The 64762-nt window shown below is 55.6% G+C and overlaps 18 protein-coding genes across 18 annotated transcripts in view; 8 read left to right on the top strand and 10 right to left on the bottom strand.

Annotated features, from left to right (window-relative positions):
- CDEST_06492 (Putative DDHD domain, alpha/Beta hydrolase) overlaps positions 1-462 on the bottom strand; it is a 3977-nt gene extending 3515 nt beyond the window's left edge. The window contains exon 1 of the mRNA XM_062922651.1: positions 8-462. The gene's annotated coding sequence lies outside the window, so the exon portion shown is untranslated. The remainder of the gene's footprint in view (positions 1-7) is intronic.
- Positions 463-3757: 3295 nt separating this feature from the next.
- On the top strand, positions 3758-7467 carry CDEST_06491 (Putative Dual specificity protein phosphatase). Its single transcript, XM_062922650.1, has 3 exons — positions 3758-4088; positions 4165-6260; positions 6313-7467. The coding sequence occupies exons 2-3, from the start codon at positions 4490-4492 to the stop codon at positions 6618-6620; spliced, it is 2079 nt and encodes a 692-aa protein (XP_062778701.1). The 5' UTR covers positions 3758-4088; positions 4165-4489; the 3' UTR covers positions 6621-7467.
- A 1-nt stretch (position 7468) lies between these two features.
- CDEST_06490 (Putative WD40/YVTN repeat-like-containing domain superfamily) lies at positions 7469-9933 on the bottom strand. The gene is made up of 4 exons (XM_062922649.1): positions 9204-9933; positions 8955-9109; positions 7751-8889; positions 7469-7674 (listed from the first exon to the last, which is right to left on the bottom strand). The coding sequence occupies exons 1-4, from the start codon at positions 9262-9264 to the stop codon at positions 7626-7628; spliced, it is 1404 nt and encodes a 467-aa protein (XP_062778700.1). The 5' UTR covers positions 9265-9933; the 3' UTR covers positions 7469-7625.
- Positions 9934-10741: 808 nt separating this feature from the next.
- Positions 10742-14297, top strand: CDEST_06489 (Putative JmjC domain, methyltransferase Ppm1/Ppm2/Tcmp, rmlC-like jelly roll; the record flags this gene model as incomplete). The annotated part of the gene is made up of 8 exons (XM_062922648.1): positions 10742-10801; positions 10899-10934; positions 11003-11187; positions 11258-11619; positions 11678-12702; positions 12765-13415; positions 13470-13760; positions 13845-14297. 8 exons carry the CDS (start codon positions 10742-10744, stop codon positions 14295-14297), a joined length of 3063 nt encoding a protein of 1020 aa, XP_062778699.1.
- A 71-nt stretch (positions 14298-14368) lies between these two features.
- On the bottom strand, positions 14369-15958 carry CDEST_06488 (Putative major facilitator superfamily, MFS transporter superfamily; the record flags this gene model as incomplete). The annotated part of the gene is made up of 4 exons (XM_062922647.1): positions 14369-14873; positions 14966-15642; positions 15707-15721; positions 15776-15958. 4 exons carry the CDS (start codon positions 15956-15958, stop codon positions 14369-14371), a joined length of 1380 nt encoding a protein of 459 aa, XP_062778698.1.
- Positions 15959-16927: 969 nt separating this feature from the next.
- CDEST_06487 (uncharacterized protein) lies at positions 16928-19113 on the top strand. Its single transcript, XM_062922646.1, has one exon. The coding sequence runs from the start codon at positions 18198-18200 to the stop codon at positions 19071-19073; it is 876 nt and encodes a 291-aa protein (XP_062778697.1). The 5' UTR covers positions 16928-18197; the 3' UTR covers positions 19074-19113.
- A 167-nt stretch (positions 19114-19280) lies between these two features.
- CDEST_06486 (uncharacterized protein) lies at positions 19281-23171 on the bottom strand (the record flags this gene model as incomplete). Its single annotated transcript, XM_062922645.1, has 7 exons — positions 19281-20345; positions 20400-21234; positions 21286-21772; positions 21905-21970; positions 22077-22196; positions 22249-22509; positions 22574-23171. The coding sequence occupies 7 exons, from the start codon at positions 23169-23171 to the stop codon at positions 19635-19637; spliced, it is 3078 nt and encodes a 1025-aa protein (XP_062778696.1). The 3' UTR covers positions 19281-19634.
- A 375-nt stretch (positions 23172-23546) lies between these two features.
- Positions 23547-25529, bottom strand: CDEST_06485 (uncharacterized protein; the record flags this gene model as incomplete). The annotated part of the gene is made up of 5 exons (XM_062922644.1): positions 25244-25529; positions 24722-25182; positions 24592-24665; positions 24377-24526; positions 23547-24198 (listed from the first exon to the last, which is right to left on the bottom strand). Exons 4-5 carry the CDS (start codon positions 24394-24396, stop codon positions 23547-23549), a joined length of 672 nt encoding a protein of 223 aa, XP_062778695.1. The 5' UTR covers positions 24397-24526; positions 24592-24665; positions 24722-25182; positions 25244-25529.
- A 1689-nt stretch (positions 25530-27218) lies between these two features.
- CDEST_06484 (Putative FAD-binding domain, phenol hydroxylase dimerization domain, Thioredoxin-like superfamily) lies at positions 27219-29576 on the top strand. The gene is made up of 4 exons (XM_062922643.1): positions 27219-27358; positions 27421-28043; positions 28100-28393; positions 28447-29576. Exons 1-4 carry the CDS (start codon positions 27313-27315, stop codon positions 29404-29406), a joined length of 1923 nt encoding a protein of 640 aa, XP_062778694.1. The 5' UTR covers positions 27219-27312; the 3' UTR covers positions 29407-29576.
- A 381-nt stretch (positions 29577-29957) lies between these two features.
- CDEST_06483 (Putative Ulp1 protease family catalytic domain, papain-like cysteine peptidase superfamily) lies at positions 29958-35983 on the top strand. The gene is made up of 3 exons (XM_062922642.1): positions 29958-31736; positions 31788-31878; positions 31931-35983. Exons 1-3 carry the CDS (start codon positions 30453-30455, stop codon positions 34267-34269), a joined length of 3714 nt encoding a protein of 1237 aa, XP_062778693.1. The 5' UTR covers positions 29958-30452; the 3' UTR covers positions 34270-35983.
- Positions 35984-36500: 517 nt separating this feature from the next.
- Positions 36501-37931, bottom strand: CDEST_06482 (uncharacterized protein; the record flags this gene model as incomplete). Its single annotated transcript, XM_062922641.1, has 3 exons — positions 36501-37180; positions 37251-37351; positions 37436-37931. The coding sequence occupies 3 exons, from the start codon at positions 37929-37931 to the stop codon at positions 37043-37045; spliced, it is 735 nt and encodes a 244-aa protein (XP_062778692.1). The 3' UTR covers positions 36501-37042.
- Positions 37932-46784: 8853 nt separating this feature from the next.
- CDEST_06481 (uncharacterized protein) lies at positions 46785-46991 on the bottom strand (the record flags this gene model as incomplete). The annotated part of the gene is made up of 1 exon (XM_062922640.1): positions 46785-46991. One exon carries the CDS (start codon positions 46989-46991, stop codon positions 46785-46787), a length of 207 nt encoding a protein of 68 aa, XP_062778691.1.
- Positions 46992-47498: 507 nt separating this feature from the next.
- CDEST_06480 (Putative RGS domain-containing protein) lies at positions 47499-49854 on the top strand. Its single transcript, XM_062922639.1, has 2 exons — positions 47499-49467; positions 49525-49854. The coding sequence occupies exons 1-2, from the start codon at positions 48800-48802 to the stop codon at positions 49844-49846; spliced, it is 990 nt and encodes a 329-aa protein (XP_062778690.1). The 5' UTR covers positions 47499-48799; the 3' UTR covers positions 49847-49854.
- Position 49855: 1 nt separating this feature from the next.
- CDEST_06479 (uncharacterized protein) lies at positions 49856-51261 on the top strand. Its single transcript, XM_062922638.1, has one exon. It carries the CDS (start codon positions 49859-49861, stop codon positions 50705-50707), a length of 849 nt encoding a protein of 282 aa, XP_062778689.1. The 5' UTR covers positions 49856-49858; the 3' UTR covers positions 50708-51261.
- A 1-nt stretch (position 51262) lies between these two features.
- Positions 51263-52986, bottom strand: CDEST_06478 (Putative FAD-dependent glycerol-3-phosphate dehydrogenase). The gene is made up of 2 exons (XM_062922637.1): positions 51822-52986; positions 51263-51753 (listed from the first exon to the last, which is right to left on the bottom strand). The coding sequence occupies exons 1-2, from the start codon at positions 52479-52481 to the stop codon at positions 51613-51615; spliced, it is 801 nt and encodes a 266-aa protein (XP_062778688.1). The 5' UTR covers positions 52482-52986; the 3' UTR covers positions 51263-51612.
- A 995-nt stretch (positions 52987-53981) lies between these two features.
- Positions 53982-56956, bottom strand: CDEST_06477 (Putative MHYT domain-containing protein; the record flags this gene model as incomplete). Its single annotated transcript, XM_062922636.1, has 4 exons — positions 53982-56048; positions 56112-56618; positions 56685-56739; positions 56802-56956. The coding sequence occupies 4 exons, from the start codon at positions 56954-56956 to the stop codon at positions 53982-53984; spliced, it is 2784 nt and encodes a 927-aa protein (XP_062778687.1).
- Positions 56957-57877: 921 nt separating this feature from the next.
- Positions 57878-58259, bottom strand: CDEST_06476 (uncharacterized protein; the record flags this gene model as incomplete). The annotated part of the gene is made up of 1 exon (XM_062922635.1): positions 57878-58259. The coding sequence occupies one exon, from the start codon at positions 58257-58259 to the stop codon at positions 58029-58031; it is 231 nt and encodes a 76-aa protein (XP_062778686.1). The 3' UTR covers positions 57878-58028.
- Positions 58260-62481: 4222 nt separating this feature from the next.
- CDEST_06475 (putative cytosolic iron-sulfur protein assembly protein, CIAO1/Cia1) lies at positions 62482-64402 on the top strand. The gene has a single exon (XM_062922634.1). The coding sequence runs from the start codon at positions 62695-62697 to the stop codon at positions 64027-64029; it is 1335 nt and encodes a 444-aa protein (XP_062778685.1). The 5' UTR covers positions 62482-62694; the 3' UTR covers positions 64030-64402.
- Positions 64403-64762: the final 360 nt, after the last annotated feature.

The following is a 64762-nucleotide window of genomic DNA, read 5'->3' as shown; positions in this document are numbered from 1 at the left end:
AACTTACCGACACGTGGATTGTAAATGACCGCAGGAAGCCGCACCACCAGGGGTTTCCGAGCGGTAGCAAGCTGGATAGGCACGTCAAGTCCTTGGATTCGGGTTCCGAGTGGAAGGCGAGAAAGCTAGGTCAAGGCCAAGTGTTAAAGAGGCTGTCAAGTCCAGGTACCGGAGGCAACGATTGCGTAGGTAACCTGGCGGAGAGCTGCCGTCACCCTTTTGGCCTTAGGTAAGGCATGTGCGCTTCATCAGGCCGTTCGCTTGTGTGTTTTGTCTCGGGGTGCTCAATGACGTACTTCTAGTCTTTCCGAGACGGTGGTCAGTGCTCTAGCTTCCTCCTGGCCCTGGGGCATCGCCCCATGCTGCACCAGCCACACGAGGCACATGAACTGGTCAGAGCGCCTGTCCGTACTACTCACCTTGATCGATCATGTCGGGGGTGGCGTGACAGTGCGTTGTCGATGCTTCCATCCAATGCGTCCCATACTAGGGAGGTACTGAGCAACATTCAGTCTCTCTCTGTATGATTCGGTTTCATCCTATACCTAAACATTTACGAGGAGCTTCGATCAGACGTGGTGTGGCACTTATGGGAGGTGTTGGGCATGATATGAGAGGTGCTGTCCAAAAGGGACCGCGTATCTTGACAAACCCCACTGACTGGCCTTGACGGGAGTGCGGACAGTAAGTACTGTAGGCTCTCCGCCTCGGGTAAGGGATCTTCGGGTGGAGATGGTGTCTCTGGCACCAGTTATGCGTTGATGAGATGATGCAAAGAACACGGGGTTCGAAACCTTATCTGGACTCACAAACCTGCCTTGGAGAAGGAGTATCACGCACATAGTCGGGAGCCGCAACTCGGCGAAAGGGCAAGGTTGCTTTCCAGTCTTACCAACGAACAAGGCGAAGGGGGGGGGGCATACCCAGCATCAGCAACTTGTCAATGGCCAGTTTCTCGTGGCATCGACGAAGGACGTAGCCCGTCTACCGGGGCTTGGCAATGAACATCCTACCAGCCGCCCGCGGCAACAGGATGCAGCCCGGGCAAGCACCGCAAGCGAGTGAACAGAAGAGGGAAAAGTAAGGGGCCGGCCATGCCGTCGGAGAATATCAGCAGCAGCGATCGATCCTTAGGGCCTCCCCTGCCAGGCCTATCTGCCAAGCGAGCGATGTCTCTGACGGCCTCAACAATCAGTGTCTGGCGGAGTCCGGGCAGCTGCCCTCGTGTTCGTTCTAAGGCCATTGCATTCTTTGAATGACCGAGTCACTGTGTCTCGTGAAGTGAGATTGTGTGTGCAAATGAGCATGGGATTGGGGCTCCTGAGGGGTAATGAATTGCCCAATATGATGAAGCCGCGTTACGCCAGATGCCAAACCGCTGGTGCTGCGCTAACAATGCATTGCAGAGAGGGACGTACCGAACGAGCCGTGGTCCAATGCAACGGGACGGTGTCTGAATGGGGACGGCAACTACAGGAGTGAACCCGACGCGGATGAGTCGGTCAACGGAGACGAGAACTGATCTAGATACCGATTTATACGACAATCAACCGGGATTTGTCGTCCATTGATACTTTCCTACTGCGTTTGTTATATTGCTCACTGCATGCATGACCTTTAGAGGGACCGCCTTCGCTGCCCATTTCCATCGTTCGTTGGTACGACAGATGGTCTTGCGCTCATTGGCAGTGAGTAGACGAAACCCAGCGTCTGCAGCATATGCTCTCTGATATTGTGCATTCTGGCGTGGGTGCAACATGTTTCAAGATGGACAGATAGGCAAGGAAGAATGCTGCGAAATGCAAACATGCCGCCAGGACTCTGGGCCACAGCCAGTGGGAGACTGGCAATGCTGGGACTCGGGAGTACTCATAGTAAAGACATCCACCTCGAAACCCCGCTTGGACCGTGCACACTTCACCAGCGCCCCCCCCCCCCATTCCATCTGACACGGCGGGGTCGAAACCACAGGAGGACGCGAGGGCCATCATCTCAGAACTCTATCCCTTGAACAGATGGATGGATAGGCGACTGGAAGTTTGATAAAACAATCAAATGAACGAACGAAAGAATGAAAGATCTTTCCAGTCTCGTTTAGACATGGATACTGCGCAATGCTCAGAGACAAGATCGACCACGCAGGCTTTTTGGTACTGATACACCAGTTGCCCTCTCCATGCGAATGTGGATGTGGAAGCATTACCAAGATGCCCAGAAACTGAAAAGAGAAGGGCTTGGTCTACAGAGAACATCCGTGGCTATGCGACCACAAGAGGGGGCCGCCTTGGCTACGTATCTTAGTTTCATTCTACATTCATGGAGCTACTGCCCGCTGGGACAAGGACACGTCGGGGAAGGGGAAGGGATTCCATCGGGCCCGTCGATTGCATGCTCTCACCCTGGTGAGGCATCGACAATAGCGCTTGCTGCGGTGGTGCAAGGTGGGTGTCGAGGCACCCAATTCGAAAGGCGCTGCGGTCACTGGATGCAGCAGATGTGCGCTAGCGCCAACGCCTCATTCCCACTTGGGATGTGACACCACCATCCGCTCTCACACCCCCGTCTGTTCCCCTCCCCCGCCGTCTTCTCCCTCCCATGATCCTTCCCCTGGGTCCTCCCAAGCTTTCGCCCGGGGGTCTTCCTTCCTCTAACCTGACCAGTGGTGGGTCCACCGTGGTGTCGTTATCTTGGTTGATCTCGCGACACCACCCGTTGCGGAAAACGGGTCCGAAATAATTGATTTGTTGGTTGCAAAAAAGACCATGACAACAATAGAGAATGGAGTATGCTCTTCCTCTGAGTTGACTTGGGCTGTCGCTCAAAGTAGTTCAGGGCAGCGTGTCTCCTGTCGCTGGGTATCTCTGGTTTTCAGATCAAGATTTCAGTTGTGAGCGGCTGGAAGGTTTGAGGGCCCAGACCGGATCGACAAAGAACAGGAGCAACAACCCCAGCGCCTCGCCTACCTTGGATAGCGTACCTACCTGCCTGCCAGCGGGGTGGGGACGGGTCTAGGGTAGGTACTTTGGGAGTCAAGCGGTGGCCGGCGGGTGGGGATACTGTACCGATTCAACTGCCCGAACGATAATTCGTGGTTTGCGAGCTTTAATCGCCTGGTGAATGTGATGGGCATGACACATCAGCAAGGTGATGGCTACTCACCTATCCCATCACTCAGCCCGCGATAAACCATGAGACTCTTCGACAACGCCAGTATAGTCGCTTCACTACCATGGAATCAAGAGATGGCTGCCAAGGGCATCTGCATAATTTGATGCCTAGGTAGGTAATGGTTACCAATGCCGGTTGATCTTATAATGAACCTGCCACCTCCCTAGTCAGTTGGCTGGTCTGTAGCCCCTAAAACAAACATCTGTGGAGTGCCGAGTGCAAAGTCCCACACACCTACTAATATTTCCTACCACCTACCTATCTTAAGGGACTCACCCAGACAGTAGCCCCTGTCACGGGCGGCCATGCATCAAGCCAAAACTAAACCCGCAGGCTACCACCCTCCTTCCTCTCTGCCCATGTCTTGCTTGATTGGATGCTGGGCAAGGTCTCGGGTCCTGTGTGCTTTATTTTTTGCCGGTTCTCTTCTTGCTACCTAGACGCTCTTGTTCGTCGTCGCAGCACTGTACGACCACCATTGCCCGTGGCCCCTACTGTGTACTGCCACTGCCACCACTCTACTCTGTACTGTGATACAAACCTTGTGCCTTTTGCCCATCTAATGTGCCACCATCTCGATTGGTTTCTTCTCCTTTCATCCTCTCCTGAACCCCTCACTGTTGATCGATCGCTGCTGCTCATCCAGGAAACGCCGGAAACATTCAATGTTTGGCTATGCTATTCCACCTCCTTGCATAACTCAGCCTCTTGTCAACAAGCCCCCTCTTTGGGCCGTTATCATCTTCAAAGTTGTTGGAAGATAGCCGCTGCCGCTTATCAACAGCCAGTGCTCCTGTTTCGTTGCTGTTGGCCCTACTATCGCAGTTGGTTGCTTTGGGGGAGCACGCGCGATAAGGATCGACCGCCGCCACGACCCCAGTCGATCCAAACCATTTAGCCCAGCCGCCCAGTTGGTTCGTGTACGTTTCCTATCCTGCCCACATGCCCCCCCCCCCCCCCGATGTAGTGCGGTGTCATACCCCATTTCATCTGCAGTGCAAACGCCCTGCCCCCTTCCTTCCCTCTTTCAACAACCCCCAGAATCAGAATGACGAGCCGAGTGTTCTCTCTATGACTGCTTGCTCGCTTCTCTTGTTGTCTTCAATCTCCATCTCTGACACTGTCTTCCTGGTTGCAGATATAGGTGTCCGGCTGGAGAGATAACTTGCCAACGCAGACCCATACGCCTGACTCCAGCCCGTGGCTTTGGCTGTACCGCCGGCTTCAATCCCTCTCCCCACACACCAGTCGTTGATAAACAGCACCCAAGGTCGATTGTTGTTCACAGTACGTCGAGAACGACAGAATTTTGTTGACCGAAATGGCGACAATTGCCCTTCCGAGGCCGATTCCCCCGCATCGTCCAACCTCCACGGTGGGCGCCGTTCCCTCCATATCACTGGAGCCCATTGGCGCCGCCCAAGTCTCCGTACCGAACAAGCATCTCCCAGTCTGCCCCCCGGGGCCCGTTCCTGCAGAGGAGCCCAACACTCCGCCGCCTTCTCCTCCCCGCGATGACGAACAGATCCAGCAGTCTTCGCTGTTGTACCCTCCCTCAAAGTTCTCCAAGTACGAGTCTGGCTCCGTGGCCGTTTACACAATCTGCCCCGCCGACGTGGCCGCTGCCGTCGATTACATCTCCCGCCAGCCGTTACCGGATCCAAACCAAGTCTTCCCTTGGTTCCATGGGCTCCACCCCCACAACCATATCCAGCAAGCTTTCTTCATTGCCCGCCACCGTTCCCTCCGCAAGACACCCACATGTGTTCGAGGAGTCACGCTCGTCAAAGCCGATGGTGACTTGAGTGTTGCCCGTCTCAAGGGTGCCATTGCCCCGCAAGAGTTTATCCATCTGACTGCCGCCCCCGATTTCCTCGACGTTGACCCCCGCGATGGCTTCTGTGTGAGGAACTTCCAGATCCAGGCTGCTAAAGCCGCCATGCTTTCGGACATTGTTGTATATGGAGAGGACGATGCTGCCGTTCGCAAACTCGGTCTCGATATCGCCACCGCACAGCTTCGCTGGCGACAACGTCACGAGACACAGGGCCACACCATCCCGGAGTACAATACATTCTTGTGTGCCGCCCCATTCAAAGACTTCGAGAACGATCACAAGGAAATCGTTGCCATTGACACCCAGGGTCGACTGACTGGCAATGTTCTCGACTTCTTCCAGCAGGAGCGCAAGGAAATGTACAATATGACCAAGGCTTCGGAAATATCCCACAATGTCTGGTTGGGCCCAACACCAGACCCTACATCCGGCGAGGAGGACCACTTCGACGTCCTGATCGAATGCAGTGATGTTGGCCGGCTGAATCCTTCGGCCCTGCGCACCCTGGCGGAGTCTCGAGTCGAGCCTACCCAACGACCTTATATTGATTTCCCCTCGTCTGGGAGTATCCTGCCGCCAACATGGTCACAGGCCGAAGCCGACGGCATCCTGGAAACCTGCAAGTGGATTTACCACTTGGCCCACGGTACGCTTCCGGCCATGGACAAGTCCGGCACCGATGTGGACGGCGATACCGACATGACCGATCAGGGCGAGCCAGCTCCCGTGAGCCCGCGACCCAGGAAGATCCTCATCCACTGCGCCGATGGGTACACTGAGTCCACCATGCTAGCAATCGCCTATTTCAGCTACAGCACTGGTCAAGGCATTGCCGACGCCTGGTTGCACCTACACACCAGCAAGAAGCGTAACTTCTTCGCCTACCCCACCGATGTAGCCCTTCTCACGTGCATCGAGGCACGGCTACTTCACGAGTCGCCTCTCCACTCGGGAAAGAGTCTCCGTGACATCACGGCCTTGATCAAGGAGCCGCCATGGCTTCCCGGTCTAGATGGCTCGTTACCCAGTCGAGTTCTCGATTACATGTACCTTGGCAATCTTGGTCATGCAAACAACCCCGACCTTCTGAGGGCCCTGGGAATCGGTCAGATCCTAAGCGTGGGCGAAACCTCAATGTGGAGGGAAGGGGAGTTGGAAGAATGGGGCACAGAAAATGTCTGCGTTGTTCAAGGAGTCCAAGACAACGGCATCGACCCCTTGACAGACGACTTTGAGAGATGTCTCGACTTCATTGGTAAGCCAACGTCCCTGAGAAAGTGAGATGGTTCTAACTTGCTTGTGTCCAGATCGTGGCCGGCGTAACGGAACAGCCACATTAGTGCACTGCAGAGTCGGCGTGTCAAGAAGCGCAACCATTTGCATCGCCGAAGTGATGCGGTCACGGGGTCTTTCGTTTCCTCGGGCCTACTGTTTCGTCCGAGCCCGCAGGCTCAACGTTATAATCCAACCTCATCTGCGCTTTGCTTACGAACTTCTCAAATGGGAAGAGCTCAACCAAGTGCAGAAGAATGGTTCAACAGGCGTCAAGCGCGAGCTGGAATGGGGCGAAATCGCCCGAGAGATCGCCCTCATGAATCGTCCGTACGCCAGATGATGACAGCAGATGGACAACAACACAGGACCATGTTTTGTCATTCTGGTCCGCCTTGACTATCTTTTACCATTTACTCATCCACGTAGATCGTGGTGATGCCGGCTGTTGGTACCTGTGGTGTCTGTGACGCGTCACCATCGTGGCCCGGTGGACTGATGACCTGGGTTGGAAAACCACCTTGGCGGACGGTCGCTCCTGTTTGTATTCTGGAGGAATGAATCTCACACAAGGCGTGGCTTGCTCGGAACTTACGACTCGATGGAACGGCGCTACCGAATCGTCCCTCTCCCTCGTTGGGTTGGTGATTTAGGGGTCCTGGACAGGCGCATTGTGTCACATTTGGTTTCCTTTTCCCCCCTCTCGTTTCCATCTTCTTTACTGTTATTTTGGAGGGACTTGGAAAGTTCCAGGTTCCCGCCGCTCATGTTGCACAATCGTTCAAGTCAAGGGTTCAAAAGGGCGAAGCCACGTGGTTGCTGGCAATGACTGATGACGATACCAATACTCTTGGTGGTGAGAGACGATAAGGAGGCCCTTGGGTAGACGATGCTGAATACCGGAGCGGATTCTGATAATACATATACGACGGCCACGAGTAATCCATTCTTACTTGCCGGTGTTTACTGCGTTGCCCAATGACTTGTTTTCTGACTGATGCTCCTGGCGGCATCATTGAAACCCCTGCGTATCAAGTGACTACTTGATTCCGTCCATTCGTTGGAACTGCACCGAACGAATTTTCGTGGATCTGATCAGATTATGAGCTGAGCATTGATGAGTAGCTCCGAATTACGTGTTGTGGCTGTAACCCCCCCCCCCCCTCTTTCAATAACAAACCAAACCATTTGAGAGTGCAAGAGAAAAAAGAAGCGAACAGCGGCTAAACGCCTCCTAATGCATAGCTACCCCCCTCTTCCGACATGGGTTTAAAATCATGACTTTATGACCGTAAACCAATACAACACATCAGTCGATGTCATGATTCATGCGGGAAAGCAGTCCTTTTTACGTTCCGTAAGACGACGAGTCCAATTTGTCGTCTCCATCAATGACTCTGCCGTAGATATGCGTCAGTTGCTTAGTCTTACCAGCGATGGGATACATCCGTATGGATGGGGTAAGCGACTCACGAAAATTGTTTGACCAGATAGCCCTCCCCGCCGTGCTCCATGTCGATGTTGTACACATAGAAGCCGCCATCACTCGTGACGACCATTACTTGAGGACTGCTGCTGCTCATAGCCACGACGCTTCGCAATGGTCCACTAGGCAGTTGCGCTCCGCTCACGTTGCCGCTGCCGGTCCGCACCGGTCCTGTGGGCGAGTTGGACGGCTTTGGAATCTTGATGTAGGCAAAGTCCCGCAGGGGTTCCCACATCTCCGTCACGGTCTGTGGCAGGTACGAGCCAACGACGCCGGCCACGCTGCGGCCCATTATCTGCGATGAGCGCCGGAGCATACTGCTAAAAGAGCCACTCTGTCGCCTGTTGATCTGCTGTGTGCCGCCGCCGCCACCCCCGTTGCTTGGCCCTGCGGGCTCGGCCAGGTCGCTTCTCGGAGACCCTGCCGCGCTGCCCACCGGCGATTCGTTGGCACTGTCATAACTGCGTGACCTGGACCAGCGATCCTGGCGAGGCGACGCTGGCGACTCTGCGGCAGCGGCGGCCGAGTTGTTTCCTGGCGGAGGAGCTCCGAGACGGAAAATGTGGACTGTATCAGAGGTCGAGGAGACGCAAAGAAGGGTGGAGCTGAGGTTGAACGACATGCTGTAAATCGTAGAAGGGTACGTTCCCCGACGGAACTGATACAGCTTTTGGCCCCCAGGAACGGAGAAGACACGGATGATGGTGCCAGTCTCACTCGCTGTTGCTAGAAGCGTTCCTTCACTATTGAGACAGATGCAGCAGAGGGGCGAGCGATGGGCCTCAATGACGTTCACAGCCTTCAAGGTGAGCGTATCGAAAACCAGAACCTCGCCAGACGTCGGCGCAACGTATGTTGACAGAGGGGGCGCATGAGCCGGTCTCTTGTCACCCGAATCCTCACGTGGCTTCGGCAAGGGGTATGCGATGTAGCAGTTCTCCGAGGAGGGTGAGAGAGCGCAGATGGCGCCCGGGTTCGGAGAGGTAGGGATCGTGAAAAGAAGGCTCATGTTGGAAATATCGTAAAGGTAAATCTCGGACTCGAGGACAACAGCGAGGCGTTTACGGTTCAGACGCACGGCAAGCACGGCGGATGGAAAGGTGAGTTCGCAGATGACCGAGGACCTCTGGGTACCGTCAGTGTCAGCTCGGACCTCCCATATACGGGCAACACGGCGAGAGGAGCGCTCACCTTTGTGTTTTGGATAATCAAGTGTCGCGGCGAGAGGATCAAGGCAACAAGAGAAGTCGAGAACAGCATCTCAATGATGGCAATGTTTCCATCATCGCTGCTGAAGATTTTAGAGAACGGATCGGTGTGGTAGATCCGGAAGCCTTTGGATGTACCTATTGTAGAGCAGAGTGAGCCGGCCTGTTAGCTCAGAACTGTGGCCGAGGGCAGAAGGGGAAGCGAAACACTTGTGCGCGGAGAGAATCGTACCAACGGCCAGACAGCTGTGATCCTGGTTGAAGGTAATGAAGTTAAGGGCGGTGTTCGCCATGATGCGCTGCTCGGACCGTGACCTTGGCTACGTGTATGTGCTCTGGCGGTTTTTGAACGGCAGATTTCCGTGTCGCCCGGGCAGCGCCGGCTCTAAAGGAGAGCCAGAACAAGAAGCAAGAACTGGTGAACCTGAGCAGGTATCGCAGACAGGAATCCCTGCAATGTCTGCCTGTCGCGATGCGTCTCGACAGGCCGAATGTAAAAAGCAGGGGTATCGGGGCACCAGAGGAAACCAAACCGGACGGTCGAGGTAGGTTTCGGAAAGTATGGCCAAAGGACGAGAGGCGGATTCGGAAGCAGATATTGGAGAGGATGACGTGCGCGATATACGGCGGTGGGGGGTTCGGATCGAAGATCAATACACTCGCAAGAGCGGCAGCTGGTCAGTTCGAGACGAGTCGCTGAGGATATTCGGCACTTGACGGGCTCCAGCTGCTTGTGAGTTTGGTAAGAGGCGACCGAGGTCTCGACAAGGTGCAACAACTCGCTGGAGCGTTATCAAGCCTCGTACGGGGACGCGGTTGGAGTGGAGCAGGACGGCGCAAGGCAGCGGGAGCGCAAGGCAGCGGGAGCGCAAGACAACGAAGACAACGACGAGGACGGTTGAGAGGAGAAGAAGGCGAGGTAGCGGCGGAGCAAGGTGAGGTCGGGGGTTGGTTGGCGTAGCTCTTTCCATGGACCTAGGTAGGCGGGCGGCCCCTCAGCTCCAATCCAGTGGGGGCGGCGGGGAAGCTATTAATCCCATGGTCCTAGCCGTCCTAGCAGAGCTTGCCCTGCTCGTCACTGCCTGCAGGGCAAAGCAGCTAGGTAGGTGGTAGGTACCTACAGCAGAATGTTTTAGGGCGGTGGTGCTAGGCCGTCTAGGTACCCAAGACCTGCCTTGATGTGTCCGCTCGCGACAGAACGTAGGTGTTCATGGCACGTGTGGCTAGTGCGTTTGCCACAGCTATAGTGGAGCAGAAGGTTCGGGAGCTCACGGTCGATGACTGGGCAACATGACCTCCCCTTCCCTCGTTGTCTTATCGATAAAGCAAGGACAGTAAGAGTAAGTATGCAGGCACAAGACAACGCAACATAGCTACCTTGGTATTGAAAACATTCGTTTCATGCATGATAAAGCCTCGCCTGGTCAAGTAAGGTATTCAGTGGCCGGCCTTTCCGTGGGTACCTTAGCCAACTACGAGCGAAGCTGGCCTGCCTAGGCTTTAGTCATGGGCAGGGGGGAAGATAGACCTTGGAACTCCGTAGTTGGCAAACCCGACTTGTGTGTTCGCTGTAGAATTGTCCTCGACAGCAAAAAATAAAAATAAAAATAAGGAAAAGAGAAAAAATTGGTGCCGCCCCCCTCCCCTCTATCGGGACTTGGTCCATCACATCCCACACATACTCACAAACACACACATACATTGCCCTCTAAGACCTACCTACCTTTCTGAAATTGCACCGGGTACGACATGAGTCCCAAGCCACCCACGATGGCGTCCTCGGCTCATAAGACCCGTGGCACACAGGCCTTGGACGACCTCATCATGGCTGTGAGTTGAACATCGACACCCCTCAGCCGGCAACTATGGAGTCGTGCAAGCCTATGTATTCTATAACGCAATCACTCACACTTCTGCAACTACCTAGACAAACAGCAGCTCAATAGTCTCGAAAAGAAGTGTCGTACGTTATATATCCACACCTACCTACCCAGCTCATTGAGAAGGGCGTGCTGTGCTCATACCGTCAAGGAACGTCTCTATTACCCTGACGAGCCGCACTACTTCCGCTTCTTTGTCAAAAAGTTTCAGCGGAGGGCTCCGCTCATCAACAGAGGCTACCATTTGCGCCTCAAAGTCATCGATACCCTTGTGCGCCGCTTCCTCCAGAAGCCTTCTCCCCGGAAGAAGGTCGTCGTCAATCTTGGGTGCGGAAGGTGAGGCCTTGCACTCTAGATATTACTGCACATCTATCCATGGTGTCACTGACATGATGCCACCCATCAGTGACGTTCTACCCTGGCAATGCGAGGTTCGATACCCCGAATCGTGCCAAGGCGTCACGTTCGTCGACGTCGATTATCCGGATCTCATCCAGAAGAAGCGCCAGATCGTCCTGGAGACCCCTGAGCTCCAAGGCCTCCTAGAAACCTGGGAAGTTAGCCATGATTCTCCCATCGTCCTCAAGAGTCAGAAATACTGCCAGGTGGGATGTGATCTCCGGCAGCTAGCAACTCTGCAAACCTGCCTGGATACTTTGTTCGACGTACCCAATACAGAATTTCTCTTCGTGGCCGAAGTGTCCATCACTTACATGGACACAAAAGGTGCCGATGGAGTCATCAGCTGGGCAAGTACTTTGAGACATGGTAAAGAGTCACACTCAGCCTTCTCATGGGATAACTGATATTCTAACCAGGCATGCAGCCGAGTTTTGTCTGCTAGAGCAAATCCTGCCGGATGGGCCTGACCACCCGTTCGCTCACACGATGCTGAAGCATTTCAACAAGCTAAACACACAGCTAAAGTCGGTCCACCGCTATCCTACTGTAGCTAGCCAGAAGAAGCGTTTTGAGTCCCTTGGGTGGCCGTCAACAGAGAGCTGGACACTCTGGGAAACATGGTCCGATGACCTGTTTATGACGGCTGCCGAGCGAAGGGCCCTCGATACTGTTGAGGCTTTCGACGAGTGGGAGGAGTTTGCCCTCTTTGCCAGTCACTATTTTGTCATCGTTGCCTCCACTCCGCACCCCGAAATCAAGGGGCGTGTCTCCAGGTCTGTGGGGGATCTCGACGTTCAGTCATGCCGAACTCCCATGAGCACAAGTGTCTACGAGGCCGGCCGAGGGCACCGACGCTTCGGCGCTGCCATGCTTGTCGAAGCTCCGGACGGCCAGAAATTCATCTCGCACAGCTTCGGACAAGGCCCGAATGGTCGACCCAGTTCCGAGGACGTGTATCAGATCTCTCACCAACCTGTCGCATCTAGCTCGTCCAAAAAGGGGCCATCGAGCCGAGTCTGTCACACCCTCACAGACCTGGGCAGCATCGGTGTTCTTTTGGCAGGTGGTCGTGCATCGCCATCCACCGCTTTCAATGATTGTTGGCTTTTCAAAAAGGTATTCAATACCTGGGAACGAGTGCAGGACCTCCCGTGTCCTCTTTTCAGACACTCTGTGACACGGCTGGGCTCGTCGTCTCTCGCCCTGCTTGCCGGTGGAAAGACCAACCACTTTCAGGCGTCGGCTGAGTATTTCCTCTTCGATCCCACCAAAGGATGGGTCAAATGTAGAACACAATCTGCGCCGCCTTCGCTGTATGGCGCCACCTTTGTTTATACAGGCAGTCACGGACCTCGCAATTTTGGGGGCTTTCTCATGGGAGGTAATCTCGAGGATGGCATAATCAATCAGACTGTCTACACATGGACGTTGGATCTGTCTGATGCAGAGGTAAGACCGACGCAAGTTCCAGATGACTTCATGCGCGTGCGCCTGCTTACATATCCAAACAGCCTTCGCTGTCGTTCGCACAACAGACGTCTCGAGATGATCAGACACCTAGCATCTTGTCGAGGTTTGGTTCTATTGCCGTTCAGTCCAACGGATACGTCCTCCTGTTTGGCGGAGTGATCAAAGACCTGCAGCTGCCTTCGGCATACGACATTCTTGTTCTCAAGACGACGGCGGGAGGCGAGGTGGATGTGGTTGCCCGGGTCGACGGCACAGACGGATTCAGCATCATACGCCCGTTTATTGTTGGTTCCTCCGTCGTATCCTACGGAAACGGAAACCTCGCCATCGTCGGCGGCGGCGCGACGTGCTTCTCGATGGGGACATGCTGGACGGCAGGAAGCTATAGTTTCCGCTTCGATGATGGGCGAACTGTGCGCCAGAGCGATATAGCACTTCCCTTATCGCAGCCCGAGCCCGTAAAATACCTGGAGACGGTTGAGGTCACTACGGGCGACAAAGAGGCTGTTGTCCAATCATTGGCACCAGTCGAGATGCGGACCATCCCGCGTGTCCAAGTCGAGACGGCAGAGCAATTCCTTAAGATCCTCGAAGCTGGCAAACCTGTCGTTATCGAAGGATCGGACATTGGGTCCTGCAAATCTATTTGGTCTGCTAACTACCTAGTCAACAACGTAGGCCCTGAACGCAAGGTAGAAGCCCTCGGGAGTGCCTTGTTTGGTAGACAAGCTGACCAACTTCATAAGGTCTCTGTACACGAGTCCGCCACCGAGAAGATGGACTTCAACGCCAAGAATTTTCGCTACGTTACTAAAGACTTTGGGGACTTTGTTCGAGAAGCTCAGGAGGGAAAGCGACTGTACCTAAGGGCGCTCTCCAAGGACGAGCCATCGAACCTCCCCACCCAGCTCGCCGCTGACTACCCGTCGTTGGCGAAGGATTTTGCCTTGCCACCCCAGCTCGGTTTCGTAGACCAAAACGCATTCAGCTCTGTGCTGCGTATCTCCGGCCCGGTGAATATGTGGTTGCACTACGACGTAAGTTGAGAGATACAGTCCCGACCCCTGACAGATGGACATGGATCCAGCACCGTGGTTTTTTGACCTGACGTTTCTTCCTAGGTTATGGCGAATGTCTACGCCCAAGTCGTCGGCTCCAAACGTCTCATCCTGTTCCCTCCCTCAGACGTATCTCATTTCGCCTTCGCCCCAGGTGCCTCCAGCTCTAGCGTCGACGTCTTCTCATCACTCGACGCAGGCTCTCTGCGAGGCGTCCACCCCCACGAGGCCGCTGTCCAACCTGGCGACATTCTTTTCCTCCCGCCTCTTTGGCTCCACACCGCCACTCCCACGTCCGAATTGAGCGTCGCTGTCAACATCTTCTTCCGTAACCTGGAGAAAGGGTACTCCATGGGAAGAGACGTGTATGGAAACCGCGACCTGGCCGCTTACGAGAAGGCACGCCAGGACATTGCCCGCATCGGAAGCAGCTTCAGTAAGCTCCCCCTGGACGCCAGGGAGTTCTATATTCGACGCTTGGCGGACGAGTTGCTACAGTCCACAAAGAATTTATGAGCACTACAATACCCGAGCGATGCCATATATACCATTCTAGACATGCGTACGTTCACTGGACTTCCCACAGTTCAAGGTGACTTTCTGGGTCGTCGGCCTATCCACCTGAAGACGTTCTTAACATCGATGCCCAGGCCTTCTTTGTTTTCTCTCGCCCTCTCGAGCCCGCCTCGCCGCATGCCTCCAGGAAGACAGAGCCACAGCAGGAGGATGAACACCAGTATGGCCAGGATGATGGGCTGCAAAACCTGGACGCCTTTCTTCTGCGCAATGGCCCCGATGGCGAACGGGAAAATCGCAGCACCGCCACCGCCAAAAGCGGCGGCAAAGCCAATCGCGCTGACGTGGTAGTCGTTGGGAAGCAGTTTGGTCGCGGCGACGATCGCAGCAGGAAATAGGGGTCCGAGGAAAAACCCAAGAAGGGCGACAAATATGACGGAGGCAACGAAGTTCGGAACCAGCCAGTAGAATAGCTCGAGCGCGATGGAGAGGAGCAAGTAGATGGCGATGGCGCGCTTCTCTCCAATCCGCCCCGTGATGAATCCCAGCAACACTCGGCCTATCGTGAGCCCTAGCCTGAAGCAAGAGATGTCAGTACAGAGACGGGCCAGAATCAAAAGACCACTGGGGAGTTTTGGTTTTGGTTTTAGGCTGGAGGTCAATCATACCAAAACAAGACCACTGTGACACCGGCCAGAAAAGGCTCGGCATGCCGCACACGAAGCATAAATGTGACAATCCAACCACCCAGGCTGACCTCAGCTCCAACATAACCCAGTAGGAAAACAGCCAGGAGCCAGGTGACGGGTTCTTTCAACACCGTCCTCGTCGTCGTTCTCTCATCGCCTGTCGAAGATTGATGAGTCTCCCGGTGGACTTTGCCGGTGGCTTTCCAGAAAGCCGTGATGGCAACGAAAAAGTCAACCACCGTCACGCCGATCATTACATAGTAAAACGTATACCACGGCAGCTTCTGGCCCCTGGCTACCATGGCCGATGCGATAAGAGGACCGATTGTGGCGCCTAGACCGTAGGCGCCGTGAAGGATCCCGAGCAGCTCGTTGGCGTTCTGCATGTTACCTACCCAGGCGTTCCAGGCGCTGTCCTCGAGGCCGTTGCCGAACCCGGCAAAAAGCAGAACTACGGGGAGTGCCGGGTACGGAGGGTGCAGGGCGAGAGGAACATATCCGATTATACGGCTGACGGGACCCAGAACGGCGACGCCCCGTTGACCGAGCTTGTGGTGGATTAGGTTGTTCGAGAGGGCTGCCATCAGGTAGCCGACAAAGGGGGAAAGAAAGAGCAGGGCGACGACGGTGTATGTGATATTGTAATAGGCTTCAATCTAGACAACCGCGTTAGCCAATCTCGGACATACATACAAGTCCAGTCAATTCTCGCCGACTCACATAGGGAATCAAGGCCTGTACAGTGGGTGTTAGTCGCTAGCCGTAATTGCTAACAGACGGGGGACTTACACCAATGGCGGCATCGTTCATGCCCATTATTATGAAACTCCAAAGGGTTACAAAGAACCGGTATGAGTTGGTACGACTTCCGTTCCATGTATCCAGCTTCTCCTCGAAAGTGGGATTTGGGGGGGATGTTTTCTTGTCTTCGGCTACGCCTGGGACAGGCTCCTTGACAACCTTCTCAGCCATGGCGTGTCTTTGATCAGCAAATACGAGATTTCAACGCTGGATTCCTTCTAAGAGGCGTGGTATAATTCCCACAGAGACTCAAAGGCGGAGTGTATTGGTAGCGGGTGAATATTAAATGAGTCGAGCAAGTCGAAAGTCTCGGCAATACCAGTAGAAGTAGTGCAGCTCCTCGTTACGAAGACAAACGTGGACAAATGAATAAAATACCCGGACCGACAGCCTAGAACAGACACAGCAGCCTTTTGGTTCGTCAAGAGCGGACGGTTCACCAAAGAGGCCACAAGGGCCGGACTCCAGATGGCCCAACGATATCGAGACCAAGTGGTGGCGACACCCTCCTGCATGGACAAGGTGGTGTGCCGTTCGTATGCGCATAAAGCGATAACGCTGTCGATGTGTAGCCAATACAGCGAGGTCTACCGTTCCAGGTCGCAAATCATAGATGGGTAAGACGAGTCTGAGTGGGTTGATAATGAACGGTGGACAGATGGAAGGTGAGACTGCCTACCTTTGCCCGGATGCGGTACCCCGCTGTGGGGCCGGAAATCGGGTGGCGGGGCTGTTTTCCTCCGGACTACCGATGCTCCAGCCAGCCTCGCAAGCGCTGACTCGCTGTAGGTTCACTCGCTGAGGTATCCCTGTTGGGAGATTGGAGGCGGCTCACATCTTTCAAGACGAGAATGTGCAGGCGAGGCTCCGTCCGATACCAGCCCAGCCGATTCGGTCCGTTGAGTCTCGGAAAGCCTCGTGGAAAGCCTGCTGATGTTGCGCCGATGCTGCGTCGATGAGAAACTTCCTTAGGTGTTGCCGGCCTGAAGGCTCGGCCAATGGTGGGGCCTGTCACAGGGTCACGCTCCCCCAAAATAAGATGTTTAGGTGGGTCCGGCATTCGGCTGTCGTCGCCCAATTCCCCACTCACTCCGCCTGCCTGCTTCCTCTTGTTCTTCTTCTTCCTCATCGCTCTGCTGCGTCTGACTCTTGTCCTCATGCACCGGCCGCAGGTCGACTTGCCGCAGTCACGTCCGAGACGTAGTGAGCAAGACGATACCGATGCATCCATGGGCCGGTTTGGTTGAGGCTCAATTCGGCTCGGGACTTGTAGGAGAATTCCGCAATCCTGCATTTCGATTATCATCAATGGCTTTGTCCAACCACTTGACACTCCCTCTACATATGAAGCTAATTTCTCATCGTCACTAACACACAAGCGCGATGCACTTCGAGCACATTCCTCTAAACGTGCAAAACATCCATTGTGTGCCCAGACCCGGGTGACTCCAACCCCATCCTCACTCAACTCACTCCTAAGGTATGCTTCGTGGGCCACTGACTGGGCTCTAGGCTCTAGCACCCGAAAGGTGTCATGCCCTTGCTCCTATACATCAATTATGCGTGACATCATCGCCCGTCCGCATACAATTAGAGGATGCCTCCCTGGACTGGTGTCTCCAAAGGGGAAGGGAATGACACCCAACCCGCATTCCATTTTTCCGTGACGAGATCCCGAGGAAGAAAAGGGTGTCTACCCCGCCCGTTTCTGTCCAGTCTCGAGAATAGACCAAGGACCTCCAGCTTCTGATGGGAGCCAGTGGCTGCGCCTTTTCAGGAGAACCGGCACAGCGTTTTTGTTTCTTTACCCATGTACCCCAAACCGTCCGTGGGAGACCGGATTGCCCCAGTGCAACAAACAGACACTTTTCGTTTCGGTGACCTCACGCTGCGTCTGTGTCTGCGGCCTTGTCGTCCCACGATTCCTTTAAACAGTATCCAACCAGCACGAGGCACACCCACTCAAACCGAAGCTGACTCGACTTGATCCAAAGAGAGGCAACCCCCTCGCCTCTCACCCTTTTGACAACTTTCCGTTCGGTGTCGACGGAGAGGAGCAAGCCTCGAAGATAGCCCCAACCCTGCGGCTTTCCATCTGCGGCCGACGCCCTCTGCCGTGTACGGCTCTGTTTAGCTGAACAAGGCAAAAACAACGCATCGTTACATTTTGAATAAAAAGTCTTGGTTGGCTCTCCGTACTTTCCGTCAGAGTCGTCCACCTTTGCGGAAGCACCGCATTCTATGTCACCTGCTCAGACCCCCTCGAACCAAGCAAGTAATTCAAACGAGCAGCAGGAACCCCCTCCTTCTTTCACACATTACCATTCCACCGCATCGACGCCTTTTACCTTCTTTTTTTAATACCTCATCGAGACCCGCGGACGCTCATACAACATCGCTCGTCCTAGCCATGTCCAGAAACTACGAGCGAGAAGTCCGTGAGGACTTTGTCCGCAACCCAAGCCACTACCATCGCGGCGACCCGCTTCCGGTTTCAAGGGAGCATTCCCCCGAATACTACTCCGGCGGTGGTGGGCCCATACAGACGGTCTATCCGGACACTCGAGGACCCGTTCTGATCGCCGACGGTCCCTACCTCTCGGGCGCCATCCCCGTCGATACACCTCCTCCCATCCATCCCTACTACGGTCCTGAATCGCCGCTGTCGCCCCGCGATACAAATGCCCTCCAAATCCCACCCCAGCCCCGTTACCGCCCGCGCTCACTGCCTCCCCAGGCCCTCGCGGTGGGCCGACCGCGCTCCCGTTCCCGTCCTCGGAGCCCCATCGGCAAAGCCCGCCATGCCATCGACCACACCTTTACTCAGTCTTCCTCGGGCATCGGTGTGGGTCTCCTGGGCGCCGTCGTCGGCGGCCTGGCCGCGCGCGAGGTCTCCGACGCCACTGTCCGAAACCGCAATCACAAAGAGATGGAGAACGGCACGTATCGCCCGCGTTCACCACGCGAGACGGAGAAGGCTCGCGTCATCTCCACCGTGGTCGGCGCTCTTGTCGGCGGTCTCGGCGCCAACGCGCTAGAGAGACGCTTTGAGGTCGCTCGCCACCGGGACAGAGAGCAGCAGGAAGCCTGGGAGAGAAAATGGGGCAGGGAGCGCGACCTCCCGCACTACGATACGGGCAGAGATCACGAGATGGACCACGGCAGGGGGCGGCCCCGCGATCGACGCCGTGATGAGTGGCATGATGGTTATCCTCGGGACTACCCGTACGACGACCGAAGGACGGGGAGGTTGAGGAGCGAAGAGCGATTTGCATACAAGAACTGACATATTCCGGGGTTATATTTTTGTTAGTCTTCTTCTTTTTTGTTATATGCGGATATCACATTACGACATGATGACTTACGAGGGCCTTGCCAGCAGAGGCTACAGCCCAGAGGAGGCAATTCTTGGACGGGTTGTCTGATAGACACCAAATGCCAAATACAGTGTCAGATGTCAATGTTTCATTTCTTGAATTAGTGAACGTAGGCAACTGGTTCGTCCTAAAAGTCTGGATCATATATACCTACAGAAGTGTTCGTACATTAATGGGATCATTTGCTGCCACGCGTGTTGCACTTGGTCCCTCCCGCGCCATTAGCCGTTCCTCAGGGAGCACAATCCAGAAAGAGTCAACTTGAACCCAACAACACAGGCTCTGGATGTTTGTTTCCGTGAAGTGAACGCTTGACCCTACGTCAAGCATGCCTGTGACTCCCTGCTCTCATGTCTCTTGGCCCCTGCGCCCCTTTTCCGCCATCCTACTTCCAGTCAAAGGGCCTCGGGCGAAGATCTCATTCATCGTCGCACTTGAACCACTGCGAAAGAAACAATCGTGAAACTCCCTCAGTTGTTATATCGGAGATTCTCTGCGTTGACCTCGTAGCCTTCGGGTATAAGATGAAGACCGCTGTAAGACTCCGTGCCTTGAGTCAAGTCTCTTGACAGTTCCCATTGCCGGTCGCCTTGACCATGCGGCAACGTCTGCGCCGTGTCCTTACGATCTAGGTTTGCACGATAGGCCTGCTCTCTCTCTACAATGACCTTGAAAAACTGCGCTATCTCCGCAATGGCGATTTGCTGGGCATCGGAGCATCCGATGGTGTTGCAGAGAGATTGAGAATCGACGAGCTGCTTGGCAATCACAGAATCGGGCTGGCAGTAGGTGCGAATCCGTAGCGATCGAGCGTTGACCTTCATCGCATGAAGGAGGCCACCTATCTCTAGCGGGTTGCTTTGACGGCGGCCAAAGAATCGGAACTCGTCGATGTGGAGGTGAACAAGTTCGAGCTGCGTCTCCAAGTCGTATCGGAAACCGACGACTCTCGGGCGACCCTTCTGGTTCCAGCCATCTGCAATCTTTTTGAGTTTGTCCGGGTTGAGCCGTCCATGGTTCAGTTCGTTGGTGATGTAGGTGTGCAACGCGTTGCTGATGTGAAACTCGAGCTCGCAGTAAAGAAGACTCTGCTCACGGGGATCGAGTGAGATTGTCACTCTCTGTACTTTTCCTTCCTTCTCTATATCGCGCAGCCTTCTGTTTGACGATTTGCCCTCAGTCTGTTAAGGTGTTAGCCGGGAAACACAGGAAAATTTGGACAAAAATATGCCTACCATGTCCTTGGCCATCTTCTTGAGGCTGTCGAGAAGGCCGGGTTTCTTGGGCGAGCTGTCCTTTTTGCGGTCGGGGGTCTGGTTGGGTCGCTCGAGCCATCCCTGTTCCCCGATCAAGGTCTTGCCCGCGATTTTCTGCGTGGGGAGCTCTTTGTAGGCGAAGTACGGTCTGAGGGGAGAATAAATCTGACTGGCATCCATCACCGGCTGTCTAAGGGCCTCCAACCTGCCCTTGTAGGGGCCATGTCCCTGAGCGTTCCCCCCATGACCTGGCACGTCAGGGACCGGCGCTTGAACATTTGAATCTTTCCAGCCGTTGTAAGACTGCATCACGTTCTCAATGTGTCGCGGAATGTCGTCTCTCTTGATGTGGAGAGGACTTGGCTGGCCTTCACTCTGAGAATAGACGGAAGATGAGTCAACATGATCGATGCCGGGGAGGAGCGGACTATTCGGCGTCCTGGGCTGCGGAACAAGAGGGATGATATCGGTATCATTCACAAGAATTCCATATTGCTGGTGATCATTGATATTGACCGGTGTCGGCGTATGTTGTCGGCGACGTTCGGCGATACTCGACGCCAGAGAGCCCTTAGGTTTCTGGTTCGAGGAAGGCATCAACTCCGAAAATGTTGTCGAGTCACTGTCATGAGGCATCTCATAGCGGCTCCATCCGTCCTTGGATTGCGAGGGAGGCATGTGATGGTCGATGTTCCCGTGAACCCGAGGTGCAGTCTGAGTGTCATTGAGGTTGTTGTTTCGTACTGGTGATCGAGTTCGGCTGAAGGTGTCGACTCTTCCGCGACGTGATGGCGATTCACTCTTGTTCGAGAATCTAGCAATAAATTAGCTGCGAGACATGCTTTTTCTCAGCGCATGCACTCACACATCTGTCAGCCGATCGACCTGATTCTCGGTCAGATTCAGGTTGATCTGAACGGATTTGTTGGGCTTGTGCTTCTGCGGCGATGGTGACCGATGTTTTCTGGGCGAGACCGAAATGAAGTCGCCCTTGATCGCGGAAGGTACCGGCTCTCTACCTTTACCTCCCGACCTTTCCGAGTTCTGTGCCATGGTGGGGAGGTTAGTCGACGCCGTGGAAGTCGTGTCTCGATTACGACGCCGGCTTGCAGCGCGATGATCCACGGACCGAGATTCCGGACGGTTTCGTGATTCAATGAGTACTCCAATCCTTGAGCGGAACGACTCGTTGCAGAATTCTGGTTCCTCCTGTTGGTCGGAGTACAGTAGTGAAGAAGGTGGTCTCTGGAGGACAAGCTCGGGAAACGGGCCGACCAGTTCGGGATCCTCGAAGTGGCTCGTCCGAAGCTCTGCGATCCAAGCCTCGATTCGAGTACGATACGACAAGGAATCTGAGATGGAAGCAAATTCGCTTTCTTTCAGCGCGCCGCCAAAGTTAAGCAGGGTGAGGTACTGGTGGAAGTGAATGGGAATTTTGGGTGGCTCCTTCCCGGATGGTGAGATGGACGCGTTTGTTTACATACCTCTTTGTGGAAACTCCGTTTCTAAACCAAGAAACTCCCCAGCCAAGCGCACAGCGGGGCCCCGTTCTGTTGTTCAGGACATGTGAATAAGCCGGCTTATGGTTCAACAGGACGACGATGGATAACAAGAAGGCAAGAGGGAAAACACCGCTCATGAAATCAATCTACGTACCCTCAGGCACTCGCGAGACATGCTGCTCACGGTAGCCCTCATCTGACAATGTAGATTCTCCACTACTGTGTGACGGACTGCACTTATTATGAATAGACAACCCGGCCTCATGTTTGCCGCCTGAATATCTATCAGTTACAGGTCTCATGGAAATTGGTGCCTGGCAACTCACAAGGACAAGTCGATGCCTCTGACTTTCCATGCAGACACCGGCCCTGACCTGACTGTTCAGACCCGTCAGCATGGCTGTGCCTAACACCTGATCGGAACTCTCCTTGACCACGTCGTGTCGCTGGCTTCTGATAGTCACTGTGGGATGCCTGCGATCCTGGAACACCACCAGCCCCTCGTTCCGAGCCATTGGCGGGGCCGGGCAGAGAACAATCGCCTCGCACATAGTCGTAGAATTCCGAGAATGACGGCTGATGCCGTGCTTGAACATCGCTTGTTAGTTCCATGAGTTTCGACCAGGTCGTAAGACCAGAAAGGATGCCTACCAGTGCGTGTGTTGTCTTGCTTCGAAGACGAACTTGGCCTTGATGACATCCGAGAGTGAGAAATCTTACCAGATCGGTCGCTTGAGGCTATCCCGCTGGACCGGGACGCTCGCCCAACGTCACGAAGGACGGGCTGCTGCCTCGTGATGGTCAGCTCCCGGGCTTTTCCAAGCATGACTTCCGTGGCCACTTGTTTTACTCTGTCATTCTCCGGAGTGGCCCGAGATGTAGGGAGAATCGAGTCAGCGGGTTTGGTCAAAGGAGTTGGGCTGCGAAGTTGGTCGAGCGATGGAGCACGCTGAGGTGTGTGGGCCTGTACGTTGACGACGTAGACAGGGTGTATCCTTGGATCTTGCTCGACCAGCCATCGATGATCAGGGACAAAACCACGCTTCTCGCCAGTATTGGAGAAGCCGGATGGCTCCTGCCATTGCTCCGAGTGATGCGCTATAGACTCCATGGACTGAAAGTTCGAACAAAAATTTGCTGGCGCTTGAAATCCGTTGATCCTAGCGGCAACCCCGCATTGGTTACGCACCACAGTCCAGCAATGCACACGACCTACGTCTGACAGCTCCAAGTCGACCCGGTCGTCCATGGCACCATCTAGGCCGAACCAGTCACTACTCGGAAACGGATGGAATCTGGAGCCGCGCTTCGTCGCTTCACTGCTGGCGGTGCCTAGCAGCTTGTCGGCCCCAGCACTTCGCGCATGGGGACTGTGGTTTGGTCGGTCAAATTCAGGGGTAGCGATATCCAGCCCGAACCAATCATGGCCACGTTGGGACTTCGATGTCCTCGTTTGAACAGAGGAGTCGAAGTCGACCGCATGTCGGCGAGACCTGGCGGTTATGTTGTGGGGTGCTCCTCGGCCGTTTGTACGGGATGGTGCAGTAGTAGGCTCGAAAAGAACCCGTCGATGGTCCAACCCGCCATCAAAGCCGAGCTGAGGGGTGAAAGGGCCACGAAACTCCTAGGCAGGACCCATCAAACCCTGCACTGCCGCATCCGCCAGGAGGTTCCTGGCCTTGATGTCCGCCGTAGGCATCATTTCGTGCGAAAGCGAAGGCGGCAAAGGTTGGTTGTCGGCTATCAAGGAGAACTTCCTGGCAAAAATCGAATGCGGTGTCGTGCAGCCTTCAGGCAGCGGCACGGGCTTCGGATCGGGGGGTTCGCGCAAAGACAGAACAGTCTCGAAACCAAATATGTTGGCAAACCAGCCACGACGCTTGTTGTCGGATTGGAGCTCTGGAGAGCCCTCGGCTGGCAGGGTATCTCTTCTGCTCTTAACAATACGGAGAAGTGATAGAGACCTTCTCTCACGTGGGCCGTTGACCTGGCTTTTATCGGCTTCGGCGTTGTCGTTCCAGGTGCTCATGTTCGCTTCCTGGGTTGACGGAGTAGCTGGAACAACCTCTTCCTCCTTGACAAACCTCCCGGCTCGCCCAATGCCAATCTGCCACTGCATTTCGTGCAATTCCTTGGGGGTGGGGCTGCGGAAAGCACAGGTTCCGCCCTCGCGGGTCGACACATACATGGTATGGTCAATCATCCAAGCCTTGCGACTGCGTATACAGCTTGGCTCGTTCGAGCCCACGCGACTCGAGGGGTAGTAGTCTGATAACCTGATGGGATACCGATGTGGATGCTGTTGGCGCCATTGCACAAGGCTCACTGTTGGTCGTATGGTTGTGGTGATTGTAGTCATGTGAGGTATGTGAGGCAATTCAAGATTGGACTGTGAAAACCAAGTCAGTTGCTGAAAGGGGGGCTTTAAGGGTGCTTGACGGATGATCGACTTACATGTCGGTGGAGATGATCATGTTTCCAGCGCTGGAACTCGGCTCCTGGGTCGTCCGAATAGTTGCAGTCAATCTCGATCAATTCGTAGAGCACACCACCCGCTAGGTCCAAGTTTTCGTCTCCGAGATGTTCGCGCAGAACCAGAAATACCTTGCAGAGCACTATGTTACTCAATGTCCCAGAAAACGAGGCATGATTGGAAGCAGCCGACTAACAAGTTGAACGCCGTCCCGGTATTGATAATTCCGGGGAATGTGTGCACAGTATCTTACGAGGACATTGCGGCACTCTGTGAGGGGTCAGGCCACATTTACAGCCAGAGGATCGAAATATCGAAGTACATACTTTCTTCGTCATATCCATTCCGATACATCGCTTCACGGGAGAAGACGTTTGTCATCTCCTCGAGTCTTTGGCGCCATCCTGCATTTTCTGCATGGGCAGCAGTCTCGACGGACTCGACCCAGGTTTGAAGACTTAGACGATTGCGCATGGCGAGGCACGAAGCGCGAAAGAGCACATTGAACCAGCAGAAACGAGCTATGGCGACAGATTGATGTCAAGTGAGAGCTTGCTGTTTAGTTGAAGCAAAACGGCGCACCGACATGGCACTGGGTGACAGCTCAACGTCTCGATCGAACGCGTCGGCAGCCGAATGTCGCAGAGAATGAAACGCAGGAGACCGAGTGGCCAGGTTCCTCCGAAATCCAAAAGGAGTGAAGAGCGGATGGAAGCACGAAAACCTGTCAGCCGGTCTATGACAGGTTGCGAAGCTCCTAAGCTCGAGAGTGCCAGGCAGGTGTCTGCTTGTAAGAACTGCCTCAGCCTTAATTGCTACCTAGACAACGAAGTAGGTAAGGTACCTACCTACATAGGTAGGCAAGTACGAATGGAAAACATTGTGAAGCGGGCGCTCACAAGCAGAGATTTACCCACCTGCCAGATAGCGTGACAAGAAGGTACGTCAGTCCCCTTGCTGCGTTCCTTCTGTCTTCACAGAGTACGCATAGCAGGAAGGCTCGACCGAGCAGGCACTTTCCTGCGTACAAGGTCTGACGGTTGACACAACAGGTCCGTTCGATCCTCACTCCTCACTCCTCACTCCTCACTCCTCACTCCTCACTCCTCACTCCTCACTCCTCACTCCTCCCTCGAAGTCGACGGGCCAAACACCAACGGGGTTGTGCCGCCGGTATTCGTTTGATGATTCAAGTGCGGAAAATAGGCGGGCCCGGATAGAAGAAACATCGGACGGCAGTCGGCCCTTGCTCCGGCCCATTTGCAAACATGGGGAAGGGAGAGAAGCCGCGCATTGCAGCACTGCGCTTCGAACCTTAGTGATTAGCGATCATATCCCAAGCATGTGAAGGTTGTCAGCGGCACTGCGGTGCAAACGACGCCTACATAGGGACGATAGATGTGCTGTTGGCTGCACAAATAGAGCACACACAACTTGGCCCGATTCCGTGCCGGGTAGATCCCGTCTCGGGACAGCTGACTAGCGTCACCATGGCGCGGTGCAGAAACTGCAGTGGTGCTGCCCGGCAGGGATAAACGTGCGATAGCGAGGTACGTGACGTGCCGTTGAAGCTATGTGTGCGCAGGGCAGGGCATTGGACCTATCGGCCGCTGGGGACATGATCCGGGATCAAAGATGAAGCTGGTGACGAGCCTAGGGTTTGCGCATGCCGAGGGAATAATAAACGAGGCGAAAGGAGGTTTCGGACGACGGCTGCGCCGTTTATTTCTATACAAAGTTGAGGTACATCAGAACCCGGCTACCCGGTGCACCTACATTGTATCTGCGATCTTTGGCTCTTGAGGCCAGAGTCTGGATGAACAGAGAATCGTTCGTTGCCAGCTCGAGATGGGTGATGTGTGTCACGTGGGGGCGGGGACAGTGATTGTCAAATTAGGCATAGAAGGCAAATTCGATCGACCAAGGTCCAATGCTCCCATAGATAATCCCATGCGCCCCCCCCCCCCCCCCCCCCGGCCGTTTGCACTCGTTTACATAGGTACGATAGGTATTTGGATTGATGATTGATGCATGTAACTAACTGGTCATGGTCAGTGCATCCGCCAGTGGCAGCCGTCCAGCACCTTCCCCGCACTTTGCCTTCTCCAACTCCCGAGAACCCAAGACGAATATGGTGGACCAAGTTTCCAGTGGCCAAGACCTCTGGAGGCGCCACACATCGGGCCAGATGCCGTCCCCAACTGCCTTTCTGTTCTCCTTCCTCGACTGACTGAGCAAAGGTACCACATGCATGCCTACCCCGGCGCCTATCGTCAACAAACCCCACTAACAACTTGCCGACTCGACTTCCCGAGTCCCACCCAGGGATGACGGGACACCTCTCACTCAACTGCCTTCACGCTCTCCCGGTATCTCTTTCATTTCCATTGTCTCTCCCTTCTCCAGGTGTTCCCACGGAGGTGCCACACCGAGCAAGCACCCCTCACCCTTTCTCCATGGCGCACCTGTCCGTCCCCCCGAATTGATTGAGCGGCATGACCTCAACGCCGAAGACAGCGAGCGCGCTTGGCTGCTTGACTGGGAAGTATCCATCCCTAGAAGGTAGATAGATGCCCCTCCAAGTGTGGAGATTTTGAAGTTCCCGGTCAGCGTTGCCGTCCCCAACCTGCTTCCCGATGTCGATGCCGGCCTCTTGGACCCTTCGGATCAGTCTCACTGACAGAATTATCTCCCCGCCGTCCACCAAGCCGTCCATCCTACCCGTGTCCCGCTTAGGAAGTTTGTGCCAATCGGTCCGTAGCCATATATAACACCTACTCGTTGCCTCCTATACCTTTTCCTCACGACTTTCTTGAGCGCATTCTTCATCTAAACCCTTTGTGTGATACCCAATATTGTCAACTCCCCCAACCTCACCCTTCGTTCAGCCACACGTTGCGCTTGCTGTTACTGCAACATGGAGACGCAGCCTGATCGCCAGTCAGGCACTCATTATGACATCGGTAAGTGCCCTCTCTTCTGTACGCCATCGCCGAGTTGCACGTTGACTTGCCTGTCTTTAAAGTCATTGTCGGCGCTGGACCCGTGGGTTTGATGCTGTCGACCATCCTGGCCAGATGGGGATACAAGATCAAGCACATTGACAACCGAGCGGAGCCGACGCCAACCGGAAGAGCCGACGGCATCCAGCCTCGCTCCCTTGATCTGCTTCGCAACATGGGACTCAAGTCGGCCATCATGGCTCACAAGCCAGCTAAGGTCTACGAAGTTGCTTTCTGGGACCCACCGAAATCTGGCAGTGGCATTGCGAGAACCGGAACGTGGGCCAGTTGCCCCGACTTCATTGACGCCAGATATCCCTTCACGACACTTTTGCACCAAGGTCACATTGAGCGAGTCTTCATCGACGACCTCAGCAAGAACGGTGTTCAGATCCAGCGACCATGGACAATCACGGGGTTTACTTCCGACGAGACGAAGAACCCTGCGTACCCTGTGGAAGTTCAACTAGAGCACGTCGACGGGACAGCCCGCGAGACATTGCGTGCCAAGTATCTTTTTGGTGGCGAAGGTGCCCGCTCATTCATCAGAAATCAGCTGCAGATCGGAATCAAGCACAAGGACCCCATCTCTCACGTATGGGGTGTCATGGATGGCGTTGTCAAGACCGACTTCCCTGACATCAAGGTGAGCGGCCTTACAGAAAGTCGTGCACCAAGAGACCATGGCTGACAGCGCCGCAGATGAAATGCACGATCCACAGCAAGCACGGTTCCATCATGGTTATTCCCCGCGAAGAGAACATGGTCCGCCTATACATCCAAATCGCATCCTCGACCGACCCCGACTTCGACCCGCGGAAGACGGCTACCGAGCAAGAAGTGCAAGAATCGGCCAAGCGTATCCTTCATCCATACTCCATCGAATGGGAAAGGACCGAGTGGTACTCCGTCTACCCCATCGGACAAGGCATTTCTGACCGGTACACGCTGGATCAAAGAGTGTTTCTCGGCGGCGATGCCTGCCACACTCATAGCGTGAGCATCATACCGTCTCGCCATCCAATCCCCGTTACTGACAGAAGAACCAGCCCAAGGCCGGTCAGGGTATGAACACTGCGTTCTTGGATGCGCAGAACCTGGCTTGGAAGATACATGTTGTGGAGTCGGGATTCGCACAACGCGATATCCTCAAGACCTATGAGACTGAGCGAAGGGATGTAGCCGAGACGCTGCTCAACTTTGACAACAAGTATGCCAAGTTGTTTTCGCAAAGACCCGATGCTGCCAGCGAAGCCCAGGCAGCCACCGAGAAGACGGCCTCGGCGGATCAGGCCGAGAACCAGTTCATCCAGACTTTCAAGGAGTCTTGCGAGTTCACGAGTGGCTACGGCGTGGCATACAAGCCGAACACCCTGAACTGGTCCAAGACACATGGTGCCAAGTCGCCCCTGATCCATCCCGACGGCACCAAGCTTCGCACCGGCCGCCTCTTCATGAATGCTGACGTGACGAGGGTTGTCGATGCCAACGTCGTTCATCTCGAGCAGGAAATCCCGCTGAACGGCTCTTTTCGCATCTTCGTGTTCGCAGGCAAGCCCTCGACCACGCGGAGCGCGCTCAGGGACTTTGCCAGCCACCTCAACAACAAGCGGTCATTCTACGCTACATACATCAGGGATGACGTGAACAGCGTATCACATCATGAACAGCACAACCCGCACAGCTTATTTTTCACAATGTGCACCATTTTCGCGGCCAAGAGAAGCACCATCGAAATTTCCCGCGACGTACCGGAGGTGCTGGCGCGATACCGCGACCATGTTTACGCGGACGACAGATGGGACCACCGAGTCCCAGGCGCCAAGGCGGCAGCGCATGCCAAGTTGGGACTTGATGAAGAGAAGGGTGGTGTTGTTGTCGTGCGTCCTGACGGCTACGTTGGCATGGTGGCCAAGCTGGTAGAAGGCAGCGGTACGGTTGACGCCTTGAACGAATATTTCGGTGCATTTTGCACTAAGAAGCTTGGAGAGACGCTGGCGCAACTATGATGCCCACAGGTGGTTTTCGTAACATACCCAAGTCTACATGTACATATACTAAGGGTTTGTACTTACTGGCGTCCTGGAACGAGACATGGTCTAGACTTCTAAACATTAAGAGGGGCTGTTGCGACTCCTCATATTAGGTAGAATGGACACCTGGCCTGGTGTCTTGTAATCCCTTGGCTTTGAAATGCATTTCTGTCATTATTTAGACTACTGATCGTGTTTTCGGTTAGAACAGGCGCTGTCGAGTTCCCGTCCAGGGCGCTGGAACATGCCTACCTACCTATTTAGCTAGAATGCGGGTCAATCCTTCATCTTTCACGAGTTTGAGCTTGGGGGTGCAGAGGCGCAGAGCTGGCCCCCGAAAATTGGTTTACATCGATCGGGTTGCGGGACTCGGATGAGCTTAAAATTGGCATTTTGAGGGGTGTGTCGCTCCTTCTATGGCTGTCATAAGCTGCGTGGCGGTGGGGCTGCGCTGCGAGCGGCCTACTGTGCCGCCTTACCTCATTTCCCTTCGCTCTTCCTACCGGAGCTGTCGAAAACTGCAGGCACTCTTTCCTCAACTCCATCAGAAACTCCGTCGCACCTCCCCGATGGGGATTTTGCAGTTTCCTACCGCATCGCCTGCGCCTTCCTCCCCTCTCCCCCTTACCTCGTGCGATTCTTTGACGAGCCCGCTTACGTGAATTCTGTCTTTTTTCTCTCTTTCTCTTGCCGCCTAGTAGATACTGCGTCTTCTTTCTTTCCACAAAACAAACCGACGCGCCTCGCCTTGCGACGAACCTCGTCAACCTATCAACCTTCTGTACTTCAACTTCACATCACGACCCAGTCCTCGCATCGCGACAGCAGCAACGAGCCAATTCAACCACGCGCCTTCTCAACGATTTCGGGTCGCGCAGCTCCAGAAGCACTGTAAAATCCCCGGCGTCGTCTTTTTCGTCCCGTCCGACCTTTCATTCCCGCCTGTTTTCCTTTGCGCCTTGGACTTTCTCTGAATACCCCGGGCTCGACTTTCGAGCCTCGCACTTTCCCAGCTAACAACCATGGCGTCAGAGCAGCTGAAGCACCAGGGCCGACCTCCTCCCCGACAAAAGAGCAAGACCGGCTATCTCAGTTCTTTTGAGGAGCTCATTGCGAGCCGCAAACCACGACCCAACTCCCCCGCGCCCGCGAAACCGACGACATTCGGATACAGCTGGGAACCCCACCCGACCAGTCCCAGCCTTCTCGTCAACCCAGGTCTCGACCGACGCGACCCCCTCGCCGGAATTGTTGCACCTCTTCAATTGACTACCTACCTCAGTCGTCACTACCATTTGCAGTTTGGTCAACAACGGGCCGGGCGGAAATCCAAACCCAGCCCCAACCCCAACCCGCGACCTATCTCGAATCAGGAGCAACTTCGAATCGATCGCCACAATCACCAGCTTAGACGAAAGCCCCGCCCTACTTCAGGACGAATTGAGGATACCGCTCGCGCATTTCACGAGCGGCCGAGTAGACTGATATTCAAACCCCATCTAGATAGGGTAAGACCAGCCCCCCAGCTGCCGAAGACCGATTACAGCCTTGTTCGCCGTCTTCCCGGGAACAAGTCATCGTTCGAAGACCCTTCCGTTGGCAAGCCTTCGACCACGAACAGCATCGGCGTCTGTGTGCCTCCTTTCCCAAGATCTCAGCAAGCCGAATACCTCAGACGCGCGACTACCTCGAACCTACCCGCTACGAAGGCCGCTTGTGTCGGCAAGACCCTAGGACACCTGCCTGCTCTGGGCACCTTGCTCCCCTCGTCTAGCAATACCAAGGCGAGAGGAATACGTGGGCTGAAGAGATTTACACCTCAGCGGCACGCGAGAAAGGACTTGTTTGGCCCGACCGGCCCAATCAGTGTTGAGGAGGTGGCAAATACCACACCTCGTGTCGGAAACACTTTCCTCAGCTCTACCGATCCCTTCACCAATCCTCATACTCTGCGGGCGCCGCCCGGAGCCTTTCCGATCTCTCCTGAGCAGCCCAAGCGGCCGATCCTTGTCCGAGTTGCGGATAGCTCGAGAACGCGGGATTGTATTCTTGGAGGAGCGCATTGCGAGATCACCACTTTCCAGTCTGCGGGACACAAGTCACTGTCCTCTGATCAAGGCTCCCTTCGCTCCAGCCCGTTAGGTTTCGCCCAAAGCTTACCTATTTCCAACCCATCCCGCAAGCGGCGGGCCGAAGACTCGGAGCTGGACCTCATCGTAGCGAATGCGGCCGATCAGAGTCAGCCTGAGCAGGAGCCACTCAGCTACACCTCGAGTCCTGCAAGTGTGGCTTCAGACGAAGGAATTGTGAGTTGTCGAATAGGGTCCTCTCAGTGCTCCGCTAATGGATTGCGACAGAGACGTCAGGGCCGTGCGACTTGGCTCATCAATATCATGACCTCAGTCCGAGGCGCTGTTACAAAGGTCTCCAGTAGCATTGCTGGCTATGGTGAGTTTGCCGGCGTTGGCACTGCGCTGATCGATTTTAACCAATGCACTAGTGTACCCTCGCAACTACGACGTTGTTGAGCGCCACTCGCGCGATCCTCAAACCGGCAATGTTACCACGAAGCGCATGAGATTGGAGCTTTTCGACGACTCTGTTAATGAAAGCATGACTGCACGACAGTCTCAATCTGTCCATTCGGGGACATCCAAAACCAATCTTGTTTGGGTCGACGAATCAACAAGAGTCGCCCATTGGCATCAAGTGGCTCCACTTGTTCGAACATTTCGAACCATCAGCCGCCGGCTTGAAAAGGGGCTATCGGGCCCCAGAGACGGTTCTTCTGCCTCCCGAGTGAACGACGATGCCCTCTCGCAGCGCATATACACCCTCGGTGCCTATATCGATGTTTTTCAGCAGACAGCGTTCGTCCTCGAAAGCATTTATTCCCACACTTTCCTTGGGAGACTGAAGAGTACCTCTAAATTTCCTCAGTCGACAATGGACTACAACATGAGCGCGGACGAGTTTCTTGCTATTACGGCGGCAAAAGAATTCGTGGACAACTTCCCCGACGAATGCACTCCTGTTCTGACCGAGTCTGGTGTCCCGCCGCGGGTTCTCAAGGGCATTGGCGCCGACCTGGACGCCCTCGTGAGCCGAAAGCCGATGCCTAACCTTGTTCAGCGAGCCGGATTAGTCGGCAAAGTCATGAGTTTCTTCTGGGGGCGCGACAGCTTTGGCATCGACGTATCTGACGATCCTGTCTCGAGGATCGACGTTGAGATGCCCGGAACCTTCCCCGACACGTTGGCGGGAAGCGAGTCAGTGGAGGAAGCCGCCGAACCGAGAGACGCACCCGAATGCCGACCGGTCACGAAGACCGGCTACCTCCCTCCTGTCAGAACCACCGATGCTTATACCTTTGTTCGGGAGCATCTGGCCGAGATTGCGGCAAAGCGACGGACTGCTTACAAGGAGGTGCCCCCTGGTATGACGCCAGAAGACCTGCTCCCTAGACTAAACCAGACGTCTATCCTCAAGAAGGACAGTCCATCTCCCGTTGTATTGAAACGACTCCAGAAGGCGCGGGGTCTGAAGAGGGTGCAGTTTTCGCCATCGACAAAGCCGTTGACGCCCTCGTCAACCAAATCAGCCGGCTTGTTCAAGAAGCTCTTCCGTTCGCCCATCATGATCGGCTCGCCGCTTCGGCGCGCCACCGAGAGCAGCTCCTTGAGCGAATCACAGACCGATGGCTCACCCGATAATTGCAGCTCCAATGGACCAGAACAGCATGTGTGTGCCGAGCCAGAGACCGACAACACGTCAGAGCATAGCGATGGAGAGGCTCTTGCGGCTAGATGCAAGCCCCGTCTTATACAGCATCTGAACAAATCTCTGAACGGCCTCGAAGCCAAGGGCTTTTTCGTAAAGAATAACCCCCGTGAACCGTCACCTTGGCCCCCAAGCCCTCCAACCCTAGCAGGTTTGAACATCTCTGACGACAAAGAAGAGGAGCTCGAGGACCTTTCCCTCCACCTACAGTTATTGTTTGACGTCGACAAGGCACGTCGAAGAGAGGAAGAGGAAAGAAAGGCCAGGGAATATGAGGCCGAGAAGCTGCGCAAGACCGGCGGGCTTCGCGCTCCTCGAAGACGTTTGGTCACTTCATTGCCGGCAGAATGGTCTCAGAAGGTGTCGGCTTTGTTGCAGGCCAGCTCCTCCAAGACACTCGCCATCACGGCCGAGAGCATTGAGCTCAAGAAACATGACTTCGCCAAGGTGATTCCACAGACAGAATGGCTCAACGACGAGATTGTCAACGGCTCGCTGCAGTGGGTCGATCGCTATGTCAACGCAGCCGCAGGCGCTACAGACGTAAAATCACCAAACCGGATTTGCCTGGCGATGGGTTCGTTCTTTTACAAAAGATTGGAGGACAACGGCGTGCAAAACACTGAACGAGCACTTCGCCGATATGGAGTTACAAAGGCAAACTTTCTGAAGCTTGAGACGATTCTCATGCCCATCTGCAAGAACAACCACTGGACCTTACTCGTTGTTCGGCCCCAGAAGCGAACAGTATCGCACATGGACTCCTTCAACCCGAAAGGCTCGGTCGCCCATACCAACAGAGCCTTGTCTTGGGTCGAAGCCTTCTTGGGAAGCGACTACAAACCAAGCGAGTGGAGGTCGGTCTGTCACGAAGCTCCGCAGCAGACGAATGGCTACGACTGCGGTGTCTTCACCATCACGAACGGAATGTGTCTGGCTCTCGGCCTCAATGCCATTGACGCTTATTCTGGCGACGATCTGCCACTGCAGCGTCTCCGACTCGCCGGGATGCTGCTGAACAGGGGCTTCAGCGGCGAGTTCGATCTTGCTGGCCTCTGAGCCACCAACAAAATGTCTTGTTCTTACCTCCTCGTGCGGAAAAACAGACCGAAGAAGCCGAGGTATCATAGCCGGACTTTCCCCCTTCATGATGGAAGAGTCATCTTTCGTATGTAGTTGGACATGCCCGAATCGAACAATCACGGAAGAGGGTGGGAACGAAAGCGTCCGTCCCAATTGCGTATCATTATCATTATCACCGCATTTTTCCTCGAGGAGGAAAAGGAGCATGGACAACTTGGCGTTGACCAAAAGTGTTTGGGAGTTCTGGAATACCACGTAGTTTCTTGCTAAGAGGCTTGTACGAGTCTTTGTCTCTTCTTCTTTTTTTTTTAGATCTTGTTCTACTATGGATTCTCGGTGGCCATTTAGGAAACATGATATGGCGAGAACAAGCGGCTTCTCTTGCTAAGAGGTAGCAAGACGTACCGCACGATGAGAAAAGCAGAAAGGTCTGGTTCGTACTATTCCTAAGTCCCACACATGCACTTGTCGGGTGATGAAGACATCCAGTTCGTGAGGTATTAGGCTTCACCAATCGAGCCTTGACGACCCAAGTCCACTGGACCAGGGCAGCCCGGCGGGGTTCGCGTTGGACGAATTCCCTGCCCCCTTTCTCTTCTTGAAATTTTCGTCCAGAGCCCAAGGATGGATATAGGCAACTGTGCGTTGTCCAGTTTAAACAAAGTGGTGATTTGACTCACTCATCGCAACCGCACACGTATTCGCTGCCTGCCTGCATGGACAAGGCGTAGCCCGAGTCACCCCTTCTGGCCTCGTGTCTAGCCAGGGTTTCGGTGCCAGCCGGACAGGAAGCTTGGGGGGGGGGGCGTATCTGGGTGATCCGTTCGTACCTTGGGTATACGGACCTACCTGGGCCGATATCGTCGTGTTCGCCCGCTAAGAGGACATGCTTTTCATTGGCCGGAAGACCTTCCGCCCTGGTCATTGTGGCAGGCAAGAAAAAGGCTCGGTTTCAGGTGCGGGACGCCGAGCATCGAGACAAGCGCGCAACGCCCCTCTCCCGGCCCGGATGATGGGGCTTGAGTTGAGGGTCTCTGTGTCTTGTTGGCGATAGCATTCCAACCCCACGCGCGCCGACCGCGGCTTCACGAGTTACAGACGCATTCGGGACAACTCTCTCTGCCTGCCTGCCTGCCTGCCTGTCTCTGTATCTCTTCATCACTTGCTGTTACGAGATACTGACATAAACACCCGCCGAGCCCCATCACCCCAAGGCCACGGCCAAAGAGGCTAGATAGAGATGGTGGGGGGATGGGGGGGTTGCTGACTTGGTCCCAAGAGGCCATAAACGCAGGCTGGCGCTAGAAAAGTTCACCGTTCCATGCTGTCTGTCGTACCTCCCTCATTGTCCGAGTCCAGCCCTGGAAGAGGCGAAACAAAGCTGGCTGATACTCCACTATTTTCTTCTAGTCCCCCCTTTCTTTTCTTTCTGTGTGTTGTTGATGCTGTGAGGCAGCCATCAATACTTTGGGCCCCTCAACGATCGACCCAAGGGTTCAGGCTATCCCGTTGGTCTGATACAAGTGAGATGGATGCCAAGTGACGGGCGGGAGGTGGGAAGGGGGAGGAGGAGCTTTCAAGGGTCCGGCGATTCAGGCAGATGCATGCATTGCCGAGGGATTGGCGCTTCCGAGGTGGCAAGTCGCAGGTTTTTTTTTTTACTCCTCTTCTCTCGCTCTCTCCCTCTCTCGTGTTCCCTTCTTGGAACAAGGGTTCCGCGTTCGTTGCATATCCGTATGCTCGCAGGTAGTAGGTACGCGTAGGTACGGCGGCGCAGCGGGGTGGGTATTTTCCTTACCAAAACACGGCGACGGCCACACCGCGTGGTGGGCGGGTATTTGGCGTTGAGCTGTCAAACCCATCCATCGATTGACAGGAAGCAGGCGGGAAAGTCAATTCGGGCCCCCCTGTCCTGCCGTATTGCTGTCGCCCAGCCTTCAACCGATCTCCATCAACTCACGAGGTGGAGACGTTGCGAATGTGCCGTTCAGGTTGTAGGAATGTGTTGGCAAACGTTGTTGTCGGGTTGTTGGAGCTTATCACTCGGGCTGTCCGTCCGCATGTCTTAGTCATCATGTCAGACAGTCCGCCGACCTACCTATCGCCCTCGACGGCGACGGGACCAGGGAACAAGCAGCAGATCCGGGGATTCGGGGGGGGATCTACTCGTTGTCCCTGCCGATCGTCGTCCGTACGTACACAGTCCTGGGCAGGGTTCAATGTGGTTGTCGTGGGACGGACGTGGGACGCGAGCGGGCCGATTAAGAGTCAGGTCTTGCTCTCCGAGTCTGACAGCGGCATTCTCAGCCAGCCGAGAGTCTCGGACTCTAAACATGACGGGAGAAGACAGGGGAAAAGACAGGCTTCACGAGCCTCGTGCATGGCACGTACAACGTCGTGGGCTTGCATTCTGAACTTGGCGACAACGACGGAGGGCGGCGCCTGGCGGTTTGGCCGAACAGCTTTCGGACGAGGCACGCTCAGTCGGGCCCTCGGGTAGGGAGACCCGGAGACGAACTGCTGGATTGATCTGCGGGTTGGCCGAGGAAAACTGTAGTGGTTTTCCTCGGCGCAACTCGATCAGCGAGCGGCCCGTGAGTCCCAAGTCAGCAGGTCATTGCTTGCCGGACAGTAAATCGCGGACAGACACAAATCGCATCCTAAGCCTCGCTGTAAGCCACTTCGAGACAGGGAACAGAGCTGGCAGGTCACACCACCACGTATTGCAAGCCCTGACGACCAAGGTGGCCTAGTTGGGCGCCCGCCCTCGCAACGGATGTTGGCCGTGTGGCAACCGACGCCGTTGGCTATCTGGGCGACTCCCAACGGCGGGCGACTTGGCAGCGACGGCGGCAGCCGACTCGTTGGGCCGGTCGGCCGGGCTCGCCTAAGATTGTGGTCTCTGTACATACGCGCGTTGCTCTGCCAAAGAACTCTCGTCTCGTGCCACCACACACGATGAGGTGTTGACTCGCGATGGCGCGAAAGTGAGAGCGAAGCGTGGTGCGTTCCGGCGTCACCGCGCTACTCGAAGGAGTTGTGGAGAAGACCTGGGCGGCTAGGTGGGCAAAGCAGCTGAAAAGTCAAGCACCGGTCTGGGTAAGAATTGGGATGTCGGCGCCATGCGGGCGGGCGGGCGGACGGGCATCGGCGCCTCGGGTGCGTGGGATGTAAATTGGGATGGGGAAGCAAAGTCGGGCTCCCGGCGACGCCGTCGGCGCTATGGAACATTGCCTGTGTCGCTGCTGGCTGGGGGGGCAGGCGCCCGTGCAAGCAACTGCTCGCTCGTGAAGTGGTACCTGATGGACATGCAGTACGGTGAGGGCGGTTGTGGCTGACATGGGCCGGGATCCGATGGGTTTCTGGAGGTTGGGTTGCGACTTGTTGATGGTGTGTTCCCTTCCCGTCCCATGACATGGCCCCCATATCCAAGCATATCCAAGATGCCGCCGCAGTGCGTGACCGGATTGCGTCGTGTTGCCTGCGGTCTCCCGGCTTCGCTTCCAGCACACAAGTCCCTCCGTGCTGGACGTCCTGACCACTGGCCACTGCGTTAGTGTCAGTGCCAGCGATGCGTTCCACCCGTAGCCGCCGTACAGTAGCACGCAGGACGTCTGTCGATTTGCAGGGCGCGGCATGCATTGCTGCCACGAACGCAGATTTCAAGATCGGAAGGTTCAGGTCAGGATGGCCTGGGATCGATCAAGGTCCAGCTGAGCCGGAGGGCACTAGGCCGGAAATGGAAGGGTTCCAGAAGCAAATGGTTTGCCACAATGGTGGCATTTTCCCCCTCTGGAGCTTTGTGGGAGGGTGTCTCGCAGGGTGCCCTGCCAGCCAGCCCAGCAGCAGCCTTGCTATAGGTATGTGTTTTTTTATTTATTGAAAATTGCTGCATGCCACACTCGGGTCAGTTCCGATGGGGGGGAGACAAGAGATTGATTCATCAGATTGCCAGTGAGGTTGCACAGGAGAATAACTTTTTCCCCCCCAATGGCGTGTCTTGTGTGCAATGTAAACAGCCCATCGCAGAACAGATGGACGTGACAGCGGCATGGATGGCCCTCGCCGGGGACGTCCCGATAATGCCGTCTGCTTACATAACAGCAATGTGCAGGTAGATCGGGGGTGTGCCGCTCCTTCTCCATCGTGAGGCCCGGACAAGCAAATTTCCTAGCCGTTGCTCTCCGCGCACACAAGGGACAGGGAGGAAGGACGATGCCAGCACGCACGGAAGGTGCCAAAGAACCTTCTCTGCGCATTCCTCTTCGGCCGATGACGACATTGGGCTCCGGATTGCCTTTTCCCGGGTTTGACATTTTTTGCTTTTGCATTTGGCTTCGCATCTTCTGTGTTCTGTTTTGGGTCGTCTCACCCTGCTTTCTTTGCTCACGGATACCTAGGTACCTAGTTGGGTAGACTTCAATCGCTGTACGATGCATGTCTCGCGGTTCCGTCTCCGTGTTATGTCCGTTTCTCGTCCAATCCTTCCAGAATCCAAATTCATTCCTTCCATCATCCGTCATCCGTCACCCGTCATGTCATCCTTGGGCCGTCCCTTTGATTGTCATGGCCTAGACTGGGCCTCTACATTCCGTCCTGATTTCGCATTGTTGGGCGCATCCTCCTCTGTGCTTTATCTGCCGTGCCAAGGTATCTTCTCGGCCCCTCTAAACAGTGTTTGGCGATCGTCCTGGGGGCAGCCTCCAAATGGCCGGTCAGCGCAATGTCACTCCAAGCCCTCGGATAGAAAACTCTGGAGTCTGGAATGTTGACCGCATTGTCAAGCACCTGGATTACGGCAAACAAATCACTCATTCCGTGACTCCGTATCTCCACACTTGTCCGAAGAGAGAGCAAAGCGCAACAACAACAACCAAAAAAAAAAAAGGGGGGGGGTGACTCCTGCCCAACGTGGAAGCCCCAGCTACGGACTCGCCGTTGAACTGGACCACGCACTTGAGGGACTTGGTCCCCCAAGCGGTGGGAGCATGCATATCCACTCTACACATGCGTCCGCACACGTCCGCACACGCCCGCCGGAAAAGAGATCGTATGTTGCCGTCGGCCTCGCAAACGGCCGAATAGAACAGCAATAGGAGTCTCATCCTCCACGTGAGAATAAGCCGAAGAACAAAGGCGTGGCTCTCATGCCGACGTCAACCACTCGCAATCCGTGCTCCCTCTCATCTATTATGGGCGAGAGAAGTGTTCTTGACATTACGAATGGACCGACACAAGGTGCGTCCCACGTCGGACGTTTAGATCGAGATACATGCAACCTGCGAGGGTGGACGCAGTCAGTATGATCGGCGCATGCGTAGAAGCGCGGGAGAAGAAAAGCCCCAAACTTCAACAGAAACAAAAGCTTCTGCGCGGTTTCTGGAACCCTGCGGAGCCCAAAGCCTTGAGAGGCTCCAGAGCCCACCAAAGTCGATGCATCGCTGCCTTTTTTTTGCTTCCCTCGCCCATCATCTCAGGCTTGCCGAGCCGCCTCGGATGATGAATAAGTATTCCGACCTGACTAACCCACCCGACCTCCTCTTTCATGTCGTCAGCTCCGTGGCGCGTCGAAAGCCTCAACGTCGCTTTGCCTTGGCCAACCCAGCCCTGCCTTGTCCCGTCCCGTGCATCCGTGGAACTTAATCAACTTCCAAGCTTCGTTGGAAAGTATACGAATACATGCCTGCCCTGCCATGCCCTGCAATGTTGAGTCTGCTCGTGCCGCCGCCACACACACTTGGCATTTGCACTTGTCTTGTTCAGCCTGAGATCGTCCGTCACCATGACGGCCCCCGAAATCGTGACCGTCTAACGCCTGGTTGCAAACGGTCGGCAGATGGCATGATGGGTTCGCACGTGGGCCCAGCCACGATTTGCACTATCTATAGCAATTGGGAGGGGCCCGTCAGACGTGCATTGATCAGCTCAATGGTTGGATATAGCCCGCCCCTCCGTCCTCGGAACCTACGTAGGTAAGGTTGGTAGGCACTTATGACGGGTTGTGGTTGTTAGTGGAAGCGTACCGGTGTTGCAGCGTCTGTCAACTTTGATTGACCGATGAATGCTTCAGAGTTGAGTCCCCAGGCTCTGGCGTGTGAAGACCACCGTCAACCACCATACGTAGATATACGATATCTTGTACAAACCCACCCAAGAGTCAGGTGAATCAACCACAAGAGCCACCGTTGAATCAAGACGAACACGAACATCGCCGGAGACGGACTGGCTGGTCAGAAACGGTTCGACTCGGATTGTTCTGGTATCGGAGGCTGCCTTGGCGGCAACCAAATAATACAGCCACGCCAGCAACAACACGGAGCTCGAGCCAAGCTCACCGACGACGAGGCAAAGGAGCCCCGACGCCTGCCACGAGCCTCTATCCTTTCTTTTTGCGCCCCCCTTCTTCCTTTTCGTTTCTATTCTTCTTCTTCTTTTTTTTTCTTTCCTTCCCGTCTTCCATTTCCGCCTCCTCGTCACACTGATCGACAGCCACTTCCGTTGCCCCTTTCGCATCCGGAACGGCTGCAACTGCAACCCTCTTGGGACCGTGCAGCGTAACGCACTCTCCCACATGCAGGAAATGGCCAAGGACACTCTCATCAAAGGCGCGCCAAGCAGGCCGAGATGCTTGGCCAAGGCGGCCCCTCCCCTCCTCGGTGAGCTCTGAATGCAAGCCCCTGGAAGCAAAGCGTTGGCAGCCCCATATCCACTCCTCCAACTCGATTTCGAACTCGGGACTCGGGAGTATCTGAAGGTAGACAGGAACTGGCCATGGGCGACATCGATCGATACTATGTATCAGATATCAGGCGTGTCGTCCCCGCCTCGAGATACCCCGGAAGGAAACCACTCAACGATCGTCGTGGCGTCGTTGTGTGTGTGGGTTGTCGGCAGACGGTGGGCACACCGCCCCAAATATCAGCCATCTCCAGCCACACATGTCCCACTCTCCCCCCCTCCCGGTGCCAAAGCTCGTGACTGTTTGTTTGTTCGTTTGCAACCAGCAACGACGTCGCCCATCTGCTCGCTATTCCCGTGAGGGGTCCCGCCATCTGCATCCGTTTGCTCGTTTCTTCTTTCTTGTTTCCTTCGCCTTGCCCCCGCACCTCGGACCATGACCGGCAACCTTGGGCCGAGACATGTGTAATTAGCCCTTCTTGATAACGGGGGTTCATTGTCAATACCGCAGGCGGCGGCCAGCTGCCAAGCAAGGTTTAAGCGGATGGGGGCTGCTCGGGTAGGGAGGGGGGGGGGGAGGAAGTGCGGCGGCGGCTTGCGACGGCAGAGGCTCACACGGCCAACTCCCTAGGGTTCGGCGCAGCAGCGCGAGAAAACCCACATAGACTACATGTCATGAGCGGCAGATCATGGTGCGAGTAGACCACGCGAGTCTGGGTGATCCGACGACGATGACTTCACACCGCATCCTCTCACAAAGTCGATCTCCGCCTCCTTCCCAGCCCCGCAAAACGTATCGCCAGCGACAGCAGTCAGGAAGGTGATTCGTGCGGGGGAGGGGGTTATGCCGTCATTCGCGTTCGAAAGGAAATAAACGGACGGCCGGTAATAAGCTGTCTCATTCCAGGAAGGGGTTAGGCATGGAGTGACATATAACAAACAAACTATGGAAACACGGACATTGAAAAGTACATCGTAAATAGCCAACAGATCCGAGCAACGCAGCGGTGGCTGTTTGATCACGAAGAATTGGGACGAATGGCCGCGGCGGCCGCGACTGTCTTTCACTCGGGTGCTACGCCCGGGACTGATGGAGGAGTGGGCGGTGGGAGGGTTCGAATCGGATAAGGTCCTGGGGTCCTTTCAAACCTTCGCGAGGGAGCTGTTGCCGCTTTTTGGTGTGGGCGCCCAGTCGAGGGGGGGGGGGGGGCTTCTTTGCTTTCCCTTCTTTTCACTTTTGTTACACCCGCCATTTCGGCCCCCAAGGGGTTTGCTTCTTTAGACTCCTCTGCACCATCCCCCAGTGTTTGCCGGGATTTAGCTCATATCCCGACGCCCGTCCTGAGTGTCAGCCGCCCCGGCAAGGCAATGAATATATGGACTGCCACATTCCTCAACTGCCGGGCCAGTGGTGTGGGCGCCCGCCCGCCCATATGTGTGTGTGTGTGTGTGTGTGTGTGTGTGTGTGCTGACGTCTCCAACCAGGGTCCCAAAGGGCGTATAAGTGCGTCCAAACGCTGATGAGAGATCGGAAGGGTGCTTCTGGCCAAGAGGCTAGACGGAGAGAATTGTTCGTTCACTTGCCCATCCTGCTTGCTTGCTTGTATTCTCTCTTCAGCGGCAGGATCCAATGGCCAATCACGGCCACGGAATGGGGTTATTGTCTTGCATCAGCTAGATTAGCAGGCAGGCAGGGAACCCGACACACAAACTCGCCATCGCTAGACTTGTGTGCCCCCCCTCGTGCGGGCGTCGCGACCCTAGTATTAGTCTTTGAGTGTCACTTTCTGCTTTCGGAAAGCTGACGAACGAACACCTTATACCCGTAGGACGACACCGCACCCTGGGGTACCCGGCATGGGTGATGTGATGGATGCCCTAGGTCAGATGCTCTTGGTTGTCAAGCTGGGATGAATGACGCCGGCAATTGTTAAGAGGGAGAAGGGCGGGCTTATTCTGTTGAAACGCAAAAGCTACCTTTCACATCGTCGCATTGTCGCCTCATGTCGCGAGGCGACATACCTGAGAGGGAAAGAGACGAGGGGAAAGGCCAAGGAGTGTACCGTACCCGTGCGTTGAAGAGACGTTCGGACAGAAGTTATGACGCCACATGCCGGAATGCGGCATATCGCATCTCGGTCTCACGGGCTCTATCGTTAGTCGTCCCCGGGTTTTTAGCCCCTGCAAAGAGCATGAGGAGGACGGCAAGGCGTCATTCCTCTCCCTTCCGGTCGGACGTAGGTGGTGTGAGTGCGAGTGAGTGACGACGGGCTGGATTCTCCTGGCCTGCCTTGGCTCTGGCACGATGGCGCCCGCATCATAATCATGGCTGTCTCATGGCATTATGCCTCGATCGGAAAGTCGAAGAGCAGCATCCCACTCGCCCGCATAGTGATCAGATATCGGAGCCCATAGCATGGCATGCTCTTATTGCTGATCCACCGCGCTAGTCCTCCCCATCCCCAAAAGGCATGGGATCGGAAGGAGACAGGTTAATTAAACATGGCCATTTACCTCAGCGTGCAGCGTGCGCGTTCGCTACAGTAGTTTCCAACATCCATCCGTACATGCATACCCACTGGCGTCTTGGATCTGGGGTAAGTAGAGGGAGATGGCCGAGGACGCGAGTGTGGTGATGTGCAGAAAGTCGAGACAGAAACTCGGAGAGACGAGGAGCGTTCTGAATGTGGAAGAAGCAATGCCAAGCCCAATATTGACCGGCCAAGGGGAGAGCATCGGTCCTACATGGGAATCCGCGAAGCCCGGCATGGGGAGACCGAGGAGCAAACGCCAGGAATGCCCGACTTTGGCTGGTCATCTTGGTCCACACCGTTAAGCATGCCGAAAATGATTCCACACACCGAGTCATCGACTCAGCCATCCAGTCACCATGTGAACAGGTCAACAAGTCAGTCACGATGGCAATCCCCGGGAATGAGAAGCGGGCGGGCCGGGAGCAACGCCAACAGCGGCCGCCGGTGATATGATACAACGACGTGCGACGTTACGGGTGAGGGATAGGAGGGTCCGCCGCCGTGGCTCAGGGCTCATTGTTACTGTGGTCTGCAGGTACCTATTCAGAAGCTCATTTCAGTGAACCGCCGTAGGTGTGTTGTGACGGCGGCGGCAGCGGCAGTGAGAGGGTTCTTCCATACTCGCTCTCTCCTCTCTCCCCCGTTGCTCCGTAAGTGCTCTGTCAGCCACTACTGGAAGCTAGGCGAGCAGGGAGGCCCTGGGATCTGCCACTTTTTACGGAGCCGGCTGAAGGCAGACTGTGACTGGGTTGATCCATGGGCTATGGCGGCAGTGAAGCTGACCGAGAGCGAAACGGACGATGAGACGAGGAGACGGCCGAGTGAATGAGGGATATGAGCGAGAGTATGGACCGAGCGGGACGGACACAAGCGAACGAGACAAGATTGTAATTGCAGAGTTGAGATAGAGATAGAAAGAGAGACAGAGAGAGAGAGAGAGAGTGTGTGTGTGTGTGTGAGTGTAGAGGGGGCAAAAGGGCGAGCGCACGGATGGCATCCCTTGGAACAAGTCGAAGCCAGGTGATGGTGCAGTGTGAGACTTCGGATTTCGGAGACTGCCACTGAAGGAATGTGTCAAATCATCATCAGGGCATGGGGCCGAGGGAATGCTCCCAAGCTCATAGTCCGAGCCAAAGAGGCATGCGGCGATGATTGTAAAATCCGTGACATCAAATTACGCCATTGGCATGCGTTGTTAAGGTCAAAAGCGACAGGCCGGCGCTCGACGGCATCGAAAGAGGATGGAGCGGCCAGCGGATGAGATGGAGAACTAAAGGAAGAGCAGACAGATTCTGTGGATGGATGGCCGACAAGCGCGCAAAGTGATTGGGCGCCAAGAGGGATGAAACGGGGGAAACGGCCATGGGGCCAAGCAGACGAGAAGGATAGTCGGCACGCACCGGGATCACGATGACGGCTTCTCCTCACTTTGACGTGCGGGCGACGGAACGAGGCTGTGGACCATGGCACTGTCCTTGGCGATGGGGATGAAATGTCCGTCCCATATGCGAGATATCGTGACATTGTGGGGGCCATCCGTCATGCGGTGGACTGAACAAACGGTTGAACAGCCGTGTAGTGTACAGAGTACGAAGTACAGACAGATCCATCGCGAAGGGGATGTCCCCAGCTGGCTGGATAGATGTCAACAGCACGTAGTCGCTCGACGGTTCCAATCCCTAGACGAGGGAGGGCATTGGAATAGCGGGAATGGCAAGAGTGGTCGCGGCGGGCAGCAGAAGAATTGACAGACAGTGGGACTGGACTGGATTTAGGATTGGATCGGGCTCAGCGGCTTCGAAGTCCCAGTGTGGCATCCAATAGCGTTGACCAGTGGCCATGGCGGGCATCGTCTCCGTTGAAAACGGGCACTTGTCGCTGGGGATGGCGGCGTCTAGACCATCGAGCTGCCACCAAACGCTGCTCCAAATGGGGGGATGGAGGAGAAGGACCCAGAAATTGCTGCTGAAGGCGGTTCCGTACCGTCAAGGCACACTAGAAAATTGCAGTGAAGGGGGGTATAGTGGCCAAAGGAAGATTGGGGGACGCAGGGGGCGAGAGAGAAAAACAACGATGAAGAATACTTTCAGTGAAAAGACCACGCCTAGACCTCCGAGACCCGTGCCCCGCTCCAGTTGATCCCATCATTGCCTACCACTCCCTGCGTCTCCCTTCTTCGAAGCGTCTTGCCCTTCTTCGAATTGTTCCATTTCCCTTCCATTTTAGTGCTGCTGCCATTTTCCATGCAGACTTCCCTCAACCAGGCATGATCGCTTCATACAACGCTATCATTGGGCCATGGGACCCGCCTTTGAAATCTTCTAGCGCGCACCAAAGACACAAGCCCCACACACACCTCCTGCTCCTTTCCACTACTGTAGCCCCACCCCTTTCCGTTTGCTTTGGCTTTGCAGTCCCAACCCCTTTTTCCTTCCTTTTTCCCCCCCCCGTCTGCTTCTCTTCCTCCCGCCCTTCCATCCCGCCTTCTATCAGTCTTCCATTTCACCCTCCCAGAAGGCTGTCCGTTGCACAATATTCACTACTGAGACCATTTCACTTGCGATCAGCCTTCAAGGCGCCGTCCCTGCCCATTCCCTATCATACCCTGCTACTACAGGATAGGGGGGTCACGTCCGCAACCCCTGCGATGATGCGACTCCGCAGAATAATCGGACAGGCAAGACCACACGGCGCTGGCTTGTCTGGACTCCAGGCTCCAAAAGGGTACCCGGTCCGGTCCCGTCCCTCTCAGGCTGCTACTTTCTGACAGACCACAACTAATAATTCTCCCCGCCTCTGTGCCACTCCGTCGTCGCAAGAGCAACGCGTCACTTGTTAGTCACGGCATGCCTCCACCGGTTACCGGTGCCCGCTTCTGCCTGCGGTGGTTGTGTATCGTACCCCCTAGCAAGCCCTCGTCCATACGACCTGCATAAAGCTTCTCGCGTCACTCTGTCCGTCTTCTCATCTGCGGTCGAAGCTGAGATGGACGACTTTCATATCGCAGCGGGATGGAAAGAAGAGAGCGACTGAGAGAGACGACAAGAGATACAATGCACATTCCCTTTGCTTGGCTACATTGGGCCGTCCGCCGCCTTCTCCTTTCAGGCAATGATGTACCACCTGCCCCATCCTGTCTCCTCTGCTTGGCTGGCAAGCCCCTGTAAGCACGCCCGTAGGCCGAAGGCATTTCCGTCCGTGGTGGGCCAGTGCGCTTCTGCTGGTGATACCTGAGCGGAAGTTCATAATCAAGTACTGCGGCTTGCTCGCTAGGCCGCGTCAGATACCTTCCACATCATGAACCTGTTCCTCGCCTCCCCCCGTTATCAGGCCTCCCCTGCTCAGCTTGCCCTCGTCGCCCCGTCCAGCGTGCCGTCCATCGTCCTGGCCGCCCTCCAAACAGGCAAGAGCGATGGACCGGGCTGGGGATGTCCTGGCGTACTGGACTGGTGAATTGGGGAAGGGGGGTATGACCATGGATGGCATGGAGACCTAGGAAGGAATCTGATTTGATGTGATTTCCCCCTAAAAGGCTTCTCGGTCTTCTTGCCCCCCTTGCTCACCAGCTGGAGACTAGGTACCAAACGAGGGTCCTTCTAGTGTGTTTGCGCGTGGATGCGTTGGTGTGGGTGGGTTTGTACACACTAAAGTGGCAGGGGGAAAGTACTCATACCCGGCGTCCCTCGCTGGATAGTGATGTCAAGCAGAGATAGAAGGGTGCAGGTACGTACTTGTTCTAGGAACAGGTACATGAGGCACAAGACCCAGGGCGCGCTAGTCGGTGCGGAGCACTTCCTCTCACTGGCCCCGTACCATCCTGATCTGACCTTACTCCAGCATTCCTTGCCTTCTCCCGTCGTCTGCGGTGCGGTACGGCCGCCGCCCAAGAGGTACCTGCCTCCTCTGCCTGACCGAGCCAGTACGGGAACGGGGAGACGCTTTTTTAGCTATCTCATGTCCTCTCCTCTACCCGCCGTCCCCATGGTTCCTACCGCCATTGCTTCACCTACGCTCTCCTTCTCAAACACTCCCGATCCGCCCTCGCCATTTCCAGACCATTTTCCTTTTTCCTTCTTCTTCCACTCTCTCACGATACACAACAACCATTCCGTCATCGCCATTCGCAACGGTCAAACTTCGCGTGATACCCTCAAAGACAGAGATACCCGTCGCCGGACTACACAACATATCGCACATATCGCCGCCGCCCTCCTTCAACACCTTTACGAAAGCACTTCGCCGTCGGCTTTCGCTCTTCGCGCCGTCACACAACTCTTTCCTTCATCGGACGTTCGTTCGCCGCTTCATCTTTGCTCGGTTCCCATTCCGCCCAGCTCCGGATTCTCGAGCAGCCTGCTCTTTGTACAGTCCCGACGAGTTCAACCACCGCCTTCCGTATCGTTCGTTTCCTTCGATCAGCATCCGCATCCCGAATTCGAAATCGCCTAGCTCAGCAAGACGTCACGTCGCTACCTCTGCAAGCCACGAACGAAAAGAGTGACCCCTCTCCTCACCGTATCGATCTCTCGACTGTATTGGGCGACTGTCGAACGTGTGGCTTGGTTGCATTCCGCATAGATCTCCCCGGCATCCTGCTACTGGTCTACCTTTGGTGGCTCGCCTGCATTCTTGCCTTGAACTCACTGTCTTCTGCGACATTCTGCAAGCAGCATTTTGCACGCACACTGCCGATTGCAACGAGTCAATTCCATTCCCGTCACCAAGACACTTCTAGCGTACCCAGTCTGGTCTTAGTGCAAGCCTCTTTCCAAGCCCACCTGGAGGAATTGCTCCCACCTGTAACGCTCTGGGCTATTTACCTCGCGTGAGCCCCATTCGCCCCGGCACGTCAGCTTTCTCAATCGATAGCTGTGTAGAGTCTCTCGATCCCGACACCTCAGTAACACACCAACAGTTTACGCATCTAACACTTAAAACCGCCTGTCGAACCCAACGACCGAGTTTCGGCCCCAAACGACACTTTGCTTCGGATCTAGTGAGCTGGAAACCGTGTGGGATCATCATCGAAGCTACCCGACTGCCGAGCAAGAGTTTTGGTGGACATAAACGTCAACTTGCCAAGCCGCGATACCTGCCTGGCTTTCCCCGCGTCTCTGGAAATCGAAGACCATTCTCGCGAACACAGTTCAGCACACCACTCAACGCCTTCCTTTTATGGGTCCATTGAGCCGACTCTAGGCACACCAGACTGCCCTTCCACCTCTGTTCGTCGCTATTTCTCGGAATAGCGCATCTGGTACCTTTCGTCTTCTACTCGACAACTCGGCGTGGAAATGAAAAGGTCCAGGATAAGAAGGCATTCCCCCATCTACCTGAGTCCATCGCCATCGCCCGAGAGGGAATTGTCACCGCCCAGTCCGGCTCTAGCTGTCGCGGACTGGGAACATACCACTATCATGTCAAGGTCCAGGCCCACCAGCGGGGCCTTGATGCCGGGCGCTGTCATCCTGACGCCGCCCTCACTCTCGGAAATCCTGTCCAACACTTCTTCGCCACCATGGACGCTAGCAGCCTTCATGGCCTATCTTTCTCAGAACCACTGCTTGGAAACGCTCGAGTTTACTATGGATGCCGAGCGGTATCGCACGGCCTACGAGCAGATCATTACTAATCAGGAGTGGATTGGCGACGGCAAAGAGCACGTTTGCTCGCTATGGGAGAAGCTGATGCAGGCATACATCATCCCTTACGCTCCCCGAGAAGTCAACCTGCCTTCCCGTGTACGGGATCGTCTCACCGCCCAGCAGTGCCCTCCTACCCCTCCCCCTCCTTCCGAACTGGACGAGGCCGTCAAGATCGTTTATGAGCTCATGAACGACTCCGTTCTCGTGCCTTTTATTGAGTCCGTCATGCCTGGTCACGGTGATGTGCACATGGAGGAGGTCGGACATGATGCGCGGCAAGGACGCTCTCGCCTCCAGGTAGAAGGCGCCGGGACCAGGTTAGAAGAACCCAAGAGATCCCCCAAGTTTCTTCCTCAGCTGACTGTTGGTCGCAGTGGAGCCACCAGTCGATCGGCCTCTGCGTTGGGCGTGGAGCGCGAAGGACTGACGGATGACAGCGGCAGTGCCGCCTCACCCGGCACAGAGCCCATGACGCCTCCTACCACGCCGCCCACGTCGGACTGGACATTCAGTACCTCGCCCGGCGGCCTCCAACGGGCCTTGACGGCCCACAACAACGGCTGGAAGAAGGTTGGCGCAAAGCTGGGACTACATCGCAAGTCGCGATCTAACCGCCGCAACAACGCACCTTCTTCGGCGCCCACCACGGACGGAGACGTCACCATGGCGGAAGCCAGCCACAGCAACCCATTATAGGAATCAGAGGTCATGCCATCAACTACATCCACCACCCCAGCAACATCGTCTTCCCACCTCCCGTTGGACGGTTTCTCGCGTGTCCGTCACCTTTTCAACCCTTGGGAGGAGCCCCATCCAGGCAAACGACTACCTCTCACAGTGGCGGAAGAGGCGAGCAGGGACTCTGAGAAGGTTGCGCTCGTTGGTTCACAACACATCGACGGTGGATGTAACGGTGGTATGACCGCAAAGGAACTGAATCCGTACCGCAACAGTCGGCCCTGGCTTGTACGACGCCCGATCCGCGTTCGATCACGAACCCCGGCTCCGCTCAAGATCACGACGGAGATCGCCGACGATGCAAAGCTCGAGTCGATGCCGCCAGTTCAGAATGTCGTAGTACCCTCCCCCGCAATGGCCACTCCTGCCATCCCTGCCGCCATACCGGAGGCGGACGTCGAGAAGCCTGATGCCGAGGCCATGGCTGTTCCGGCGGCGGCTGCCGCGGATGTCAAGTCAAGCGAGATGCCACTGCCAACGTCGCCACCGATCGACTGCCAATTCACCGACTTTTCCAACCTACTTGGCATCAGCGTGCAGCCTCCGTCGGAGGAGGAGGCCGTCCCCATTGTCCAGAGCGAGAACAGTTCGTACTGCCATGCTGCGCCTGACGAAGACATCTACGGCTGGGACGCCGAGCTCGAGCGGCAGAGCCAACACAGCAGTCCGACCCTGTCATGCCCGTACGACCATGACTACCAGTACCGACGGACTAGCATGACGAAGCGCAGTCTCCTGCATCGCGTTTTCAGCATGGGGAATGCCCCCAAAGACTTTGACAGCGTTGACATACGCCGAGCTAGCAGCACCTCCAGCTAGACATTTCAAACGAATATCTCACGAATGGAGCAGCCTTGCTGCTCCCAATCGAAATCCCACTCTTCAGCTTTCGCACGAAGCTATGATACCACTTTTTTCTTTTGCATTTTCTACCTTTTGGCATTCAACTTTTGTATTCTGGCATCAAGACCCCCTTTTTTCTTTTTCTTTTATATATTGGGTTATTATCATTATTTTTGCGACAAGATATCACGACTACATCTTCTGGAAAAGAACGGGGAAAATCATAGACAATGGGGATTGGGTCATTTGCATGAGGAGTTATTGTGGCATTTACAAGGCTTGGCCAAGCCTGGACAATCTCATGATGCATTGCGAGGAGCTTTGGCGGGGAGCGGTTGCTTTTATTTCATGCAAGACACAGGGAACAAAAAGCATTATTCATTCAGAGTTTCTGGGGGATTAGAATAAGGCTTCCTGGGATAGCTTCCTGGGATAGCTCACTGGCATATTTGGAATGGCTGAGACGAGGTTTATGACCATTTTATTTAGATGTGCTATATCACTTCACGAAGTAGGATTCTGATGTTTTGAAAAAAGAAGGGAAAAGAACTCTATTCTCACAACCTACATCTTTGGAATCTCATTTTCGTCCTCTTCGAAGTGACATAAGGTCCAGAGCAACCAACCGGCCCCATGTATTATTGATTAACCACAGCGGGGGCCGAGGGGGCCAGCCTGTCCGTCCGAGACATTCAACTAGTGGCACAACTCTTCTTTGTCCTCGACTAATCTTGTTGCTCTGCATCTCGAGCCCTCCCTCGCTACCCTCAGGTCACCTCTCGCTTACCTTACGGCCGACACGGCTCACTAAACGAAACAAGCTTTCCGGCTTACCGCCAATGCGAAGCAGCATCGCAGTCTCCGCGGGGAGCTACTGCTCGTCAGCGGTTCCGTCGTCGTGGCGCGAGCACATCTTGCGCTCCTGGCTGGCTGGCAAAGTCAATCTTTGCGCTGCTCGACCTGTTTGCGGGTGATGCAAAGCATCGACCTGGGCACCCCCATGGACTCGAGGAAGGCGACGGCTAGCCAGCAGACTTTAGCATACGGACGCATGAAGAAGAAGAAGAAGAAGAAGAAGAGGACGGCTCACTGCAGCATCGCCGTGGCACCTCATTTTCTCGCCACTTGAGATCTTGCCGTCGCCTGTTCCCGTCATTTCAGCTCCCTGGTCACGATGTCCATGACCTTGGGCAGAGCCTCGAGCAAGGTCTGGGCCTCGAAGGAGGGGCGCTCGCCGCGCGCGGTGAAGCGCTTGTCTGTGGATCGGCAGAGAACGGCGACGGACCAGGCGCGGCCGCCGTAGCTCTGGGCAAGTCGTCCATTGGCCGTCCGCGCAGGTCATGGGGCCCGAAGCGGAGACGTCGACGAGGTGGTTGCCTTGAGTAGCGGGCAGAGTCCGGATCAGGCGGCGAGGACGTCGCCACGTCTGGCTTTGATGTCCGGCGAGAGGTAGGTTGATCTCGTTGAGGATCCATCCAACCGACTTTTCGTCGGGCAGCGGATTCGGCGCGATGGACGCAGGCTCGTTGGTGGTGCCAGCGATGGTTTTGCCCTGCCACGGTAGGAAGAAGATGACGCGGCCGTCGGACGTGAAGGGGTCGACGAGGCCCAGGTTGGCCGGGCAGGATGGCGTAGACTCCCGAGGCTGGGGTGACGATGGTCTTGCAGTTAGGGTCATCCATCTTGCGGAGCGAGTCGGTGAAGGGCCCCGTGCAGTTGATAAAGAATTTGGCCCTGATGCGGATTTCATGCGGCGGAGGCGTCTGGCGGTCTCTGGCAGACCCCATGTCCCGCCGCAAAGCTTCACGTTAGCATCCTTGCAGGCTCGTGACCCTCGAGTGGTTCACAACGCTGGCGCCATGCAGAGCAGCTGTCACGTTGATGGACAAGCTTATGCGGAAGTCGTTGTGGGCGCCGGCGAGGTCGGGCCGCTTTAGCACGGGGGACGCATCGAGAGTCTTGCTCCGCATCAGGGAGTGGGAGCTCTCGATGCCCTCATTGCCGGCAAGGAAGCCGTAGCACTTGGTCTCCAACCAGTAGTAAGAGGCCTTGCACCACCAGTCGATGGGGAGCAAGATACTTGCGTTCCTTGAGGTCCTCCTTCAACCGCTGATACAGGGCATGGTCAAGACTTTAGACGGTCTTTCTGGATCCGCGCATGGCAACAGTGTTCATCAGCTTCGTGCTCTTACTGCTTGTTCCGCCGCTGGGGATGTCGCAAGGCCGGTAGACGTAGTATAGGGTGGCACCGTCGGCCGTGCCTAGAGCACAGAACAACGAGAGCGACTACGAACGGAACCAATCTTATTTTGTTTTATTTGTTTTTTTGGCTGTGCGGCTTGCTGTCTCAACCGCGCGGACCGAGACCCGGACCGACACCGGTTGTTGTTACTAAGAGCTAGCAGGAACACCCTGAAGAGGGAGACTAAAATCTCCCGAACCTTTTGCCAGCCCGGGTAACAGAGCAATGTGGGTTGTAGTGGATCGAATGAGGACGATGAGAAGTGTGATTGTTTATTCAGTTTCCAAGTCTCACACACTAGTTGGAGGGCACGCTTTCCTATCCCTATTGCCACAGGCACCGCATTCGTCCAGAAGCAAAATGGGAACGAAAGTGCGCCCTAAGCCACTCCAACTTCTCAACACCGTACCGCTCGTACTGGATTGCCCAAGCTACTCCATCTGTCACTATCGGCGAGTTCGTGATCAAGCGAAGAGACACTATCCATATCAATAACCATATCTCCATCTCTACTGGACACATTCAAGGGCCCCCTGTTTGGTCCCATGTCCATGCTTACTTGTACTTCCCGACATGCCCGATCCGGCAATGCTTGACGTCATTGGTAGGCCCGGATTGAGAGGGTCCTGAGTGCCTCTGGTCCATGCATCTAACCAGTACTTAGAGCCATGGTAATATAGGTCTACCTGTAAATCTTTTGATTCAGAAGCGAACTGTTATATGCATAATGACCTGATGCACGGTCAACCATCGCTATTCCTGATACTTGAAATTTACTGAGGTACGGTACCCATGCTTTCCTCACGATCCATGACTAAGACAGACACCAAAGATACATGTGCCAGCATAGCATCGAAAAATTACGTTTCAATATTTGCCGCCTACCAATCGCCTATCCAGTGTAACTTCGGGTATCTATTCATGCTTCCGCCATCCAACGTGTCACAAATGAACCCAAATCCTGAGCAACATTACGCCTAAGCCCAACAACCCGACCCAAAGGCACGTTTACCGGTTCTCAATGGCAATTGCAAACAGCTCGTCCACGAACGTCGGCGCCTCGTTCACTCTCTCCGCCTCCACGTTCGATGTCTGGGTCGCTCCGCCGGTATGAACCTTGGTTCTCACCTCGGCCACCTGCAGCGTCCGCATCTCGATGCCGCCGCCGCCGCCTCCGCCACTGCCGCCGTTGCTACGCCCCTCTTCCGTCGCCGTCCCCGCCTGCTCACCGACCACCATGTTTCCGGTGCTGTCGCTTGCTCGTCTGGTCATCATCGTCGGCGTCCGCCGATGCGATATCGTCGCTTCATGAGCCACCGGGTGCGCAACATCGTCGGCGTTGGAGACCTCGACTCGGATCTCCTCCGACACCATGATGCCACCAAAGGGCGTCGACTGATTACCCGCCTCGTGGTTAGCGTACGCCGGAGGAGCTGCTTCAAAGCTCGAAGTCCCCGGCGAGAGGGCGTCGCTGTCGCGACGTCCCGACCAAAGCTTCAGAGTTGAGCTTGATTCGTTCGAGTTTGTCGCCGACGAAGCGCGTCCGAGGACTGTGGGGATCGGGTTCCCTTCCGAGTCAACCGGGTGTGACGGGCTCAGTTTACCAAACCTACGAAGACGTGATGACAGGCGCGATTGTTTATCACTGTGTTTTGCCGGCGTCGGCTTCTCGAGAGGAGGAACGGACTGGAGGACCGGCGCCAGCTCGCGGTGCACCGACTGCGTAAAGGCAAGATTCCGCGACGCGTGGCGGCCGACGAGCTGATGAACCTTGAAGAAGTTCAACGGGATGAACTCGCACTTGGAACTGGTGACGTTGACGTGGATCGGGATAACCAAGCGGAAAGCAATCAGGCTCGTCGGCTGAGGCGGCGCCGCATCGCCAGGGGCATGGTTCGCCGGCAGCGTGACAACGGTGCTGGTGAGAATGGCTTCGTTGAGAATGGGGTCATCGATCCAGGTCCGCAATGCGTCGAGGCTGTCCGTCAACTGAGCCGCGAAGTGCGCCTCTCTTGTGCCCACGTTGCTCAGGGAGGCAATCCTTCTGCTCATGCCTAGGGCCGTTAGTCGGTCGAGCTGTCGGAGGAAATCCAGATGCCACTGCTCGATGCGGTCAATGGGCATCTGCACGCTGGGCAGCAGGTGCCGGGCGCCCTTGCGGACGGCGACGTCGAACCCGTAGCTGCCAACACGGGCGCGGATGCCAAAGAATCCCATATGCACCCCGGGCTCGAGCTGGTTGTTTTCGTTGGCGTATGCGGCCATGTTGTGCAGCTTGGACTCGAAGTCGGCCGACTTGATCTGCATGCTGGACACGATGATGTTGCTGACCTGGCGGAGCTCTGCGAAACGGTAGCCGGCCGCCTCTAGCCTCTCGGTCTCACGGTCCGTCTGCACTCGTCGGACCAAGAACATGAGAGCCCCGCGGCCGAACTCGTGATGCTTCCGACGGCCGATGCCCTTTTCCGCGAGATCGGCCGTGGTGCTGGATGCCTCAACCTTTCTCGTTGTCCCGTCGGGCCTCACGGCGGGGCCGTCTTGTTGGCTGCTCGTTCCGTGCTCGGGCCGTTCTCCGCTGGCACCGGTGGGCAGGATCTCGTCCCAGAGCAATCCAACAGATGTCAGGTGCTCCTTCATCTTCTCGGCTAGGCCGGCGGCGGCGACGCAGAAGAGCTCGCGGAAGATGACGTCGTAGTTCTCGATGAGCTCGCCGTGCTCATTGATGAGCTGAATGCCGGCGCGGGAATCACGGTCGCGACCACGTCTCGGGAGGTGGGCCAGGTGGTTCGACATGCCGCCGACGAGCGTTGAGATGCCCGACCAGTTCCGCGACGCCTGGAACATCCACAGAAAGAGGGGATGGGCAATGCTAAAGGTGTCGCTGGCATTCTTCTCGAGGAACGTGTCGGTGATCTTCTCCGTCGGGATCAGACCGTCCGGGTTGACAAGGATACGGTTGTGCTTGTCGAACACCGCCGCCGCGATAACCACCTGCTGGGCCTTGCTGGCGTAGCGTCTCATGATGCGGGCGGTATAAATGGCCGTTCCGCCCATGACGAAACAAGCGCCAATCGACTGTCGACATGTTAGCCGCTATGATATGATCGCCTCGGAAAAGGCAGCGTTCGCCAAACCTACCAGGCAAATAACGACAATGACGGTGGTGTTACGGGACAGCTCGTTGCTCCCGGTGTTGAGACGTACAAGCTCGTACTCTGTGCCGGTGGCAGCGCACCAATGCATACCCGAGACCGCACCGGCCAAGACGACGGAGCACGCGGCGCGCTTCCACCAGGACGTGGTCCACGCCGCCCGGAAGACGAAGAAGAGGGCGAGGGCGACGATGCTGGCGGCAACGGCGATGAGGGCCGCGCCGACGACGTTGATCGGGTTGTAGATGCAGATGTAGTTGTCGATGGAGTTGTTGCCGAGATAATGCATCCCGCAGATAGCGGCACCGGCCAGGACGCCTCCAATACAAACCCGCCACCAGGACACGGTGTTGTTGATACCGACGGCGACGAAGGCGGCGAGGAGCACGGCGATGGGGACGAAGAAGGATAAGGCCGTGAAGCCGCTCGAATACGCAATCTGCAGCTCGGGTTCTCCATTGCCCAAGTCGATGGCTCGATTACCGATGAAATGCTGAGAGAGAAAGACCGGACGTGTCAGCGAATACCACAAGCGGTTCTGCAGGGAAACCCGACTCACCATGCACCAAATGGCGATGCCGCCCATCGTGACGGCGGAACTGACTAGGAGGAGACTGTCCCAACGAGCGTTAGCCAAATAGCGCCGCAGAGTGGCTGCCGAGGGATCACCGCGTACTGGTTGAATTTGCCTTTGGGCGAAGTTCGCCTGTTCAGCAACTCGAGAGTGGATGCTGCGCCGATCAGACTGACGGCGAAGCTGAGCGTGATGAAGCCGCCATTGAAGGCTCTTGGGACCACATGCCCATGATACCTGTCGAACAGTGCTTCCATTGTTGCGGACATGTTGGCGGCGACTGACTGGGATGGGCCACCCAGGATAGTGTCGTTCTCGAATGTCTCTCTTTTTCTTTCCTTCTCTCTCTCTTTCTCTCACGCTTCACTTTCTTCCTCTCATACACACTCTCGGTTCGCGAAGTTCGGCCGGCTTGTTGATATATATCTTTGGACTCGCGTGGCAAGTCGGGGAATGGGGAGGCCGTTGACCAAGTTAAAGGGAATCAAGGGGAGGGCGTGATTCCTCAAGGAAGATGGGGGGTCTATCCAGGACATATCATTCAGGGTGTCTGTCAAAGTGAGACAGAGAGGGTGGCGGTACGGGACTCTCGGAGACGCTGGGCGCAGCCTTTTGCCAAGTATCCTCACTGGCCTCGGAGGGTGGCTGTCACGAAGGGTCTAGCTGAGAAAATGGTTTCCCACCTCCCTTTACCCTTAGCGGACGCGACAACCGTCACCTAGTGGTGAGGCTACTCCACAGCAAGTCAGGAAGGGTTGCTGGAGACCTAATGGACGGGTCTATGCCGCGCCTGGCCAAGAGCCGGGTGTTCCTGGGCACGTCTGAGCTGATGGACTCGATCGGGTCGAGGGGTGAGTAGTAGTGGTGGTTTTCGGTAACGAGCATCCGAGCCGATCAAGATCAGACAGGACAAGCCTCTTTTCCCATGCGGCTAGTTCTCTCCCAAGGCCGGCGACTATCTATCTCCCTTCCTCCTTTCCCCTCTCACACGCGCTCTCTCTCTCTCTCTTTCGCCCTCGTCCAGCTCGGGCCCACGATCTGTTGGTCACCCACTGGTCGCGACGGCCTAGCGCCGAAAAAGAGATTTATTATTGTTCGCAGTAGCGGCGTGTCCTGAGATTGGCTTGTTTGTTCCCTGGTCCGGTCCGGAAGAAACAAGTACTTGACTAAATCTGCTACGACTGGTGCGACTTAGGTGAGGAATTTGACAGAAGAGACAGAAGAGAAAGAAGCCCAACGTCTGCACAACATCTCTGTTCCATATCCCTCCCCATGAATGAATGTATGAATGAAACACAGAGAAAAGAAACGAAACCCAACCACTTCCGGCTAGCCTAGCGCAGGGAGCTGGGTGCGGTTCAGTTGCAGCCAGTCGCCGTCATGGCAAATGTCGTAGACACGCAGGACGAGCAAGACACGAGCCAAAACCAAACCCGGATCGCCACCGCCGACGGGCATAGGCTGACTAGCAATAGCAGCAACTTGAGAGACACGGAGTAGGATCAAGGGAGTGATGGGCCCATCATCGACCGCCCTCGATGATGCTGGAAAGGGCGGCATGCCTGCAGGTCTTGTTCGACAATGAACGACTTTTGGGCGGTTTTTTTTTTGGGCGACTTCTTCTGGAGGCGCCGCCTAAGCACCTAGCCCCGACGCCACGGCTGTTCGCGCTCGAGCAACGGTTGGCTCAGGATTCCAGGAATGCTGCTGGTCTCGGTGCCGTTCCCCGCTGCAGACCAACCCGGAGGCGAGAAACCACACGAGAACAGACAAGAGAGGTCGAGAGGCGCAGCAATAGACTCTGGCTACTGTCGAAGATGAAGAATCCGGCCGGAACACCCACCAACCCTCTCTTTGGTGATGCATTCGGATCATACAAGGACACCCGACCACGAACAGGCTGTTCGCATATGCTTCGGACGGGAGTCTGAGCCTCCTAGGGTCGGATTTTTGGACGAGATAAGATGCACATGGATGGATGCATGATCTGCGCTCATCCCTGCGAACGGACACCAGGGGGAAGAGGGAGGGGGGGTTCCTCGGGAAAAGAAAGACATCCAGTAAGTTCATTCGTTCATAAAGATGCAAATCTGTGGGCGACAGTGCAGCTTTCCGGCCGATGGCTCTTCGCTTATCCTGCATTCGTTTCTTTTTGTTTCCCGCAATGCTCACCTCACCAGGCCTGGGCTTTTCAGCTGGACCCGAAGCGGCATCACCCCTGATTTCTACCTACATTACGGTCTGCCCCATCGACAGGAAGCACGACGTGTCGTATCCCAAGTGTATTTATCGTTACCACAGATACCATTGTACAGTTTCCATTGCTAGGCACGGCATTTATACTACGTTTCCTACTGACTGGGGGGTTTTATTTCTCTTCAAACTTTGTACCTACCTATGCGATTTGAAGAGGGGCCACCTTGGCTACGTATCTCACTCAGTATCTATTCCAAGCCAGCAAAAACCTTCATAGGACAGACTAAGACGATCTCTGACGGTCAGCCAAACGCGGTACTGTGCTGCTTTGGATGTGCGCCCTCGGCACGTCCAATGCTAACCCCGATGCGTATGGGTTTCGACTCCCAGGACCGACCATGTCGGGGTTCTGGTTTCTTTCCATAATCCGTTTTCAACCAGCCCGAGTCGAATCGAGACTTCAAGGTCTTATCTGTGGGCATGCGCCGCCGCCTCCGCCGCCGCCCCCCCTCTTGTTGCCTTCTTGTGGTGTTTTCTCGGGTTGACAGGAAGGAAAGCAGCGCCTCCTGCTGGGCCATATCTATTTCCTTGTGTCTGTGTGTCTATGTACGTGTATGTGTGCGCGTGTGTATGCGTGTGTGTGTGTGTGGCACGGATGGGTATCGCCCACAAGCTACAAGCTAGTGAGCGCCACAGATGCAAATTTGGCCATCCTCCAGTCGAGTGTGCATCCTCCCGACGACGCACAGGGCTGCTCGACACATGCAGCGCGCGAGAGCAAGGGGTGCATCATCTCCTGTACCTAGAGCCGCCATGCCCCCCCCCCCCGACCCTGGCTCTGGGGAACGCCAGAGCCTCCGAACGAAAAGGTTGTCGGTCCAGGCAAGGGAGCAGATGTCCACAGGATATGGTTTGCGAAGCCAGAGAAAGTGTGCATTGTGCTCTGAACACCTCTCCCCTCACGAGAATCGAATTGCCCGCGACCTACCTGACTCGAAGTGGCCTCACTCGTCCTTCACCAGGGCTAACGATGAAAGACGATGATGGCTTGCTTCCCCAGGTGGCGAGATTCTGCTGTCGGTAATCCCAAAACAATCGTCAGTCGGACCATTCGCGCGGTAGATCGTCCCACTTGCCCCAAACAAGCCCATCGACCGACTTATCCTCGGCGGCAAACCGAGCGATCCAGTCCTCCGGGCCGTCATCACGGTCGCGCCGAGGGGCATTCTATGGCTTGTTGGCATCCGGCCGGCCATACCCTACGCCCATGTGGCCGATACGGAACCGGAACTACATTGGAGTGTATCCATTAGGGGGGCGAAGGAAAAGCAACGAGCGTGACGGATGACACGGCGTACAGAGTCGTCCAGAAGGACGCACTGAATCCAATGTCTCGGTTGGCGGTTCAGCTCCTCGTCAGGCAAAGAACCGCGAGACCAGCATATGGGCGGCGGCGGCCTTTTTCCCCTCGCCGGCGGCTGGCTGCTTGCGCTGTGCTGGCTGCCTGCCTGCCTCCCGACATAATCACACTTTTCCACGCTGGTCTTGCCTATTGCTGTTTTTGGAGCGACGAATTGGACACGGAACGGAGACAGGCCGCCGTGAGGGTCGATGACACAGAGCCTTGGAACGCAGACGTCCGCTTCCAGGCAAGCAGCATCCGCTGACCGGCCGGTTGCGCCGAGGGATCATCCTGCTGTGACGGGCAGACTTGGGTCACCCGGTCGATCGATGAAGGTTTGGTAAAGCATCAGGGTGTCGTCTCCAGAGGTTGCGATTTGCTTTACTTCTTCATGACGCTCATTCCAGACCGCTATAGGTGTGTTTCTTCCTTTCTTTTGCGAAACGGTGAGAGCGCGCCACTCGGCAGGGAAAGAAGCCAAAACGATACCGAAAGGCCCCCCCCTCTCATGCCATGTGGCTATGATGCTTGTATGGTCCTCATTTCCCTGAGCCTGAAGGGGTCTGTCGGCACTGTTGTTTTGGACAATCTAGTCTAGTTGCACTAGCTTCGGGGATAGAGGCGATGGTGGGTTTTTCCAGGCGTTCTGTGGGTGCACCATGGCTCTCTTCTCTAGCCCAATTAAGCCGAAGAGTTTTCGCCGTCCTAATGCTACTTGTTCGGACTTGGAAACTGGCCAACCAGATACGGACGAGGGCGAACCGGAGGCGCGAAATGGATGAGCGACTGTTGCTCAATACGATTCTGGGACCCTGTCGCCTCTCGCCCCTCCACCATCGCTTGTACATAGGTTCGTAGGGCCCCTCGAGAGAGTCTACCGACCGACCGACCGACCTCCTGAACTAGTGACAGGCAAGCGCGATGTCCGATTCCGACTGGTAAACGGTACGCAGAATGGTTCGGACGCTCCAGTCATCTGAACGATCATCTGTCGTGCAAGCCCTCCCTCTCCTCCAGCTTACACCAGACGACAGCTGACCAGCGCCGCAACACGGACAAGTCGGTGCGCCAGCAAACCTTTGACTTCTGACTGGTGTGGTTCTGGGCTGGCGGGCTGACAGACCTGAACGACTAGCGAATATTTTGACAGCGCTTGTTTCCCTGACCACACACGTTAGCCTTGAAACACCATTGTGAGGGACAGCGGGCGGTTCACTTCGACATCTCAAACAACGGGCCGTCGCTCATCTTTGATTGTGGAGACATGGCCGCTTTGTTCGACTCGGGGTTGTCCAACGGCTGGCGATTTGGGTCGACCGCGGAAGCCAGGAATAGGCCCAAGCCGAGGCAAAAAACCTGTCCGTCTGTCGCCCGTCCGGCCCGGTGAGTGCTGACGACGTGGTACGAAGCCCAGTGGTCCGGCAACCCTCGACTGCCACTCAGTGAGACGACGGGGGAGGAAAAGAAAATGACAAAGAGTCTGTATGTGATGGCTGCCGTCCACGTCGGCTTTCTCGTCTCACCATGAGTAGCTGGCCATGCAGCCACGGCAATGTCGCAAAAGCTTGTTCCTTGTTGTGCGTAACACACAAAGAGGGCGTCACAGGAAGGGTAGATTAAACCGTGGGGTTTCAAATGTCACAGGTCCCACTTGGTCCATCTTTCCTGTTAGATTGTTTTGGTGTTCCAAGTGCCACAGGTCTTAGACTCATTTGTATGAGACTGGTCTTCTATTGCACAACCAAGCCCATCGCAATGAACTGATTCAATTGAACGGGGGGACACGGAGCACTATTTGAGCCCCCATCGGGATGAATCGTTGGCGGTGATTGTCGAGTCCAAGATGTACGTTTGTCGGTGATGATGTATATGCTTTGCCCTTTACATCCGTTGAGGAGGAGCTGCCGAGAATCAATGCAAGGGGGTTCGGTAAAATGGGTACCGGTGAAGCAGAGACCGTATGGTGGGGCCGGGTTCCCGGGACCGGAGGTGCCCGTGCTGGAAGAACAATTGCCCGAGCCCAGACAAGACGCCCAGGGAGGCCCCGAACGCGGGGCAGTTGCCCCTCCATTGCTGCAAAAAAAATAGCAGGAGTAAAAAAAAAAAAAAAGGATTACACAGCGACCGTGGGTGGAGCGCGTACGATACCTAGGTAATTGCATCACTGGTTATCGCATCCTGACCCCACATGCGGCGGACCTTCTCGAGCAACTTTCAACTCGATATTGACGGTCCTACATCTCCAGATCGGCCACCTCTCTTTTCCGACTGCTTCTTGCAAGATCTGACCTGTCCCCTTCCGATTGATCCGATCTGGGCGAATCCTTTTTTTCGACCGAACACCATAATCGAAATCCCCCCTTCCCCGCGCTCCCCAGGAACAACCCCGCCATCGAAATGCCTCCGTCGACAGAGGCGCCGTCTTCGGCGGTCCAAGTGCTCCCTCTCACGCCCTTCACACCCGACCTTTACGAGCGCGCGTGGTGTTCCATACCCCATCCGACACTCCCGCTCATCGCGACCGCCTACTCCAAATCGGTCAAGATCTTTTCTCTGTCCACTCTCTCCTCCCACAGCACCCTGACCGGCGGCCACACGCGGTCCATTCGCTCGGTCACCTGGAAGCCGAACCTTCCCCCCCAACAGCTGTGCCTCGTCACCGGCAGCTTCGACTCTACCGCTGGCCTTTGGCGTTGGGACGGTGAACTTCCGTTTGCGGGCGGCGACGACGTTTCCGCCCCGGAACCCCTCGAGATCGACCTCAGCGGCGCGGCGAAGAGGCGTGCCACCGACGGCAGCGACGGCGATACGGACTGGGAGTTTACGCTGGTTCTCGAGGGCCACGACTCGGAGATCAAGGGCGTCTCCTTCGCCCCGTCGGGTGCGTACCTCGCCACTTGCAGTAGAGATCAGACCGTCTGGATATGGGAGGACGTGGGCGCCACCGAGGGTGACGACGAGTGGGAGACAGTCGCCGTGCTGAACGAGCACAACGGTGACATGAAGGGCATCGCCTGGTGCCCGGACGTGCCTGGAAGGAACTCACGCCGACGGTACAGCGCCGACGTCCTCGCGAGCGCGAGCTACGACAACACGGTCCGCGTATGGCGCGAGGACGGCGACGGCGAGTGGGTGTGTGTGGCGGTGCTTGAGGGCCATGAGAGCACCGTCTGGGGCGTGCAGTGGGAGCAGAAGCCGAGGGAGGACGGCGGCTTCCCGCGACTGCTCAGTTACTCGGCAGACCAGACGATACGGATATGGAGCCTGAAGGTTGATGACGAGGAGGACGAAGGGCCTGGGGCAGCCTTCCGCGGCGGCCTGGGCGGCATCCCCAACACGATGCGAAGGTCGCTGCGCGAGGAGTGGGTGTGCACGGCTGTCCTGCCCAAGGTGCATACGCGAGACATCTACTCGGTGACGTGGAGCGCGACGTCCGGCATGGTGGCCAGCACGGGAAGCGACAGCCTCATTGCAGTATATCAGGAGGACGGCAAGACGAGCGTTACGGAAGCGGCTACCACGAGCGGAGAGAGCGCGACCGTGGCGACAGCGGGATCAAGCACGTGGCGTGTCGTGGCGGAGGTGCCAACCGCCCACGGCCCGTACGAGATCAACCACATCACTTGGTGCAAGAGGTACGACGCAGGATCTGAGAACAAGGGTGTTGAGGAGATGCTGGTCACTACGGGAGACGAAGGACTGGTCAAGCCTTGGCAGGTGGTTGTGTCGTAGAGGATGCAGTGGAGGGCTAGGGTGGTCGTAGCGGCCGAAAGTACAGGGAGTTGCGAATATCTCATCCAGACAAGTCTTCACAGACCACCAATAAGGTGTAATTCACCTAGAGCGGTGGTTTCCACCTCAAGAGGATAAAAGGTGGACATCAACATCACACAACACTTGATCCCTTTGTCTTCCTATTCAGGCAAACAGACTTGCCTTTGCCACCTTAGGAGCCTTACCCAATCTTTCTTGAAGTCAACAGTGGTCAACACGTTACCTATAGTGTCATCACATGCTAAATCATTACAGGGCTATAAGTTCTCCTTGATCTAGCCAGTTTGTGTGATTGCAGTAGATGTGTATAGCGTGATATAACTTACAGGGCATGTTAACCGTTTTATCTAAATATGGAACGTTGTTGTAAAGAACCCAATATTAAGCCTGTAGCATTCTTAGTTGCCACAATTCTTTTTGCCTGTCGTCAAAAAAAGAAGGAACTGAGAACAAACCAAGTATTTTACTTATCTACAAATAGGAAGTTTAGGGATAAGTGTTACTAAGAGGCTGGATATAGAGAAATATGGTTACTTGAGTAATACAGAATTAAACAGGACAGTAGTATCAGTCCATAACTGTCATGAGAGTAGCCATCAGTCTAATCCTTCTCAAGTATGTTACAAGCTATGGAATTACGTCTTTCTCGAAGAGAAGACTATCTTCCCCACTTCAAAACACCCAAGCTTGG

This window comes from Colletotrichum destructivum, chromosome 4, assembly GCF_034447905.1.
Source record: "Colletotrichum destructivum chromosome 4, complete sequence".
Taxonomy (NCBI): domain Eukaryota; kingdom Fungi; phylum Ascomycota; class Sordariomycetes; order Glomerellales; family Glomerellaceae; genus Colletotrichum; species Colletotrichum destructivum.
This window is presented reverse-complemented; position numbering and strand designations above follow the sequence as displayed.

Coding starts and splice junctions, on each gene's coding strand:
- CDEST_06491 (XM_062922650.1), top strand. CDS start 4,490: ATGGCGACAATTGCCCTTCCGAGGCCGATTCCCCCGCATCGTCCAACC. Junction 6,261..6,312: donor GAGATGTCTCGACTTCATTG/GTAAGCCAACGT, acceptor GCTTGTGTCCAG/ATCGTGGCCGGCGTAACGGA.
- CDEST_06490 (XM_062922649.1), bottom strand. CDS start 9,264: ATGGCGAACACCGCCCTTAACTTCATTACCTTCAACCAGGATCACAGC. Junction 9,110..9,203: donor TCACAGCTGTCTGGCCGTTG/GTACGATTCTCT, acceptor GCTCTACAATAG/GTACATCCAAAGGCTTCCGG. Junction 7,675..7,750: donor TATCTGGTCAAACAATTTTC/GTGAGTCGCTTA, acceptor TATCTACGGCAG/AGTCATTGATGGAGACGACA.
- CDEST_06487 (XM_062922646.1), top strand. CDS start 18,198: ATGTCCAGAAACTACGAGCGAGAAGTCCGTGAGGACTTTGTCCGCAAC.
- CDEST_06484 (XM_062922643.1), top strand. CDS start 27,313: ATGGAGACGCAGCCTGATCGCCAGTCAGGCACTCATTATGACATCG. Junction 27,359..27,420: donor AGGCACTCATTATGACATCG/GTAAGTGCCCTC, acceptor CTGTCTTTAAAG/TCATTGTCGGCGCTGGACCC. Junction 28,044..28,099: donor CCGACTTCCCTGACATCAAG/GTGAGCGGCCTT, acceptor ACAGCGCCGCAG/ATGAAATGCACGATCCACAG.
- CDEST_06483 (XM_062922642.1), top strand. CDS start 30,453: ATGGCGTCAGAGCAGCTGAAGCACCAGGGCCGACCTCCTCCCCGACAA. Junction 31,737..31,787: donor TGGCTTCAGACGAAGGAATT/GTGAGTTGTCGA, acceptor GGATTGCGACAG/AGACGTCAGGGCCGTGCGAC. Junction 31,879..31,930: donor CAGTAGCATTGCTGGCTATG/GTGAGTTTGCCG, acceptor CCAATGCACTAG/TGTACCCTCGCAACTACGAC.
- CDEST_06480 (XM_062922639.1), top strand. CDS start 48,800: ATGAAAAGGTCCAGGATAAGAAGGCATTCCCCCATCTACCTGAGTCCA. Junction 49,468..49,524: donor GTAGAAGGCGCCGGGACCAG/GTTAGAAGAACC, acceptor TGTTGGTCGCAG/TGGAGCCACCAGTCGATCGG.
- CDEST_06479 (XM_062922638.1), top strand. CDS start 49,859: ATGCCATCAACTACATCCACCACCCCAGCAACATCGTCTTCCCACCTC.
- CDEST_06478 (XM_062922637.1), bottom strand. CDS start 52,481: ATGAAATCCGCATCAGGGCCAAATTCTTTATCAACTGCACGGGGCCCT. Junction 51,754..51,821: donor GGTGCCACGGCGATGCTGCA/GTGAGCCGTCCT, acceptor TCTGCTGGCTAG/CCGTCGCCTTCCTCGAGTCC.
- CDEST_06475 (XM_062922634.1), top strand. CDS start 62,695: ATGCCTCCGTCGACAGAGGCGCCGTCTTCGGCGGTCCAAGTGCTCCCT.